This window comes from Cricetulus griseus, chromosome 4, assembly GCF_003668045.3.
Source record: "Cricetulus griseus strain 17A/GY chromosome 4, alternate assembly CriGri-PICRH-1.0, whole genome shotgun sequence".
NCBI classification, from domain to species: domain Eukaryota; kingdom Metazoa; phylum Chordata; class Mammalia; order Rodentia; family Cricetidae; genus Cricetulus; species Cricetulus griseus.
Window position 1 is genome coordinate 151,026,572 of NC_048597.1, and position 72,089 is coordinate 151,098,660.

At 41.3% G+C, this 72,089-nt stretch overlaps 1 protein-coding gene, 2 non-coding genes and 1 pseudogene across 3 annotated transcripts; 2 read left to right on the forward strand and 2 right to left on the reverse strand.

Annotated features, from left to right (window-relative positions):
* Nucleotides 1-28,109: 28,109 nt before the first annotated feature.
* On the reverse strand, nt 28,110-31,369 carry LOC103159733 (annotated as a pseudogene).
* Nucleotides 31,370-33,245: 1,876 nt separating this feature from the next.
* On the forward strand, nt 33,246-33,344 carry LOC113831893. The gene has a single exon (XR_003484758.1). It is a non-coding gene; the product is annotated as a small nucleolar RNA SNORD16 (small nucleolar RNA).
* A 533-nt stretch (nt 33,345-33,877) lies between these two features.
* Nucleotides 33,878-33,949, forward strand: LOC113831892. The gene has a single exon (XR_003484757.1). It is a non-coding gene; the product is annotated as a small nucleolar RNA SNORD18 (small nucleolar RNA).
* Nucleotides 33,950-64,163: 30,214 nt separating this feature from the next.
* LOC100758923 (olfactory receptor 1537) lies at nt 64,164-65,102 on the reverse strand. Its single transcript, XM_027412279.1, has one exon. It carries the CDS (start codon nt 65,097-65,099, stop codon nt 64,164-64,166), a length of 936 nt encoding a protein of 311 aa, XP_027268080.1. The 5' UTR covers nt 65,100-65,102.
* Nucleotides 65,103-72,089: the final 6,987 nt, after the last annotated feature.

Sequence of the window (72,089 nt, forward strand, 5' to 3'; positions counted from 1 at the left end):
GGAGCTGCCTGTACAGACAAGACAAAGATTCTCACTAGGACCAGAGCCTACACATCCAGTAGAAGCTATCTATCCAAACAATACCTGAGAGCAGGGGTCATATTTTACTACTTCTCATTTGCAAAGGAATTTTTAAGTGAAAGCATGATTATCTTTATATTGCTAACATGTTCTTTTTTTGTAACTCTGGCTGATCTGGACATCACTATGTAGACCATGTTGGCCTAGATAGAACTAAGATCCACGTGCCTTTGTCTCCTAAGTGATGGGATTAAAGGCATGCACATTATGCCTGTTTACTAATATATTCTACAGGATTTTGTATGTATTTCTTGGCTGTCCTAGAACTTACTCTGTAGATCAGGCTGGCTTTGAACTCAGAGATCCACCTATCTTTGCCTCCCAAGTATTTCAATTAAGGGTGTTTGCCAACACTGCCCAGCTACTAACATTTTTTTTTTGGGGGGGGGTTGTTTCGAGACAGCTTTGGAGCCTATTCTGGCACTTGGTCTAGAAACCAGGCCGGCATCGAACTCACAGAGCTCCGCCTGCCTCTGCCTCCCGAGTGCTGGTGCTGGGATTAAAGGCGTGTGCCACCAATGCCCGCTACTAACATATTTTTAAAGAGAGGTTTTTGGAGCTGTAATTGTAACTAGTGTAGTGAGTGCCAGTGAGATGCTCATGCCTATCACCCAAGCATTCAGGAGGCTAATACAGGACGACTACCACAAATTCAAGGACTTCACAGTGAGTTTCCAGCAAATCTGTTCTACAATGTGAAAGCCTGTCTCACAAAACAAAATAAACACAAAATGCACTTGGAAGGTAGAGGCAGGTTGATCTCTGTGTGTTTGAGATCAGCCTATTAGTGAGTTCCAGGACATCCAGGATACATAAAGACACCATCTCAAAAGCCAAACAAAACTAAACAAGCAACAGTAGCAACAACACCTGTACATAACAAACAAATAAAAAACATTAGTAAAGGGCTATTTTTTGCTGATATTTGTTTGTTTGTTTGTTTATAGAGGGGGGTTCGAGACAGTGTTTCTCTGTGTAGCTTTGGAGCTAATCCTGGAACCAGCTCTGTAGACCAGGGTCTTGAACTCACAGAGATCTGCCTGCCTCTGCCTCCCGAGTGCTGGGATTAAAGGTGTGAGCCACCACTGCCGGACCTGGTGGGTTTTTGTTGTTGTTGTTTTTTGAGAAAGGGTCTCCCATACAGCTCTGGCTGTCATTGAGCTCATATTCACCTGCCCCAGCCTCCTGAGAGCTGGGACTAAAGGAATGTGCCACCACACCCATCTTAGTAAAGGACTTTCGTTCCAAAACAAAATATACAAAAAAGATGTGACAGCCTTCAGCTTTTCAATGTAATTCAGAATAAAACATCTGGCAATGCTTTCTCACCTCTGTGCATAATCTTGTACTTCTCCCGAAGATATGTCAGGCCTTTTATCACCTGGAGGAGAAAGTCAAAAGAAGGGAAACTGAAATGGCACTAGCTTAGAAAACACAATGGCTCTCATTAAACATCACTAACAACAACAAATCTGCTTACCAAACAGCCATGGCACATGTTCTATAAAGCATTACTGCAAGTTTAAATTAAGGATGGCCAAATATAAGTAACTTTTCAAAACACCCTATAAGAGATTCTTTTCCAAATTAAGAATTTTCTCAGGGGCTGGAGAGATGGCTCAGAGGTTAAGAGCACTGACTGCTCTTCCACAGGTCCTGAATTCAATTCCCAGCAACCACATGTTGGCTCTCAACCATCTGTAATGAGATCTGGCGCCCTCTTCTGGCCTGCAGGTATTCATGCAGACAGAACACTGTATACATAATAGATCTTAAAAAAAAAAAAAGAATTTTCTCAGATACCTTATCCTGTTTTTCAGACACAGGCTTTAACAAAAGAGTTGGGGCTTGGGGTTTAGTCCACACTTCAATCCTATATAAAACTGGATGTGTTGGTAAATACCTGACATCCTAGCACTGGGGGAGCAGATAAGGCAGAAGTATCAGAAGTTCAAGGTCATCCTCCACAGAAAAATTTCCAGTGAGAAATATTTTTGAAATAAACTCCCTTCATTGATTTATCTTCCTCCCTTACCTATTTCCTGTCAATTCATTACTTTTTTTTCTTTTCCCAACTCATTATTTCAGAAGAAAAACTTTTTACTATATACTCACAGCAATGCTAACTTTTCCTAAAATTTGCTCAGGAATTCTTCCAGCTTTCTTCAGAATTTGATCCAAGGACCCACCATCCTTAAGGACAAGAATATAGACCAGTTAGTGATAATGTTTCTACCATATCAACTATCAAACTTCAGAAGAAAGTGACTCTCATATGTAACATGCCTCCTTAACAGATTAGAGATAAGCATCCTTCAGTTTGATCCAGCTATCAAAAAACTGAGGCCGGCTTCAAATTATGATCAAACAAAATCCTCTGAGCTTCTTTAAACAAATGACAGTGGTCATAAAAAAAAAGGTGTGCTTTGCACTGACTGACAGCATGAGATAGTGTCAGCTGTGCAGGCTCTATAGTCAACCTGCCAAAAGTTTAAACACTAACTCTGCCACTTACTATTTACTGGACTCTAAACAGGTTCTGCAACTTGTAAAATGCTGTGAATAATTATAAGGCTACTAGCCGGGCGTTGGTGGCGCACACCTTTAATCCCAGCACTCAGAGGCAGAGGCAGGCGGATCTCTGTGAGTTCAAGGCCAGCCTGTCTCCAGAGCAAGTGCCAGGATGGGCTCCAAAACTACACAGAGAAGCCCTGTCTTGGAAAAAAAAGCTGTCCTTTGTCCTACATATGTGCTGTGGCATACATACATATACACACTAATAAGCTAAAAATTACAAATTTAAATGGGGTTTTCAGAGAGCTGGCTCAGCAGTTCAGAGCACTTGTTCTTGCAGAGGACCCTGGTTCAGCTCTCAGAACCCACATAGCAGTGGGTTACTTCCAGTTCCAAGGGATCCAATGTCCTCTTCTGACCTTCAAGGGCACCAGGAATACATGTGGTGCACACAAGTATATGCAGGCAAGCACTTGTACACATAAAATACAAATAAATAAATGCCCTGCAAGCCAGAAGAGAGCACTGAATCTTGGAAATGGAGTTAGGAATGGCTTAAGCTACCATTTGAGCTCTGGGAACCAAACCTGGGTTTAGTGTGATGATACATTGTTTATGAAGATTGCCTGAAGTATCAGAATGCAAAGTCAGCCACACTATTGAGCCACAGAGATGAGCAGTGGTGGCACACACATTTAATCCCAGGACTCAAGACAGGCAGATGGATCCACTGAGTTACACGAAATTGATCCAGTCCTAAAGAGAAACAGCTCACACAAAGGTGATCTCAGCACTTGGGATCACACACCTTTAATCCCAGGATTTGAGAGGTATAAAAGGAAGAAGCAAAGTCAGTATTAGAGATTTATTCTCTAGCCACACTAAGGACAGGACAGTCCTTTCAGCCTGAGGCAGAAGTAAGAGCTAGTGACCGGCTGCTTTGCTTTTCTGATCTTCAGCTTGAGCCCCAATACCTGTCTCTGGATTTTTATTATTTGTGTTATAGTTTAGAGCACTTAAAAGAACAGCAAGGGCCTTAAATGTCTGAGCCCTATCTCCAGCTGCACGTGTCAGTAGCTTTAGCACTATCATTTCAGTCCACTGACGTCTGGTATTCTAACAAACCACTCAACAAAAATGAAAAGAAAAATGTCACAGGAGGCAATCATTCATTCTATAAATCCTACAAAGGATCATGGACTATGTGGTAAATATAAAGGTATAGAAATATAAAAAGAGCCAGCTACTATCCTCAAAATTTTTAATTAATAAAACCAGAACTGTTTAAGTCAAATGTTATAGACACACTGAAGAAAGGAGAAGCAATTCTGTCTCAATGCAGAAGACAATGTTATCACTGAACTCATACTCAGGAGTCAGGTTTTTCTACCAAGCAAAGGAAAGAAATGAACAGGATATTTCAGCAAGATTGAAAGCCAAAGCCAGGCGGTGGTGGTGTACAACTTTAATCCCAGCACTTGGGAGGTAGAGGCAGGCTGATCTCTGTGAGTTTGAGGCCAGCGTTGTCTACAGAGCTAGTTCCAGGACAGTCTCCAAAGCTACAGAGAAACCCTGACTCGAGAAAAAAAACAAACAAAACAAACAAACAAAACAAAAAGATGCTGTATAGTTCATTTCATTTTGAGTCCATGAGTCAAGGCGGAACCTGGAAAACTTCTCAGTAAGAGTGTTCGCTATTCAAGCATGAAGGCCTGAGTTCAAATCCTCAGCATGCTTATAAAAAGCCAGGCATGGCCATGTTCACCTGTATTCCTCCTGGAATGCTTGGAAAGGATGTAGTTTACAACCTGGTGATCCTTTTCTATCTGTAGAGCCAGGCCTTACCTGTATCCTCCAGAATTGATGTTTTGTTTATCCAGACCCTCTCCCGGTAAGCATTAAGCATTGCTTCTAAATCCATTAAACCCTTCCTTATGAGAGATGTCACCTGTACTTTACAACAACCTAAGTGACTTCTATATTATCTTAAGGCCTGTCTCAAAAAACAAAAACAAAGATGATGACATGTTTCTTACTCCATTTAGGCAAGGAATGGCACTACTTTCAAATGACCCTAACCATAGCATAGGATAGAGGGCAACCCAGCTAACTTAATACATATGATCTTCCCAAGGGGTTGGTAAGGAAAGTATTTCTATTTCACCTTGGGTTCATAAGAGATGCAAGGCTGATCAGAGTAGATTAGAAATGGCCAGCTGTTGAGCCAGGCAGTGGTGATACACACCTTTAATCCCAGCAGCTGGGAGGCAGAGGCAGGAGGATCTCTGTGAGTTTGAGGGCAACCTGATCTACATGGGTAGTTCCAGGACAGCTAGAGCTATTACAAAGAAACCCTGTCTCTGAAAAGAGGAAAGAAAAGGAAGGGAGGGAGGGAGGCAGGGAAGGAGGGAGAGGGGGAGGGCCAGCTGTGGCCAAGTTCCCATCTAGAAAACCAACACTTGATGTAGGCAGAAGTTAAGGAATTTGCTCCTGGTGTTTTAAGATGAGAACATCAGGAGGCAGGGGGGAGGGAGGAAGGAGGAAGGGAGGGAGAGACAGACAGATAAAGACAGACAGACAGACAGACAGACAGACAGACAGACAGACACACACACACACACACACACACAAAGCCAAAATTAAATAGCATTAAAAGGTTATGTCCAATTGTGATCCACTTTGAGAAATCTTCAGTTCTCTAGATCTACATTCTCCCTTACACTCAGGAGTATGTTTGCTACTAAAAAGAGTCCCAAGTCTCACCCCCAAGACCCAAGAACAAATCACCTCTCTGAAAGTCTAACCCAGGTCCCTCTACCAGGACCAGCAGTCGAAAAGTGACTGCTTAGTTAGACATTGAACTTCTTCAACTAAGGGTTGAAAACTACTTGTCAGGCTTCCAAGTTAACAGTAACCACTCTGACAGAGTCAAAACCTACCTAGAATAAGTGACAGCTAGGACACAGAAAAACTTAATTACTAAAATCACACTGGCAAGCTGGGCATGGTGACATATGCCTTTAACCCCAGCACTTGGATAGGCAGAAGTAGACAGCCAACCTGTTCTAATAGTTCCAGAGCAATGTAGAAACCCTGTCTCAAAAAAAAAAGATAATTAAAAAAGAAAAATCAAAATGGCAAAGAAAGGGAAACAAAAACAAACGAAAAAAATTTTAGCTGGACTTAGGGTACTTAACACATGTAAGACCCAGAATTCAACCTTCACATTTAAAATAACAAATGGCACTGCTTGCTTCTACCTTCTGAAAAGAAGTGTAAGGTGGGGAAAGGGGTCTCTGTGCTAACAATCCCATGCACAGAGGAGGAAGCAGCAGCAAATGCCTGCAGTTCTAAGCCCCTGTTCTGCTGCTGGGCTCTGCAATAGGTGGAGTAGGTCTAGCAGCATATAAAGGTAGAACTAGAAAAGAGAGTTATTTCACAGAATGAAATGGAAGTTTGCTCTGGGGAGAAGCTGAAAAGCAGCCCGAAAGGAAGAAAAGGATGTACCAAACAAAAAGCCACTTAAGTCCAAAGACACCTAGATTTTAGTTGTCTTTATTGCTGTCGTAGAGAACATCCTCACCATCCTAGACCAAAATATGCAAAGCAGCTTTGTATATTTTGGTCTCATTCTTGTTTGGGGAGAAACTAAAGAAGGATGCCGAATTACATACTGCTTCAAGATACAGCAAAAACAAACAGAAAAGTCATATGAAGGAAAGGAGTCCCATAACATAAGTAACTGTAAGAATGGAAACTCCTAAACTGCTCTGATACAGAGGAAAACATGGGAAAGGGATGGACCTCCAGTAACATCCATCGAGGGGCTGGAAAGATGGCTCAGAGGTTAAGAGCACTGATTGCTCTTCCAAAGGTCCAGAGTTCAATTCCCAGCAATCATGGTGGCTTATAACCGTCTATAATGAGATCTGGTGCCCTCTTCTGGCCTGCAGACACACAGGCCAGAATACTGCATACATAATAAATTTAAAAACAAACAAACAAACAAACAAAATCCATCTATGCCAATAGAAATGCAAGGACCAAACAGATTTCTTATGAAGCATGCACAGCAGGCTCTATGTGTAAAGACTGGAGAGAAGGGGCAGGGAAAGACCCTGTGATTCCTGCCCTTCCGAGGCAATTATCCATGTGCAATGCACGTGTAAGAGACAGGGAGACAGGCAGGGAGATAACAGGTAAGCAGGCAGGTAGGGAAAAGCATTTCGGTGTCAATCAAACATGGAAAAGGATACTAACAACTCTATCTCATAAGATGGCTCAAAATGCAGAAAGTGAGGTGGGCAGAGAGGGCTACGGCGGCATAAAGACAATACCCCAAAATCCATGAAGAATGGCAAGTGAAGATCAGAAATGGTAATTTCTTTTTCTTTCTTTTTTTGGGCGGGGAGGGGGTCCAGACAAGGTTTCCCTGTGTAGCCTTGGCTGTTCTCGAACTCACAGAGATCTCTACCTGCCTCTACCTCCCAAGTGCTGGGATTAAAGGTGTGCACTACTGCCACCACCACCTGGCCTAAGAGATACAGGAAGTGAAAAATGGTTCAGGCTTTGGGCATCTGCATGGCCTAAGTAGCCAAAGAACAATGCATCCAGAGAGTTAAGAGTGGAGGTGAGCTGGACCATGAAGGACCCAACACACCATGATAAGGAATTGGGGAAGGTGAGACTGTATGTTTCTAGAATTTTACTAGGCATATAAATAATGGGTACCCATCATAAAAAAAAATCCAACCAGTCCGGAATAAAGTAATGTGTCACCTTCCTTCAGAAGACTACTGTTAAAGTGTTGAGCATATATTCTTCCAGACCCTTGGGTTGGCTAGATTTTTGTCAGTTGGACATAAGCTAGAGTCATCTGAGAAGAGTTAACCTCAACTGTAAAACTGCCTCCCTAAGGTCCTTTAAGGCAGTGGTTTTTACTTAGTCTGTAGGCCATGACCCCTTTGGGGGCTGAACAACTCTTTCACAGGGTTTGCCTAAGACCATCTAAAAACACAGATATTTACGTTATGATTCATAACAGTAACATAATCACAGTTATGAAGTAGCAGCAAAAAGCAATTTTATGGTTGGGGCCACTACAACTTGAGAAACTATATCAATGGGTCACAGCTTTAGGAAAGTTGAAAACCACTGCTGTACAGCATTTTCTTAATTAGTGATCCACGTAGGGAGGGCCCATTTTATGCAGTACCATCCCTGAGCTGGGTTCCATAAGAAAGAAAGCTGAGCAAGCTATGAGAAGCAAGCCTGTAAGCAGCACTCCTCCATGGTTTTTGTATCAGGTCCTGCCTCCAGGTTCCTGCTCTGAGTTCCCTCAGTGATGAACTATTCATCACCTAGAAAGTAAGCAAAATAAACTTTCCCCCAAAGTTGCTTTTGGCCATGATGTTTCATCGCAGAAGTAGAAATTGTAACTAAGAAACTCCTAAGTATATTTCTACAGAGTTTGATTTTGATTTTCAAGATAGGGTCTCCTACAGCTCAGGCTGCCCTCAAATTTGCTATTTATGGAAAAAGACCTTGGACTCTTTTATTGTTGTTGACAGTAATAATAGTTTATTTTCTTCCCCCAAAAGAACAACTGCAACCAAATGAAGTGAATATAGCCTCATAATTTTGTATATATAACAAAAACCATCTTTGAACTGGATCACTGGCCCTTTCTAATGCTCAGTCTAAGCAGCTTGCATCTCTTAACAGATAGCACCCTCTTCCATCTACAGCTGGGCTCACCACACTCAACCACAACACAATCCTCTCTGTAGTTTTAGTCTTTTTCCAGAAAGTAGGCATTGTCTGCCTGCCATAGCCACACTGCTTCCTGTCATAATGCCACTCTCCCTGGACACATAGAGAATCCCTGCTGTTCCTGTACTGTATTACTGTGGGGCTTCCCACCTTCCCTGCAGAAAGTCTAGTGAGTTTTAAGAACATTCACTATGTTTTAGGGAGCCTATCAGCACAGAAAGGATCTTGGACTCTTTAATCCTCTGGCATCCATGTACCTACCAAGTGCTGGAATTACAGATGTGTACCATCACACCTGGCTATAGTATGTTTTGTTTTACACATATGGGATGATAATATACACTTTACTCTTCAATAGCAAATTGTCTATTTTTTTTGTTGTTTTGTTTTTTGGTTTTTCGAGACAGGGTTTTTCTGTATGGCTTTGGAGGTTTTTCTGGCACTTGCTCTGTAGACCAGGCTGGCCTCGAACTCAGAGATCCGCCTGTCTCTGCCTCCCCAGTGCTGGGATTTAAGGCTGGCACTACCACTGCCCAGCAAAATTATTTTTTATTTTGCTTTGTTTGAGATACAGTCTCACTCTATAACCTAGGTTGGCATGGAACTTACTTTTTTCTTTTCTTTTTTTTTTTTCTTTTTTTCTGAGACAGGGTTTCTCTGTGGTTTTGGAGGCTGTCCTGGAACTAGCTGTTGTAGACCAGGCTGGTCTCGAACTCAGAGATTCACCTAGATCCACCTACCTCTGCTCAAAGGTGTGCACCACCACCCCTGCCCAGCTGAAACTTACTTTGTAGCCCATGCTGGCCTCAAACTCAGGGCAATCCTTCTACATCAGTCTCTAGAGTGCTGGTACAAGAGCAAATTCTGAAATAAGACAGTGAGATGAGTTTTTAATTGGGGCCAAGGCTCTAACAGAAAGCACCATGGAGCTTGCAGAGCAGGAGACTTACAGACAAACAGAAAGCAAAGAGCACAGTACCCAAGGACAATGAAGATGATTGGGTCACACTGAAGTCAGTTAACACAATTGTGTGACCCTCTGGACAGAAAAGGAAGAGAAGAGTCACAGTGACACTAGATTTCTGGCAAATGAGGAAGAGACAGTTTTATGTAGGGGGTTGTTGTATAATGAACAACTTGCTGGACTTTGTCCTCTATGGGAGGCAGCCTGTAAATCTATGCAATTTTTGAGCAATAGGTGTGTCTGTTCTTCATGGTATGCCCTAATGATTTATACTGAGATGACTCATGGTGAGTCCCTAGATAGTCTACTGAAGAGATAATAAAGGAGAAGGGTTGGCTATAGCAGAAACGCCAAGCAGGCAACTAGTGAATTGGGCTTTGAAGTAAGAGTTATCAGCAAAACTTGCAGAGAATGCCTGGTAAGCAAAATTTTGTGCATATTGTACATCAGTGTACCAGAGAGGGACGTGCCCTGTGGATAACGGGAGAGGACACTAGCAGCTGCACTTTTTTGCAGTTCTCCCAGGCATTACTCTTTGTGTTTCTTCTTTTGGCTGATCTTGATTATTATCCTTTTGATGTAACAAAACCATTACTAGAATAGCAATCAGTACTTTCCAGCATTCTATAATTATTCTAGGAAATTCTGGACCCTGAGAAGGTAATAAGACCCCTGAATTTGTAGCACTACTTGGGAACTCCCGAGCTACCAGCCAATGTCTAAAATAAAAGCAGTTTTTTGTTGTTGTTTTTATTTGTTTGTTTTTCGAGACAGGGTTTCTCTGTAGCTTTGGAGGCTGTCCTAGAACTAGCTCTTGTAGACCAGGCTGGTCTCGAACTCACAGAGATCCACCTGCCTCTGCCTCCTGAGTGCTGGGATTAAAGGCGTGCGCCACTACTGCCTGGCTAATAAAAGCAGTCTTAAAAACAGACTATGCCCATGGGCTGCAGATGGCTTGGAGGTTAAGAGCACTAACTGTTCTTCCAGAGGTTCTGAGTTCAATTCCCAGCAACCACATTGTGACTCACAACCATCTATAATGAGATCTGCTTCCCTCTTCTGGCCTGCAGGCAGACATAAACACTGTATAAATAATAAATAAATCTTTTTTTTTAAAAAAAGACTATGCCCTTAGCCAATCAAGTATGGCCTAAATTTGTATAGTTATTGCCCAAAGTTGCCATGGGACAAGAGTATTCTGAATCTACTATTGGGGCCATCTAAGATCTGCAAGCTGACAATTCAGAGTGACACAATATGTGCCTAACAAAGTAGGCCAGGAATGTGTAACAAAGTCCTGAGGCAAAGGATGAAAGAGGAAGGCAAATAAGGTAAAGATCAGCTCTGCCAGCAGCTGGGCATCGGATCTGGAACAAGACAGTAAGCAGAAGGACAACCTTGCCCTGTGGCATGGGAACTGCTATGAGCATGCACAGAGAATAGGTAGGGGTGTGTTCTGAATGAATACATAGGTAAATGCATTGGAGGGGTGATTTTGCAGAAGCTGGACCTCATCTAACTTCTTAAATTCTAAATGTAGATGGTCAGAAGCAATTAAAAGACAGGCCAATAGTGAGGAGAGAATGCAATGATTGAGATTACAAAACAGAGATACTAGCTGTGGGTAAAATAGATAACTCCAAAATCATCACAACTTGCATTTTCAGGACCTTGGTCACTTTGGATCAAAATTTTACAGGGTCTGCTTGGCTTCCAAGAAGCACATTCTTAGAGCAGAGATGACAAGGCCTGCCCTCTGAGCTCCTCCTCTTCACTTCTCCCACTTCCTTTTCTTCCAAAGGAGAAGGGCTTCATTTACCCACTGGTTTGTCACATCCTGCCTTTCTGCTACTTCCTGGGAGATGCCTGGTTATTCTGAAAGGACCATTAACTCTTTCAGGCCCTACCATGAGAAAATATGAATAAGAGGTGAGAAAAACATTCTAAGCAACATAATTACTTAAGGCAATGTTTTGTTTTACAGGGTCTTGCTATGTAGCCCAGACTGTTCTGGAACTCTCAACCCCCTGCCTCAGCTTCCTGAGATCTGGGATTATAAAACTGTGTCCCAACAAATATGTTAAGAGGATGTTTTTTAATCAAAAAGTCTTGCTGGGTGATGGTGACACACTCCTTTAATACCAGCACTCGGGAGGCAGAGGCAGGCGGATCTCTGTGAGTTTGAGGCCAGCCTGGTCGACAGAGGTAGTTACAGAACAGCTAGGGCTGTTACACAGAGAAACCCTGTCTCAGGAGGAAAAAAAGTCTAGATCTGGGCATGGTAGCTCACACATCTGTGTTTTAAACACTCAGGGAGTTGAAGCAGGATTGGCATAATAAGCTCAAGGCAGTGAGACTCTGTCAATAATAATAAACAATAATTAAAAATTTTAAAACAATGACAAAGCACCAAAACAAACTTTTAAGATATCAAGAGAAAATAAAAGGAAATTAATTCACTCAGGACTGGGGCCTCTAATAATGAACAAAGATCTGCCTTTATTCACTTTTAACTAAATAGATCATAGAGCTTTCCCTATCTTAAGACAGAAGTGAAGGGCAGGCAGTGGGCCAGAACAAAAACCAAGAGCCCTGCTCTCAGAGAAACCAGGAGCCCTGGATCTCATTTCAGGTCTTCACCAGGCCCATACCAACTAAGTACTCAGTCTCTCTGGCCTCAATCTCTTCAAACCCATACAAGGGAAGGAAGCCGAACCATTATGAGTATTTCCACCTCTAACATTTTAAAAGCAGATGTCTACAATCAAGGGAGAAGGAATTCAAAGGTGTTAATGAGAAAAAAATGATTAATATAATTCTGGACCCAAAAATTGCCTGGCTCAGGGAGTTAAACCTTATCAGTGTCAATTTATTAAGGGGTAGGAGGCTTGGTGGGTGGGAACCACAGCTACCTACAGTGAAATTAAGCTGTTCCCAAATGAACACTGCTGAGGTGTGATCTATCCAAAGTGTTAAGCAACTTACCAGCAGCATGAAATCATAAAATTACCAAAACTGTGTTGTTGCAAAAACTTAACTTTCCCTCAACTGTGATTTGCAAAGAGGGTACAGAGCTGAGAATACTGTGTCTGTGGCCATCTGTCCTATCCTAGTCGCCAGAGAGGCGTGAGGGGGAGTGTGAAAAGCCACCAGGTGACATGTAAATTCAGCCACCAATGTCACATATCCATCATGAGCTCAGCATGTGCAGGTTGCTAGGGAGAAGCAGGAAGCCGGGCATTCTAAAAAGGCTTGCCAATCCATCCAAGCCTTTCAAGCCTTCCTCGAGCCTCCTGTTAAGCCAGGCACAGCACTGAGGACATGCCACAAAACAGTGTAGATGTCACCACCAAAACATTCTTGCCAAATGTTTCCCCCTCGAGGCTAGGAAGGAGCTGTCTGCTAAAGAGCAGCAAAGAGAACTACAGGCCCTCTCAATGGCCTGTATGATATGCACAAGTCTTGCAACAAAAAACTGCTTCCCCATCTATCAAGTTGAGAAAGTACATCCCATGCCACAGGATTCCACGAGGGAATAAACAGACATGAAAACAAAATCAATCGCATTGGGCCTAATAGCACAAACACTACATAAGCCAAAAATGAAGTAAAAGTTGGACCACACAGAGACTAGCAGAGTTGTGACCTCTGGCTACCAGAGTCTACAGCCCTATCTTTACTTCATCTCAAGTGTTTAGTCATCAGCACAACTTCTAAATCAGATCCCAGGTGCATCGATTCCTCTGCCTTTTAGCTAAGATCAAGAGCAGATCCCTGGTGCTTCAGTTGACTCCAAAAAGTCCCCAAAGCCCAAGTGTGAAAGGTGTAGCCTTCACCCTGTGTACTACTGGGAAGTGATAGGGGGCAGCCCCTAGGTACAAGCCCATATCATGGGAGGTACCCACAAAAGAACCTCTCATCATTTTCTCCTTTGCTTTTTGATAATGAAAGGAGCAATTTTATTCTGCCATGTGCTGCCATCACGATGTGCTGCCTCACCAAGGCCCAAATCAACAGCAGCAATCAATAGACTCAATATTGTAAGCCCCCCTCCTCTGTCCCTCCTTCTTTCTCCCCCTTCTCCCTTTCTCTTTTGTTGTGGGAGGAGGAGACAAGGTCTTATTATGTAGTCCAAGCTGACCTCAACCTCTCAATTCTTCGGCCTCCACCTTCTGACTATCCAGTCTTCTTTTTCTCTTTATGAATTTTGTTATAGTGAAGGAAGTTGACACACACAACAGGGAATGTGTTATTCACTGAAGGCAAAGAAGACAGGGCTGCCTTAGCTCAGCAGATAAAGGTGCTTGTTGCCAAGCGTGGCCATCTGAGTTCCATCCCTGGAAGCATACGGAGGAATGAAAGAAAAAATTCCTGTAGGTTGTCTTCTGACCTATATACACACTGTGGGTCACCACAAGCACCTGTACATAAATAAATGATTAATTAATATTTTAGGGAGTGATGACCCAGAACCAGTTAGATGGCTCAATGGATAAAACCACCTGTCATGCAAGCATAATGACCTGAGTTCCATCCTCAGAACCCACAAAAGGTTGGATGCAATAGCTCATATGTATAATCTTAGCACTCCTACTGTGAGATAAGAGGCAGAAACATGAGACTCTCCCAGAAGTTCAAAGGCCAGATAGTCTGGAGTATACAGAATAGACTCCCAAAAGCTGTCCTCTGACCTCCAATGCAGATTGTGACATATAAACCCACGTTCACATACACACAATTTGTTTTTAATTGAAGAAGAAGAAGAAGAAGAAGAAGAAGAAGAAGAAGAAGAAGAAGAAGAAGAAGAAGAAGAAGAGGAGGAAGAGGAGGAGGAGGAGGAGGAGGAGGAGGAGGAGAAAGAAGAAGAAGAAGAAGAAGAAGAAGAAGAAAAAGAAGGAAGAAGAAGAAGAAGAAGAAGAAGAAGAAGAAGAAGAAGAAGAAGAAGAAGAAGAAGAAGAAGAAGAAGAAGAAGAAGAAGAAGAAGAAGAAGAAGAAGAAGAAGAAGAAGAAGAAGAAGAAGAAGAAGAAGAAGAAGAAGAAGAAGAAGAAGAAGAAGAAGAAGAAGAAGAAGAAGAAGAAGAAGAAGAAGAAGAAGAAGAAGAAGAAGAAGAAGAAGAAGAAGAAGAAGAAGAAGAAGAAGAAGAAGAAGAAGAAGAAGAAGAAGAAGAAGAAGAAGAAGAAGAAGAAGAAGAAGAAGAAGAAGAAGAAGAAGAAGAAGAAGAAGAAGAAGAAGAAGAAGAAGAAGAAGAAGAAGAAGAAGAAGAAGAAGAAGAAGAAGAAGAAGAAGAAGAAGAAGAAGAAGAAGAAGAAGAAGAAGAAGAAGAAGAAGAAGAAGAAGAAGAAGGAAGAAGAAGAAGAAGAAGAAGAAGAAGAAGAAGAAGAAGAAGAAGAAGAAGAAGAAGAAGAAGAAGAAGAAGAAGAAGAAGAAGAAGAAGAGAACCATCCAGCCCAGACTTCCCCAAGCCAGAGCCAAGTGTATGGACTGAAGTGGGATGGGTATGAGTACATGATCAGCAAAAGAAAGGTCTGGGATGGATTTACCAAGGAAATGACGTATCGTTTATTCTGACATGGATTTGGGATTCAACACTCACTGAGGGTGTCAAAGGGACTCCCCAGTGCAGACAGTACAAGCAGGAGCCAGAGTCCACTGAGAAAGACGTTTAGATGAACCTTAAGCTGATCCCAACATGTGGCTTCAGTCACTGAGGTAACATCTCCCAGTTCAAAGGCCACTGACTGCCCTTCCTCACTGTGCCTCCCACCCAGGTAGACACATTCATGCAGAGCCCAGGAAATCCTCCTTAAACTGTGGAGAAAAAAGCTGAGCTTCCTGGTGGTGCTGGTCAGGCAGACGGCCAGCCAGCAAGGCCAGGAGGAATCTATATTAGGATGCACTTTGCAGCTGTTTCCTAGACACCTTTCACAGACTCGTGTTTCAATGAAAATAATTCTTTTGCTTCCTGCACATCACAAAAATTCCAAGTATGTCCGGTGTTGTCTCTATTCTGAGTCTGTATGGCTAAAGAACAGGTGAAGAGTTCCAGCACTGGAGGCTCTCTGGAAAGTGAGAATTCTCTCTCAGATCACCTGAAAGAGAGTAAGGTTCCTGGGCTGGGTCTGGCCTGCCATTACCATTAGTCCTGTTAATCACAGATTGCTGTTTACACCAGAATCTAGGAATCCTTTCTGTTGAGAACATTGTTTTAATGCCCATTTTACAGATGCAGAAACAGACTCAAGGATGTGAAAACACATGCCGAAACCACAAGGATAGTAAGAAGCAGAATCACAACTCACACTTAAGCTGGCTGGAATCTTTCTGCTGTGCAGTGCCAACAGAGGCTGTGCCACTCAGAGCACAGATTCAGAATAGAACTGCCATACAAATGCCAACTTCGTTTACCCCTTCTTTGTAGTCCCAGATTCTTCCTCTGCCAAAAGATAGGATCATAAAAGGACATCTCTAAGGTTCCCTCCCAGAATAAAACTTAATCTATCTACTTGGAACTTATAAGTATGTTGAACAGTGACCCATCTGGTCTATACCCTTAAAGGCAATGTCATTAACATCACCATGTGACGTTACACACCATGAGTGTAACATGGGCTAACTACAGTTTTTCCGATGTGTCCCATCAGTATCATGTGGCAGTTTTCGATGAAATATCCTGCTCTCTGCAGAGACAGCCCAGACACCATCCATGAAGCATCTTGTCAAGGGTAACTTTGGCTTTAGAGTCTCAGTTCTATATTGAAATACACCTACAGTGTGGAAACACTTCATACACTGTGCAAATACAGTGGTAAGTTGAAAAGTAAGATGTGGGATCCAGGATCCCTTCGGCACCTTCAAGGGAAGTCTGATAACCATACGAGAAACTTCAGAAGTTCCCATGAAGCCAAATGAGAATGTATTAGTTGAAGTATCCTCCTTGCCAGTAGAGATTAATCAATTTACTTGCACAAGATAGGAACAGAACCGACTTGAGTCCAGTGGAGCCCTAGCATTAAAAAGACCCTAGGAACTGCTGTAGGGAGACAAGTTAAATTTTTTGGCATCCAGCATCCCATCAGTTCATTGTTCGAGACTCTTCATTAGATGGAATTCTTCTGACATTAAAAACTGGACAAGGCATATGCCTTCTCTCAGAATCATTTCTTTCAGTTTTTAGGGACCAACACAGCACCATGCCAAATTCCAATTCAGTCCTTTTGTACTTGGGTGTGGGGAAGAAGGGAGTTGAGAGTAAGCTAGAAAGGAAGTGCCCTCTCAACAGGGGCATTCCTGGCCTCTGGCATTTGGGGTTCTATCTAAGCTCTGATGCTGTTTTTGTTTTTTTGTTTTGTTTTGTTTTGTTTTGTTTTTTTTCAGCCATTTGAAGATGGTCTAGAGACACTACTCTCAGACACATGGTTGTGACATATTTGAGCCTGGAGCATATTACTGACTTCCCATGATGCTTTGCAATAATCTCTCCATCCCTGTGATCAATGACGGTTGATGTAAGGACTCCTACTCTCCAATCCCTTGTGTCCCTTTTCTCTGAAGACCGCGAACATTTTCATCTAGCTCTGTGGTTTTGTCTTGTCTCCTTTATAGCTGCATTTTTAAGCTAACATAGCTGGCCTCTGCCTCCTGTGAAATATTTCTGCTGGGTGAGAAGTGTTCTGTGTCACCTTGTCCTATTTTGCAACTCTACCTGGCACGTGGGCTTCTCCTTTGGATTCTGGGAGACTTTTTTCTGCCTGCAAATGTCAATGACTACAGATAGTGGGTTGGGGGTAGTGAGACCCAAATACAACTTGAGGTGCTCTTCTGGAAGTCATGTTCTGATATCCTAAGCTGAAGTAAATGCCTTTTGTCCTCAGACAAGTCTTTAAGCCTTGGCAGTGGTGATTTAGCAGCCAGGTAGGACCTCCTGGTGTAAATAACCTTCTGAGCACTAACTTTGACTGCTAGCTTGCCTAGGGTTGGGTTACTATTGCAATTGGTCAGTGTTTCATCATAGCAAGTTGGAAGAAAGGGTTTTATTTGGCTCATGCTTCTACATCACTCATTATGAAAGACTATAACACAAATAAGGCAGGATCCTGGTTAGAGGTTGTTTACTGGATTGCTCTACTTGGCTTGGTCAGCCTGCTTCTTATGAAAGACCCCCGAAGAGGTACTTTCGTAGAGGGAGACCCCCACCCAGGAATCAGCGAGACCACGAACTTGGATGCAAAACCGCAAGAGGCTTTATTGGAGATACGGGTACCCGGGCGACTTAGCTTCTGTGTGGCTAAGCGTGCCGAGCCAAGGGAAAGGGGTCCTTATATAGGGAAAAAGGCGCAAGCTAGGAGCAGGGATTCTATTGGATAATTCTAATGAGGCATTATACAGAGCTATTCCCATTGGTCAATGTATATGAGGCGCTATACAGGGTTATTCAAATGAGGCAAAGTACAGAGTTATTCAAATGAGGTGAAACATAGAGTCTTTCAAATGAGGCGAAATACAGAATCATTTCTATTGGATGGTTCAAATGAGACACAGAGCCATTCCAGATCAGCATATTCTCAAGGTCTGGTGTCTGGTACAACAGACTCAATTCCCCCTCCCTCCGCGTCCAGATGGCTGACCTTGGGGGCGGAGACCTTGGGACGGAGTGTTTCTCATCGGGCGGGGCTCAGGGGCAGGGCTCCAGGCCGGCTCACTTGGTGCTCGCCCTCGTGCTGGCCCACCTGGTGCTCGTTGCTCGGCCAGCCTACCTGGTGCTCGTTCTCGGGCCTGCCCACCTGGTGCTCGTTGCTCGGCCCCAGCCCCGAGGCGCGGTGCCAGGCGGGGCGGGCCGGGGGCGCGGGTTGAAGGCTTGGGAGGCCCCGGCAGCTTCGGGGCAGGGGGCTCAGGGGCATTTCGAGCGGGTCTTTCACTTACAGAAGCCAGGACTACCAGCCCAGGGATGGTGCTACCCACAACAGGCTGAGTTCCCTCTCCCATTGATCACTAAGAAAATGTCTATAGGCCTGCCAGATCTATGGAGACCATCTTTTCAATTGAGGCTTCCTCCTCTGTAGCTTGTGCCAAGATGACATAAAAACTAGCACTTGTCGACTTGACACACATCACTATAAGCTGCAGTCTTATTTAATATGTGGTCTTGGACATACCCCATAACATAAAACATTTAAAATGCTTAAATGAGTTTACAAATTCAAACACTTCAAAATTTTGTATCTCTTAAGCCTTAGTCTCTCAACTATGGGCTTCTACAAATGAAATTAATACTTTGTGCCCCAGTTGTTTCCTCTTGAACGAAGTCTCAATCTGATCCAAACCAAACTCCAACAGTCTGAATTGCTCAATGTCCAATACCTGGGATCCATTCAAAGATCTTCTGGGCTCCACCAATGGGTTTGGGGCACTTATCTTACTCCACCCTCTGCAGCACACCCAGCTTGTCTTAAGCTTGAGTAGGCTCCACTCCACCATTACACAATCCACTGCTGCTATTCTTGGTGGTCATTCCATGGTACTGGTATCTCAAATGCTGGGGTTTCTGTTGAGCAACTGGGCAGCACTTTCACTAATAGCCTCTCCTGGGCTCTCTTCCTGGTGCCTAAGCCTCTACTCTCCATAAGCCCTTCTCTCATGGGCTTGAACCTGCTACTGAGATTGTATCTTTAATTGGCTTATCCTGGTCTCTTAATAATGCTAAGCTTCAGCTTCTCTGCCTGACCCCCTTCATACCTTCAGAGCCAAGTATCTCATGGGTGACTTATACTACCAAGTTGGCTGCCAGTGTGAAGAGAAACCACCTTGACTGCTTCTGAAACACCATTTCTGTGCTGACTCTGAGGAAAGCCTTCTACAAAATGTCAGCTGAATTGAGGTCTCTTCCTAATCACCACTAATTGGTTCCAGCTGATGGATGTCAATTGTCCTCATAAAAGTCAAGGTTTTGCTTCAGTAGTCTTGGTCTCTTGCTAATCATGGCTTGATTCCTTAGTCCCAGCTAACCAAAAGCACAGGCTTTTTAATTTAAAAGAGCAGATGGTCCTTATAAGTGACTCTCAAACTTACCTCTAGAAATTCATAAACAATGCCTCCATTGTCTGGGAAGATATGTTGAGAGCAATCCAGGCTCCCACAGAAGAGCTCACCGAGCTTTGAACATGCAATGCCTTTTCTAGGGCAAAGTTCCAAAGTTCTTACACAATCCTCTCCAAAATATGGTTACATCAGTCACAGTAATGCCCCATTATCCTGGTACCAACTCCTGTCTTAGTTAGAGCTACTTTGCTGTGATGCAGCACCATGATAAAACTTATGTAGAACAGGATTATTTGGCTTCCACTTCATAGTTCAAAGGAAGTCAGGCCAGGAACTCAAAACAGGGCAGAAACCTGGAGGCAGGAGTTGAAGAGGCCAGCTGAAGATGGGTGCTGCTTTATTGGCTTACAAGTCAGGACTTGAGGGTTGGCTGTCTACAATGGGGGATGGGTTCACCCATTGACCAACTTTGAAAATGTCCTACACATTTGCCTGCAACCTGATCTTCTGCAGATACCTTCTGACTCTAGATTAGGTCAAATAGACCTACAGCTGGCATAACTGCCATAATTGGAGCAGGTGCATCTGAGGAGGGTGGAAAGGGCTGCCTGGGTATAATGTGAGGTTTTAGTCTAGGCTCAGCTCATGTGCTGAAATAATCCCCATGGAAGAAATGCACAGTGGGCCCCTCATATCCATGATCTCACCAAGTGGTGTGTGGATGAATTGTCTCTTGGCATATTTAGCCATTGCCATCTTAACCATGGCAGCCATGACCAACTCTAAGATCCTCAGTATGGGGCCTTATGATGACCCATACAGGATGAAGGGCCAATATACCCTCACCTGAGTTCCCCAACCCACTCGCTCTACTGTGTATCCGACCAATTCTATGCACTTCTGTCAGAGCTTCATGTAGCCTTGGGAGGGCAAGAATACATAAGATTGAGTCACTCTTTGGTTATTCCCATGGCTGCATAGATGGAAAATAGTTATTGACTCTGAAGTGAGCCTTCCGGATGATGTGACTGTTTTTGTAAGAACATGAGCTGACTACATAGTCTGGCGACAGACTTGCTCCTAACTTTGCTTGGTCACTGTGGTTCAATATGATAGGAGTAAATGTTTACATTTTCTGAGGAAATTTTCAGCATAGGAATTAACACCATGATGATGGCTGGTCCTTCAAAAAGACCTAAAATTCCTCCCCTTTTCTAAAACTGCTATACAGCCAACGGTGGACTGGATAGATACTCTCAGAACACAGTGGTGCAGGTGCTGGACAGTGGTGCAGTTGCACAGTTTATCACTAGTGCAAATGGGAGATTAGTCTAGCCCCCTTCCTATTGATATTTAGCTGTCTTTCAGGCATGTCACTTGGTCCAATTGTGTGGCATCCTTCATTGACACGCCCAATTTCATGCACTATTCTTGGCCCCCTACATTGCCAGCCTTCAGGCTCAGGTTCTCGAAAGAACACAAAGCTGTCGGCAGCCAATGTTTGGCATGCACAGCCTAGCAGCCCTATAGTGTCTGTGTTTCAGAGTGTGAAACAATGAAGAGGAGAAAACGGAGGAAGTCTTCACCTTCCTAATGACTTAGATAGGTTTTTCCACAGAGGGATTTGGGAGGACTGTGTATCACACAACAGTCCTCCCTCTAGATTCCAGAGAGACCTAAGAAAAATCCCAGCTCTTTGTTCCTTGGATCAATAGCAAGCCAGCACTTGATTCCAGAGGCTTAAAGTCTGCTGAAGAACTGACTGGACTGGACTTCTTTGTAGGCCAATACTCTTCCTAACAAGATGACCTCTTCTGCCTTGTGGATCAACGAAAGTCTCAGAAGTCCACACAACTCTACAAAGTTTTGTGTGTGTGTGTGTGTGTGTGTGTGTGTGTGTGTGTGTGTGTGTGTGTGTGTGTTCCATGAGCTTGTGAACTAGAAAACTTATGCCTTTAGATTCTGAGCTATAGGTTTTTGGGAATGTGGCTCCTTTGAGGGGCCATGTTTAAAAGATGAACCTTGGAGAAGCAGTGTGTCCAAGGACATGTGACTTTTGAGTCCATGGAGAAGTTGACTCAAATTGCCATAACTTATGTTTTCTGGTTCTGGTTCAATTTTCTGGATATTAAACCCAAGGCCTCAATACTAAGCTATTGTCCTAGACCTAAGTTAAAATTTTTCCTCTTGAATGAGTCACTGACAGGTGGGGAACCTGCATAAGACCAAACTAGGCCCCTGAACATGGGTGTCAATTGGGGAGCTTGGGCAGTCTATGGGGCTGCTGGGAGTGGGACCAGTATTTTATGCCTATTACATGAATTGGCTTTTTGGAGCCCATTCCCTATGGAGGGGAAATCTTGCTCAGCCTAGATACAGGTGGGAAAAGGCCAAGTCCTGCCTCAAATGAGACTTTGATCCACCCTGGGAGGCCTCGCCCTCTCTGAGCAGTGGATGTGGGGTGGGATGGGGATATGGGGAGAGGAGTGGGAAACAGGAGGGAGATGGAACTGGGATTAGTACGTAAAATTGTTTTCATGTAACTAAAAAGGAAAGGAATCATTGAAGTGAAGTTGCTGTCTGAACCCCTAGCTTCCAGCGGTTCGGTCACACTGAGCAATGTCCAAAAACCATGTGTTCTGGGGTCCTGTGGATGATGGGCCTGTCCCTACTTCATACTAAGGAATGAATGCAGAGACATATATAGTAAGCAATCAAAGTATGGTCTCCAGTTCATAGACACAATGCTTACCACAGCCATGGCAGGCATTCTTACCAAAGTAGAGTGCCTTGAACTGCCTTGTAGTGATTGTGTTCTTCAGCTCAGCACAATATCAGGAAATTCCTCTACATTCTTATAACCAGAGTGATTCTAGACCTTAGGAATGGGGCATATCTCCTTGGTCAGTTGGCTTAGGTTGGCAGTGTGGACCTCGGTGGAGAGGTCATTATCATAGAGACTGATGATGGTAAGCTGGGAGCATTGGCTCAGGGCAGGAAGATAGACCCCGAGGTCAGAGTCCTCTATCTACAATCTTTTAATTTCAGGGCCTGTGGAGTGTCCAACACTCTTAAGAAATTTGAGAGGCATGGAATGCAAACCATTTAAGAGCAGATGTTTAAGCTGACAGTCACTCTACTAGGCAAAGATATCCAACTCTGAGAACTTGCAGAAAGATGGACAGGGACTCCAAGGGGGCATCCTTCAGGCACCTAAGCAACTGTTTCATGTGTTTTTCCAGGAATAGATGTAATCTTTGGCGAGATGTTGTACTAGCATGATTTTGTGAAGATTACTCGTCTTGCCGATACAAGGTACAAATTTGTCATTGTTGAGATTCCACACTGTATTCACTTGCAGCTCCTTGATCTCTGGATGTAAAATCTTAAGACCTCCCTGACCCAGTAGACTGCTAATGGCCCAGTCCCAATCCTCAGCCTCACACAGCACAGGTTCATGGAGGGAACACCTTCTCTTCTCTGTCCACTCTAGCAACTGCATTCTGGTGTTCATCCTGGGTGTGTGTATGGGGGGTGAAATTCAGTGACAACCTTCAAATGCTGCCTCAGTATGGATCTAGAAAGAACTTTGCTCTTTGTTTCTCTGGCAAAGTTTCTGCTGAGCTGTCTCCATGGTGCACATTCCCCAACCAACCATTCAAGGAAAAAACTCCTTCACAGCCATGTGTCTGTTCCATCCAGTATAGCCAGGTATGTCTTCCCAAATTGGGGTTGTTCATCAGCAACTCAACAGGAAGGACAGGGTAGAGTCAGTCAGCTGGCAGGACCTAAATCATTCTTCTCTCTTCTGGGAGTTTACTTCCTCAGAGAGTGGGTGGTGTGGGGCAGAATACCATTGGCAAGTAGAGATGGCCAAGCTTTCATTCCTTATCAGACTTTGCACTGCCAGCTGTAGGAGTGTGGATGGGGCCTAGTGTCTCTTACTTCCAGGCATTCATAAGAAAGAAAATAAGCCTGTTTGTATTTGGGAGCTGGATGGTGGTCCCCAAAAGAGTCAAAGAGCCAAAAGAGTAAAAACACTACACACATGGGATGGTCAAGTGACTTTCTTAGGGAGTGGAGACAGTAGGATCTTGCCAAGTTTCCTATGACACCTAGCTTGGAAGCAGTTCAATTTCTGAAGGGAAAATAACCCAGAGAATAGAAAGTCTGACTTAAGGAATCCCCTCCTACTTCTTGGAAAGTAGGAAACAACTACTGGGTAGTCTTTGCTTCCAATCCAATATGTTCATTGCTCTTAAGGCCTTCATTACATGGAATTCGGATCAACTTTGGAAATGAGGCAATGCATATGCCTTAAGATCTATTCTTTCCAAGCTGTGGATATGGAACTGGTGTGAAAAACACCACCCAAATTCATCCATCCTTACTTACCTGTGCCCTTTTGTACTTGGGGGAGAGAGATGGAGCATGAATAAAAACCATTAAAATAGGAAGGTGAAAGTGACCTCCTCCAGGCATGTTTTCTGATGCAGCATTTTGAGTTCCAGCTGAGCTTTGTTCATATGCTGAATCTTGAGTTCTCTGGAGAGATGATCGAAAGTCACATTGACATGTGGTTGTCATCTTGTCCACTGCTGGAGTGTCTAGGAGCATGTCCTTCACCTGCCTCTCCACCTTTTGTATTCTCTTGGTCCTTGTGATCAATGACAATTGACTCTGAGAATCCTCAGTCTACCCTCTGCTATCTCCAATCTCTTGTGAAGCCCTTGGCTGTGAGGCTTCTTCAGACATGTTATCTAAGCGTGATTTGGTGTCTCCTTTAATGGCCACAATTTTGAATTAACCAAGCTTCCTCTATGTAGTGCATTCCTCGGGTGACAGATTCTGGTCAACTGGAACTTCTCCTGGCTCTGAAACAGCTGCCAGTGTCTTGACAGTTTCCCTAGGTAGGGCAAATGAATTCTGGGACAATTGATGGCTTGTATCCATGAGAAACTGTGTTCTGATTTTTAGAACATTTTGGAGAGGACCTCATTTCCCTGTTGCTTCCTTTGTGCTTGAAGTTGGAGCTTCTTGGAAGCTTGGAGATTGGAGTGTACTTCCTTGAATCTATTTTTTGTCAAACATGCTTCTGGTAATCTCTGATATCTTTGCACTCATCTGCCATTTCTCAGACAAGTCTTTGGCTAGCTCTTGAGTACTGAGATGAGGAAGTACTCGTGAGGAAGATTAGGAGCTCAGGACCTGCTTACTAAAAGCAGATATAAGCAGTCTCAGGGTCTTGGTGAATGGAGGAGCCTGAATGTTTCTAGGGTCTTTTAATAGGTCTTATTGAACATATTCCAGGGCTGATTATATCAGTATGTGGAACCTCAACTTTTGAAGTCTTTCAGCATTTGAGTTTACAATTTTCTGCAGAAAAAGTTTAAAAGGTACTTCATGATCTCTTTGCGTGTATACAGAATGTGGTCACATAATCTTTAATGTTTGGGTTATTAGATCTTCATATGTTCTAGTAATGCCAGAACAGGGCTTTGGGCCACTGACAAGGTCTCAGCTGTTCAGGCATCTCTCTTGAAGTCCTTCAGTGTGTATGAAGCTGTGACTTAAACTCATTGAAGCTGAGGATTCTGTGTTTAAACTCATCTTGTAAGTTCAAGGCTTCAGAAGCCCCGATCTGTCTGAACAGCAGAAGCAACTCAAGAAAGCTCTTGGAGAACCTGTGCTATTTGAAGAATGCTGCAACCTCCAGCCCTTGAGAATTGACCAGATTCTCAGAACTCCTACCAAATCTGAACTTGGTTCAGCAAATTTTCTATTTTAAACTTAGACAGAAGTTGTTGAAGGCTCAAGATAGAGACTTGTGTTCCATGGCCCAAGGTCTCTGAAACTTGTCTCCATTGATCTGTGCAATGGAGAGGTGCAAGCCAGTGAAGGAACTGGAGTGATGACTCTCCGTTTGGGAGTTGGATGGTCAGAATCCAGGTGCTCTGACCATAGTGGCTTTTTCACCTGTACACCTCTACAGGCTGGGCTTAATGTGGCCGAGCTCCTGAAGTATGTGCTACAATAGTTCCAACTACCAAAAATATTGCCCAAAGGCCTTTTGAACCAAGGTTTTGGTTTTGGGTCCTTCTAAGAGCAACTAATTTACCCCCTACCTCCACCTAATCTTGGGTGGGTTTGGTCAGCTGCTCTCAGGACAAAGGTGGTCTAAGTATTTACAACCAGTGTGGAGTTCACAGCCTTAAGAATTAGTGAGGTAGGCGAAGAGGTAGTCTGACCACTGCCAATGTCATTTAGGCTTTACCAAATTGTCACTGGGAAAAAGACAAAAACATGAGAGAACATGTTAGAATCCTCTTGGCATCTCTTCTGGATTCTGATACTGGAACATGAATACCATTGTCAAGACTTAATAGCCACAGGCTTAGCATTGTAGCCTGGGAGGAGTCTTGCCAACTTTGAGGAACCTAATTAGGCCTGACATCCTGTCCCAAGAGTCTTGAATCCTAGAGCAGAATCTGTTATTTGAGTTCACTGTTAATTAATGCAAGACAAATCAAAACATGGTGAGTGTACTTGGTAAGCAATCCCCCATGCACTTGCCGAGCAGTGGGAAGTGCTACCTAGAGATGAAGCTGGCAAGGTGGTATGAATAGTTATCAATGAATGAACCTAGATGCCAACCTTATTTGAACCTCTAAACTCCACTGGAACCTGTTTAAGTCATCTTGGCTCCAAGAGGCTCTCTAATTGGCCGGGTCCTTCATGTATTACAAGTTAATTCTCGAGCACATATAGAGCTCTTCCTCAGGATCTCAAAATCAGCATTGTATCAGATGTCACATGGTTTCCTCTGTACATGCCAGCAATGGGAGCCAGATACTGCCTGATTTGGAACTATAAGGAAGGATCAAGTATCAGTGTTCAGAGAAATAAAGCAGTATTTGTTTCAGTGTCCTATTCAGCCATAAAAATAGAATCCAAGACTGGGTGTGTTGGAAAATGCCTTTTAATATACCAGAACTTGGGAGGCACAGAAGGCGAGATGTAGAGTTTGAGGCTAGTCTAGTCTTAACATAGCCTAGTTCTGCACACAATAGTGCCCCCAATCTAGTTAAAGCAATTTAAGTGTTGGGCCTGTTTTGAGGCAGCCGATAATGGGGGTCTCTTTGACTCCTGCAAATCATCCATAATTAGAAGACTTGGAGATAACTCTCAAGTGGACTGGTCCAGTCAGCTCTAGAGCTGCAACTAGCTGGGTGTGGTCACACCCTTGATCTGCTATGACCAGTAGTGTCTCCACCACCCCATCACACCACCATCCCTCCCCCTGCTGCGACTCTATTCTGGCTAAATTATGCCTTGCCATAGAGCTTAGGAGAAAGCTGGTTAATTTATAGAAACTCAAATACATCTTGCTTCATTGCCCCTCTTAGAGAAAACTAGATGCCTAGCTTTGAGGTTTCCCCTTGTACTAGACTGAAGACACTGATGTATTCACAAGTTGCTCTTCTCTGAACATGGTGTTCTGCTTTCCTTTTGCTCCCTTTATCTGGTCAGATGCTTGGTCACTTCCTGTTGTATTGAAATAATTTAGGAAGATCCATCTTCTGGGACTTGTTCCTGTCACCACCTGTCTGTCATCTTTGTTAATTATCAAATTATTGCTGGCTGAACCTTTAAATTGAAGTCAGTAGAAAATAGCCAGCCATAAAGATGACTTTTTTTATTAGTTCAAATTAGGAACAAGCTTGCTTTAGATATCAATCCCTTCTCCCTCTTCCCTCTCCCCCCCAACATCCCACCTGCCCCAGCCATCCCCCCTCCACTCCCCAGGCAGGGTAAGACCAGACTGACCTGAACTCACAGAGACCCACCTGTCTCTGCCTCCTGAGTGCTGGGATTATATGAGTGCACCACCACTGCATGGCATTTTTCCTTTTTTGAGACAGGGTCCCTTTTATGTAGTCCTGGCTGTCCCAGAACTTGCCATGTAGACCATCACACTGGCCTGACATCCTGCCTCTGCATCCCCCAATCACTTCCCATACCATTGTCCCTAGTAATGACTAAAACTATTTCAATTTGTATAGTGTTTGCCTTTTTCAGGAAAAAGATGGAATAGAATGACTAGTTTATTTCACTTAGCACAATGCTCTAGAGATTAAGCCATGCTAAGACTTTGCATTGTGTTTTGCTTTGGCTATAGTCCTGGCTGGCTTCAGTGGATGACTGTCATTCTTGCTAGAGAATATCATAGCCTGGGATTACAGTTGTGTATATGTCAAAACTTCTTATTCTCTAAAGATCTTTTAGATAGCAATCTACTTTTTCCCAGTCCTCTGAAGTTGACCTTGAATTGTTTCATATATTTGAGCAGGAAAAAAAAAAAATCTTTGTAGCTTGCTGTACACTAGCACTATTCTAAACCCTGAGTACTGGGATTAAAGATGTGCACCTCCACTCCCACCATCACTATTTTCTTCAGATACAGTTGGTCAGTGAACCCGAAGCTCACTGGTTTCAATAGACGGGCTGGCCACACAGCTTCAGCGATCTTTGGTCTCCCTATCCTCAGTGCTGGGGTTACAGGCATGTAATACTGTGCCCAGGTTTTTACACAGGTTTGGGGACTCAAACTCAGGTCTTGATATTTGTATGGTAGACACTTTAAAACAAGTGTATATTCCCATTCACGCTTTCACATAAGCCCCGGGACCCAAGGCAAGTGCTTGAGATTTAAAACTTTAGTTTGTAAAATTAACACTAGTTCTTGTCTGCCTTTACGAATCAGATTCTTCCTCTTCCTCCTCCTCCTCTTCCTCCATAGGGCTCCTTGTGCTCAGCTTCAGTGTGGTTTGATTGATGCTTCATTGTCCACATGCACTGACATCTGTGTAAAACAAGAACATGCACATTACTAGGAGGGAGCTGAGTCTCAAAACAGCACATTCTTTTTTTCTTCTTCAAAACAGCAAATTCCAAGGGCAGTGGTGGCGCACGCCTTTAATCCCAGCATTTGGGAGGCAGAGGCAGGCAGATCTCTGTGAGTTCGAGACCAGTCTGGTATACAAGAGCTAGTTCCAGGAGAGCCTCCAAAGCCACAGAGAAAACCCTCTCAAAAACACACACAAACAAAATCCTCAGCAAATTCTTTTAAAATCAAATTTCATTTGTGGGGCACATGCCTATAATCCCAGATAAGAAGGTGGCCAGCCTGGGTATATAAGACACTGCTTCAACACAAAACTCACCATGACCTCTAGCACAATAATCATTACCAGTTTCTTGGGGTTCACTTGAATGACTGGAAATAAAGGAGTAGTCTGAGTAACTGGGAAGGACGGGAATAGTAGTGTACAATACAAGAGTAGAGGCTGCTTAAATCTGACAGGTAAAAAAGACAAGCTATTGCCTGATAGATTAATGTAGATTAGCTATTTATTGAACTACAATATTGAGGGTCTGGAGATGTAGCTCCTGCTTGCTTACCATGTATAAGCTCCCAGGTTCAATCCACAGATAATTCCCTCATGCCCCAAATATTTGATTGGCATTTTCCAGGGTCCTTTGGACTTGATAATGTGGTATACAGCATTCGCTAACCCATGCAGCAAGGCAACAATGGGACTCCACACTATCTGGAAGCCAGCTGTTAACTAAACTTACATCATATAACTGTTCAGGTGCAGGCTGAGAAGACAGCGTCTCAGTCCCTCTTCGAGAACTTATCATTGACTGGAGGGCCAAATCTTCCACCTAGGGAAGAAGAGATGAGGACATTTTACTGAATAGTCTGCTGGGGTACCAAAGTGAGTGAATTCCACTGGATGCTGTAAAGGTTGGCATCATGAGAGGAAACTGCTTCCAATCTGAGGACTGCTCCAGAAAGGTAGAGGGCGTTTTTTAACCTTTACCTGTTCCCCACCCCACCCCAGACAGGGTTTCACCATCTAGTTCTGGTTGTCCCATAATTCTGTATGTAGGCCAGGCTGGCCTTGAACTCATAGAATCTGCCTGCCTCTGCTTCCTAAGTGCTGGGAGTAAAGGTGTGCACCACTACACTAGGCCTGAAGAGCCACTAGATGGAGTATGTGGCTTTGGCAGGCCTTGCCCTTCTCCCCATTCCCTCTGCCTTACTTAAAACCATTAGATTACATTCCTGAAGCTAGCCCCCATGGTCCATTCCTTATTTGGCCAATTCCTCCTCCTGAGGCTGACTACTAAGGTCCAGCTATCAAAGGTCCAACAATCAAAAGCTCCCCTTGGCTTATCTAATTAACATGCCCAATTAAAATTAAACACCCCATCCTACACGAGGTTTCCTCTTGTACCTTTATAAGATGCTATATTCCTATAGGCCATGTCTATCTTGTCTCTATCCAGAGGCAGTCCTTTGTCCTAAGGGACAAATTCTTTTGTCCCCTTTCCCTTGTTACCTTTCCATTGCCCCTCATCCTCAAATCTCCTGCCTTTGTCTCTTATTCCCTGCCACCTCTCCCTCTGGGGCAAATGAATCTCCTTTGTGCTGAGAACTTGGTCTTGCAGTGTATTGAGCCAACTTTGAGGTTCCCTACACAGCTTTACCTGCTTTTTTCACACAGGGTTCCTATGTGTAAACCTAGCTGTCCTGGAACTCACTCTGAAAAGCAGGCTGGCCCTGCATTTAGAGATGAACCTGCCTCTGCTTACCTGTTTTTTTTGTTTGTTTGTTTGTTTTTTAAATGAAGGGCTTTCTAAATGTTTAGCAAAGCTGCAGGCTTCCACACCCCACAACCAAGCAACTCAGTGAGGAAATGCAGGCACACCACTAAAAAGCCAGGTATAGGGGCCAGGGTGATGAATCAGTGGAGTTAAGAGCACTTCCAGAGAGTCTGGGTTCTATTCCCAGCCCAAATATGGTAGCTCACAACCACCTAGTTGTGAGGTAATCCAGTTCCAGGTTATCCAAGCACCTCCTACTGCCCTCTCCAGACACTAGGCATAAACGTATTGCACAGACATACATGCAATAGGTGACAAAATTACATACACCAATAGATATAAAATTTAAACAAGCAAAAGACATAGATAAACAGACAAAAAGATAGATAAATATATATAGTCAGGTGTAGCTTGTTGTGCAATTGCATTCCTGTAATCCCAGCACTGGAGGAGGCAAAATGATCGCAAGCATGAGACCAACCTGGGCTACAGAGAAGGTTCCAGGCCAGTCTCAGTCAGTCTCTCCCTCTCCCTTCTCCTCCCTCTCCCTCCCTCCACCCCACCCCCAAAAAAGTCAGGGGTAAGCTGGCTCCACAGACACAGATGGATGTCCTAGGCCTGAGTTTGTCTACACATGAATGAGAAAGTGAAGACAGAAGATCAGAAAATGCAGATGTTTCCTGGAGCATCAGGGTACTTGTGTTTGGGAAATAATCATCAACACACAATCATTAGGTGCAGTAAGTGTGAGCCGTTTATAACCGCCTTTAGGAAAATCGTTTATCATTTTCTATACCACTGTATACAAGTTCAGTTTATAAAGGGTTTCTGTAATCCTCATGTCACTTATATTTCAAGATCTTGCATAGGAGTGAGGTGCTGGGATTACCATCGTCATTTCACAGGGGCCAAAAATTATGCCCTGGTCTAGGTAAATGTAATTCTGGGTTCCTCCTACTAAGTCAGTATCTGCTCCTGAAAACTCTACGGAACAAGTTTCTTTCCCAGACCTCATTAGCACCCCAGAAGGATCTAAACACTAAAGTCCTTTCCAGTGTATACAAACACTAGTAACCAGCAGCTCTGGCGGGAGCTAGCGAGCCAGAGGTGGGCTTAGGGGGCTGAGCCGCTGAAGACCTAGAGGACTGAGCGGTGGGGAGGAAGCTTCACTGCGAGGAGCTCTACCGCATGGGCCCTGAGGCCCGCGAGGGGCTGCTGCTGGAGGGCGGCTAGCTCACCTTGAGGCGGTTCAGTTGGTCGTGCAGGGCCGCCTTTAGACGCAGCAGGGTCTCCTCCTCCTTGCGAAGCTCCTGTAGCCGGCTAAACATCCTTTCACTTCGTTAGGCCGCTGTCTTTTGCCCTGCGCCAAGTGATGACGTCACTTCCGACTATCGGAAGCAGGCATTGATCCGCCAGACTATCCTCTTCAATCCACTTAATATGGGTTTAGTGTCCCCCGGGAGTCTGAAACAGGATAGTGGAAAACCAAGGAACTTGGAGGTTCAATTCTGTTGCTGGTTCCTGAACATGAAACTGAGTAAACTCCTTTCCTAGGCCTCAGGAAGTCAATTACGACCTTAGCCCTTTTTTTAGCGGGTTTTCGAGAAAGGCTTTCTCTGTGTACCTTTGCAGACTAGGTTGGCCTCCAGATCAGCCTGGTGCTGCCTCGGGAGTGCTGGAGTTAAAAGGCATCCACTATCACCGCCAACCACGGCCGCACTTGTACCAAATGGCTTTACAAAAGCTGAGGACAGCCAGGCGTTGGTGGTGCACGCCTTTAATCCCAGCACTCATGAGTCAGAGGCAGGCGAATCTCTGAGTTCGAGGCCAGCCTAGAGCGAGTTCCAGAACAGCCTCCAAGGTCACAGAGAAACTCTGTCTCGAAAAAAACCAAAACAAACAAAAAAACCCGAAAGATGGAGACATTTGCAGGCATAAACCAACTTCTAACTTCAAACCTTTAAGGTCCCACTTTGCAGGGCATGAAAAAGCCTAAATTACAATCAAGATCTATTTTTCCTCTATTTTATTTCTTACATTCCAATCCCAGTTGACCCTCCCATACTCTGCACAGAGAGGGGTAAGGCCTCCCATAGGAAGTCTACTAAGTCTGTCCCATCATAATGGAGACTTGTTTTTTCAGGGCTTACTATGACTGCTAATGGTTTTGACCAAATTACCACGAAGGCAACAAGAAATCACGTCAATTGTCAGATGACCAGATTGACATGTTTAGATGAGGAAACATCACTGCTGGTTAATACAACTAGTTTAAGTACTTCACTCCCACGGATACCACACCTATAGAGGGCCAACATGCCCTCTGATGGTTACTGTGGCCTTTTCATGGGACCAGTTCTAAAAGCTAGTCAGAAATGACTTCAGTGGCCAGGCGTGGTGGTTCATTCCTTTAATCCCAGCACTAGGGAGCAGAGGCAGCCTGACCTACAGAGTGAGTACAAAGACAAGCTCTAAATCAATACAGAGAAACCCTGTCTCAGGAAGAAAAAAAAAATCACTGTATACAGGTTTGGTGAAAATCTCAATTTTGTACAAGACTATAATGTGCAACAGATGTACAGCCTACACTGAATGATACTAAAAACTAAAACTGTTGTTCTTTCTGCAACCCTGATGACCTAAGCTTGGATACCCAGAACCCCATTATTTCTAAGTGTCATGGCACCACTCATTCTACAAAGGGGGATGAGAGATCTTGGAAACATTCACAATTAAGATTCACACAAATTGTTTCTCTGTATCTTTGAAAAGGTTTATTCAAATAGGCTGTCTTTCTTTGCTTTATAGAATGAAACAGACTTTAACAATTCTAAGCAGCAGGCTTTTTTTTCCTCTGTGATAGGTTTCTTCTCAGCTGCTGGTTTCTTTCTTTCTTCACATTTACTATTCAACATGCTGTCAGATTTTAATTAAAAGGATTAGTGGGTCAGCTTTTAGTTTTGATTAGAGATGGATTATAGGAATCTCTGTGAAAGATCCATAGTTGAGAGTAGTTGTATTAACCTGTTCTCTGTAGGTAACATATCTCTAGTACAGCGTAGATTTAATTTGTGTTATTTAGAAAACAAAAAAATACAATATTTATATAACCACTACTGTATCACATTTGTCATTTGTGTGTAAGAGGAGAACTTGCAGGAATTACTTTCTTACAGGACATGCTTGATACAGTGCGGTTTTGCTTGCAATGATGTTGTAATTTGCGTCCTACTCTGTTTTCAGTGACAGTTGCCTGCTGTCAGTATGCTGATTCAGAAGGTTGACGAAAATTGTTACTGAGCAAGTCATAACCCTTTAGTAACTGAGATATGAAATGTGAAATAATAACAAAGAATTGTGAGTCCCGGGGATCAACCATCAGGTTTGGCTGAGAATGCCTCTATCTGCTTGAGACTTCTCCAGCATGGGTTTTTGTTTATTTTTAAGCTGAAGAGCTGATGGAAAGGTTATACCTTGATCAGAATACTAAGGCTGCTCCCTCTATAGGTCTATGCCTCTCAGAGAATGAGAGCGGGCAAAGGCAAAATGAGAAACCGAAGACGTATCCAGTGCAGGGGACCCTGCATCATCTATAATGAGGATAATGTTATCATCAAGGCCTTCAGGAACATCCCTGGTAAATCTTATAATGTTAAAGATTTTTGAGGCAGGGATTCTCTGTAGCTTTGGGGCCTGTCCTGGAACTAGCTCTGTAGACCAGCCTGGCCTCAAATTCAGAGCACCACCTGTGTGGGGCAAGTGCTGTGAAGTGCGTCACCACCACTTGACAATGTTAAAGGTTTTAACTGCCTGTTTGGTACACACTCGCTCAGCTTCGGTAATGATGTAATTCCACGTCATGGTCCGTGTTTCTGAAATAAACATGATTTTGTGGAAGTTCTGATTCCTAGATGAGTGAGTTCCACCATGAAGGCTTGAACTTCACAATTCATTAGACTTGAGTGCCTTGTGTAGCTCAATGAGCCATAAAGTTGTATTCCCCTGTTGATTGAATACAGACTGATTCTTCCTTGCCTTTGAAGGTATTACTCTGCTCAATGTAAGCAAACTGAACATTTTGAAACTTGCTCCTGGTAGACATGTGGGACGTTTCTGCATTTGGACTGAGAGTGCCTTCTGAAAGTTAGATGAGTTGTATGGCACTTGGCGTAAGGCTGCTTCCCTCAAGAGTAACTATAAGTGAGTGAGTTTCCTATATTTATTGTGCATAGATGCCTAGAGTGTATATTTATATTGACACTTGATTTAGATTTATATTCCTAAATTATGCATTGGATTTTTACATTTCCCATTTTGAGGGTGTAAAAACTCTTATGTACCTGGAGAGTTAACACATTTGAAATGCAATTCTAATGATTTACCTCCAGCAAGGTAGGGAGGGCGATCAGTTTGTCTCACCTTGTTAAAGCCCAAGCCAATACGAACCCCACAGAATGGGCATATCTAATTCACTGTAGATGTGCATCTGATACACAAAGCATACCATAGTGTGTATCTCTAAGGAGCCAGAAACCTCTCTGCAACTCTGCCTCCCACAGAGGTCCTCAGAGTTCAAGCACTAAGAGTAATCTTTTTTTGGGGGGGGATAGTTCAAGACAGGGCTTCTCTATGTAGCTCTGGAAGCTATCCTGGTACTCTCTCTGTAGACAAGGCTGTCCTTGAACTCACAGGGATCCACCTGCCTCTGCCTCCGGAGTGCTGGGATTAAAGGTGTGTGCCACCACCACCTGGCTCACTATAAGGAATCTTAAATGCATCAGGTTCTTCCCCCACTTCCAATGCAGATCTAAGGGCCTGGGGATTATTTGAGGTCGCATAGATGCCCTTTGTCTAGCATCCTACCACTTTCCTAGCTTCCACTTTCCTCAACAGTCTCTCACCTACTGGTCACTGAGCACCTGCCTCAAATAGGCACCCTGCACTACCAGGGAAAGAACGGGAACTTGCTGCCAAGTTCCCAGTAATGTCCAGCTCACATGCTACTGGTGTGAGGAGATGAGTCAATGAATAAGTAAGTGCATACATAATACTAGGTCGTCCACAGCCAGGTGACAGCAGAAAGGAACGCACTATGTGCAGGTGTTCGGACACACCCACAAGGATTACCACTGGAGAGCTACTTTAACAATAGGTGGGAGGGGAGAGGCTAGCTGTCCCTTCTCCAACAGCAACTTACAAGAGGCTCTTCTTATAAGCAGAGACCTCATAAGAGGACAGACCTCATAGGTCACATGTTCAGGAAATGGGACCAACCTAGGAAGATCAGGGGTGTGATGTGCCCATAGGGCCTGGTAGGGGTAGCACAGACATAGGAGGCTTTCAACATGAGCCTTCTCCTCAATACCCCTCACACATCTCAGATGCTTCCCATGGCCTTTCTGATATGACCTGAAGCAAAAGAGGAACACTGGTTTGGAAACTGTCACCTACACTACATACAGTCTTGTGCAAGTCCACTTGGTTTTTCTGACCAGGGCAGCTCACACCACAGAGTAGAGGCCTAATCCACATATGTACTACACATACACCATCTCCAGAGGTGGTTACCTTGACCTCCTAAGGTCAGTGCATCCCCTCCTGGGTGGCTGCATTTGCTGGCATTGCTGCTTCTCTCCCTCCACACTGCAGTTGCTGCTCTCCAAGGCTGAGCTGCCTCTAGCTGTCTTAGCATCTGATTGCTATTCACATGGCAAGCAGGCCTCTGCATTCAAGCTTACATAATCCTGCTCTCCCTTCTGAGCTCCAGCTTCAGCCTCCTAGACCTGCCCCAGGCTGCAGAGATCACTGGAGATAATGAGAGTAAGATACTTTTAAGGGCTTTACCCTGTTCGGACCCTTGGGGACCCAAGAGCCAGTTATACAGCATGAAGCACCTCCCAGTGACCTAAAGTATGCTGCAGGAGTACCAACCAGAGCATGCCCCTCACCCTACCCCCACCCAGTTAGTCCAGCTAATTCTTCTTTGACAGTCTGAAATGTCAAACAAGACCAGAATGAATTCTTTTCCTAATCTCCAGGGGTACCTTGATTTAGCTTTCCAAAGCTCTCGGCTTTGGAAAGCTCCACCCCCCACCCCCCTGCTCCGCCATACCCATCCTCTCCCTAGATTTCATCACTCTACCCTGTATACATGGCAACTAGAATTCCTCCAGGATAACCCCTGTAGACTGCTGTGGTTCCCGTCTGCCTTGCAACCCAGTCCAAAGCTCCCTTTCCTGGCTTTGCAAACTTCCCAATGTTTCTTATACCTCCCATACCCTCCCTCTAATCCAGACTGGCCTGCCCTAGTGTAAGTCCTGCCTTACCAACTTTTTGCTGTTTCCTGCATCTGAAATATCCTTTCTACTCACCCTCTGGTGTCTACATCTGGTATCTACTACCTCTTAGCGCCCTTCCCAAGGTGAGAGTTTTATCTGAGCTTCTTCCCACACTGTCCCAGCAGATGCCTCAAAGGTGATTCACATCAAAGGCCCATGATATTGTAATTTTTAAAAAATGGAGCCAGAGAGAAAGACACCATGCAACAGAGTTAAATGGAGGAGGTTTTTTATTAGGGAAAAGGATGATAAAAAGGGAAGAGGAAAGACTGGTCTCCAGGCACAGGAGCATCTGAAGAGAGGAAAGAGGATTTGGGGGGGTGGGTAGGCAGGGACCTTTTAAAAGGGAACACAGTGAATGTGCACAGGTGGTGCTCTTAGTGGCTGCAATTGAGGGCGTATCCTGTCAGAACCCCAAGGGCAGGCTGCGGCGTCCACCCTTGACCAGCAAGAAAGACGCCACACCGAGGAATCTTCTTCAAACACAGTTTAATCGGGAACCTCTTTGCTTTGTACAATGTATAATGGAGGCGGCGGCCCCGGGCCGAGGGAGACGGGGCCTGATATAGTCTACATCTACCAATCACCTAACCCTACGTGGCGCGCCAGGATAGGTTGTCTCCAAGCAGAATTAAGAGAATACATGACCTTTACCATATTTGGAGTTGTTTACCACAGAGAGCGCTCGCCGTCGGGCTGGCAGAGGGCAGAAACCGGCGCCATCTTTTGGGTGCGGTTTTCTGCAGCTCCCTACAGCAGGCCAGTACAGATGTCTGAAAACTAACAAATGGCTTATTCAAACCTCCAGTTCTCTCCCAACCTTTCAAGATCAGGAGTTGCTAAGCCAAGCAGCATTCTGTGTTAAGTACACACTGGGCTCCCAAGTTGCTAGGAAACCCACAGGATTACTGAGTGGTGCTCCCTTTCCTGCCCTACTAGTATATTCTCTTTAGCAACAAGGAATCTCTTCTTGGAAAAAACAGCAAAGAGTAGGGCAGTGGAAGAATGCTTATCTCACAGCATTTTTGAGGCCTGGGTTCCATCACCAGCACCAAAAAGGAAAACAAAATAACAACAAAAGAAGTTTTATATAAAACTAAGTGGATAGCAGGGCAGTGGTGGCTCACGCCTTTAGTCCCAGCACTCAAGAGGCAGATTCAGGCAGATCTCTGTGAGTTCGAGACCAGCGTGGTCTACAAGAGCTTGTTCCAGGATAGCCTCCAAAGCACAGAGAAACCCTGTCTCGAAAAACAAAAACAACAACAACAAAAAAACAAAAACAAAACACACACACACACACAAAAAAAAACCCCAAGTGAATAAAGTATTCTTTTCTGCCACCAAAATAGCCACTGTTTGGCTGGGCGATTATAGCACAAGCCTTTAATCTCAAATCTTGGGAAGCAGAGGCAGGCGGATCTCAGTGAGTTAGAGGCCAGCCTGGTCCACAGAGCAAGTTCCAGGACAGGCTCCAAAGCCAAACAGGGAAACCCTGTGTGGAAAAACAACAAACAAACAAACCTACTGTTCAAAGCTCCCTAAATTTTCAATTTTGACTTCTGGATATTTCCTACCTGCTAAAACAAGGGATCTGCATAAAATGCTCTGAGGGCTGTTATTTATACTACAAACATAGGATTACTGCACTAAGGAATCAGCAAAAGGGCAGCCTTTGTCCTTAAGGCTGTGATCCCCAGAGGGACACTATACATAGGTATGACCATGAAAACAGACAGAATTGTGCCTCAGTTCTCTGAATGAGCTGGACTGGTGCCACCCACCGACAGCTGCTGCTTAGCTGCCAAGGCTAGCAAGCAGTTGAAAGAGGCAGGGCAGCCCTCCAGGGGATTCCTCTACGGTGGGTCCCTCATGTTTCTTAGGTTAAGCTGCATTCCCTACTATGGAACTTAATGGGTAGGCATCGAGGAAGAGAAGGGCAGGAGACAGGTGTGGGGGTGGGAGCCCAAGAGAATCAGAGGAGGGACGAGGAGGGAAGAATAAGAGCCCTGCAGAGAAGCAAGCAGTGACAGGACCATCTGTGGCAAGGCTGGGACCTTAGGCAGTAAGAGCTGAAGTTTGTTTTAAAAGCAAATGAGCTATTCTTCTTTGCCATTATTTACTTTCTTTTTAAAGACAGGGTCTCATGAATCCAGGCTGGCTCCACACTAGCTATGTAGTTTAGGATGATCCTGAAGTTTTTATCCTCTTGCCACCAACTCCCAAGTGCTGGGATTAAGAATATGGGCCACCACACCAGGATAAACCTAGGACTTCATGCATGTAGGCGAAAACAGTACCATCTGAGCTACATCCCCAATTCCTAATGAGATTAGACCTGCCCCTTCCCAGCATACTTAGCAGAACACTAAGAGCCCTCTAAAAAAATTCGCAGGCAAATGGACAGAACTAGAAAAAACCATCCTGAATGAGGAAACCCAAAACCAGAAAGACAAAATTTAGCATGTACTCATTCATAAGTGGATACTAGACATAAAGCAAAAGATACCTGGCCTACAATCCACAACCCCAGAGAAGCTAGAACCCTCTTCCAGAAGCAGAGGTAAGCAGATGCAGAAATCCACAACTAACCAATGGGCCAAGCTCCTAGAGTACAACTGAAGTGAGGGAGGAAAGATAATATGAACAAAGGAGTCAAGACCATGATGGTGAAACCCACAGAATCAGCTGACCCAAGCTAGTGAGAGATCACTGACTCAGGTCTGACAAATGGGGAACCTGCATAAAACAGAACTAGACTCCCTTAATATAGGTTACAATGGTGCTTCTGGGACAATATATGAGGTCACTGGCAGTGGGTCCAAGACCTAACACTAATTCACAAACTAACTTAGTGGAGCCCATTCTATATGGAGAGATACCTTGCCCAGCCTAGACATAGGGATGTGGGGGTGGAGAGGTGCCTTAGTCCTCAATGAGATGATGGGACAGACTTAGTAGACTTCCTAGGGGAGGCCTTACCTTCTCTGAAGAGCAGATGGAGGGGGGTAATGGGAGGAGAGAAAGAGGAAACTGGGATTGGAATGTAAAATTTAATTTAAAAAGGGGGGGGGGAGACCTCCATAAGATGGAGAAATAGAAGAAGCTAACTCAAATGACTCTATTCACAGCCTTCATGGAGCTATCTCTTGCTACCCATGACCTCAGAGAACTAAGCAACAAAGGGGAAAAAAAAAAAAAACAACCTCCAAGAATTCCAAAGCCTTCAATTAGTCATTACTTACAAATATAATCCTTTTCTCACTTAAACTTCTTTCCCCCAGAGTGCTGATAAAAGGTTCCAGCTTCCCCACCATGTTCCACTTCCCAAGAAGAATGGATGTAGCTGGGGCAGCTGAGGCCAGCTGGGGCAGGCTGAGAGTCTGGGCAAGACCCAAGCTGAAGGTCCAGGCCTGTTGAACATTCCCTTTGCTACTCACAGTAGCATTGTGAGGGTACTAGGAACTCTGAGCAGATAAAGCCATGGCTCTGTTGTAACAGTAAGGCAACGTGAGAGCAAAGGTTGGGTTTGAACTCCAGACTCCTGATGGTATACTACCGCCAAACTGGAGAGCCAGGGCCCTGACTACAGTGCTCGCACAAACCACAAGAGTCATGCCTTGAGGCTTGGCAAAGATATTCGAAAGCTATAGTTGGCTGTGGCAATAAGCCTTTCTGGGAATGGATATGACTTGGGGATGACTGAAATCCTGGAAATCCATGTGTGAGAGAAACCCTACCTACTCTAGTCTCCCAACGCTGCTGCTTCCTCAGCTCTAGCCCATTTGCTTCTTCCAGAATATAACTGAAAGAGGCCTTCAAGGTGTCTCCACTTCTGGTGGAATTTTTCTTTGTAGACTATGAAGTGTCCTCCATTTATTTTTTATTAATTTTGGTTCCAAGCCTATTTTGTTAAATATTAGAATGGCTATACCAGCTCGGTTATTGGAGCCAATTGCTTGGAATATCTATTTCCAAAACTTTAATCTGATGTAATATCTGTCTTTGATGTTAGGATGAGTTTGTGGTATGCACCAGAAGGATGGATCTTGTTGTGTATCTATTCTGTTGACATGTGACTTTTTATTAGTGAATTGATTGAGTTCACTGATATTGTGAGATATTAATGACAAATGATTGTTAACTCCTGTTGTTTTCTTGTTTGTGTTTGTTTAGTGTGTGTGTGTGTGTGTGTGTGTGTGTGTGTGCGTGCTCTTATCTTCTTTTGAGCTTGCTGGTATGAGATTACATATTTCCTGTTCTCATGAGTTCAGTTAGCCTCCTAGGATGGAGTTTTCCTTCTAGTCCCTTCTGTGAGGCTGATATGTGGATAGATATTATTTAAATTTGAGTTTGTCATTGAGTATCTTGTTTCCTCCATCTGTGGTTACAGAAAATTTTACTGAATATAGCAGTATGAGTTGGCATCTATGGTCTCATAGATTCTGCAAGATATCTTTTCAGGTCCGTCTGGCTTTTAGAGTCACCATTTACAAGTCAGATATAATTCTAATAGTTATGCCTTTATATGTTACTTGGTCTTCTTCCCAGGAAATTCTTAATATTCTTTCTTAGTTCAGTATTTTTAATATTTTGATCATTATGTGGCAAGGGAACTTTCTTTGTTGACCCAATCTATTTGCTGTTCTGTAAGTAGCTTGTACCTGTATAGCCATGTACCTTTTAAGGTTAGAAAATTTTTCTATGATTGTGGTAAAAATATTTACTAAACCTTCAAGCCTAGGATACTTCTCTTAATTCTATTCATATTATTCTGAGGTTTGATCTTTTCATAATGTCTGAAATTTACTGTATTTGTGTGTGTGTGTGTGTGTGTGTGTGTGTGTGTGTGTGTGTTTAGATTCAACATTTTAATTGAATTCTGATATCAATTTCTTATATTGTATCTTCTAAGCCTGATATTCTATCTTCTGTCTCTTGTATTCTGTTGGATGCTTGAGTCTATACAGTTCATGTTTGCTTACCTAGATTTTTCATCACCAGGATTCCCTGAGTTTGTATTTTCTTGATTGCTTACATTTCCATTTTCAGTTCTTGAACAGTTTTATTCATTTCCTTCACCTGTTTCTCTGTCTTATTTTTAAGGGATTTATTCATTTTATGTTTTCTTGGATTTTATTAAATGATTAGTTAATTTCCTCCAATAGCTAGTTAGTGTTTTCCTGGATTTCTTCACTTCCTTCTTATGAAGGAACATTGCCATCTTTATTAAGGTGGCATAAGGTTGTGCTTTTTGTGCTTCTTCTGTGTTGGAATACACAGGCATTGCTATAGTAAGATAGCAGGGGTCTGGTGATACCATATAGCCCTATATGCTGTTGATTGTGCTTTTAGGATGACCTCTACTCATCCGGATTTGTGGTAACTATAGCTTTATTGCTGATTTCTGAATTTATTTTGTTAATGGGTGCTTTTCTCCCTTGCTTTCTTATTACTCTCTTGTCTTCTGACCTGAGGGGCCTGTGGTTCTGGTGACCAACAAGTACTCTGTTCTAGTAGAGGACGTCTTTTTGGGTTTTTTCAGTCTGTATGACCTCTGTGGTTTGGGGTGCAAGGGTGGACTCTGTGGTTTTCATAGAACAGTGGGGTTCATAGATTCTGGGAACCATACTATCCTCTAAGGTTCCAGGTAGCCACAAGGTCTCTGGTAGATCAGGGATCTTCTGTCAGAGTTGTGGAGTTGGGTATGGTGACAAGGAGGGGTAGGGATGTCGGGACGGGGGGGGGGGGGGAACCTAGACAGGCTCTGACAAGTGTTGACAGGCTGTGGGCTTGTGTTGCTTCGAGTACATGCTACTTGCATGGAACCTAGACAGGCTCTGACAAGTGTTGACAGGCTGTGGGCTTGTGTTGCTTCGAGTACATGCTACTTGCATGGCCTCTGGTATAGCAATGGGGCTTCTCCAGAGTTGTAGGCTGGGATATGGATAATGTCACCATTTTTTTGATGAGTAATATTTACTGTCACCTATTAGATTCAGAATAACAATGGGAATACTCCAATATCAGTGTCAATTCTCATGCTTAATCAAAGGTTTAACAGAGGACAAGAACACCATTAACCTGCTGAATGTGAAAGTCTACATTCCATCTTGGCTAAGATATCAAATTACAAAATAAACTAACAACAACAGAACACAACATTGAGATTTCAACTTAACCCAGGAAAAATAGATTCAAGAATACAAAAGACACCAACTCTGGAGAAGATGTGGGGAAAAGGTAAACCACATTCAGTATTGATGGAATTGCAAACTGGTATAGCCACATTGAAAATAGGTGTAGTGAATTACATATAAATAAATAAACAGCAAATAAATTAATAAATAGTCACCTGATCCTGCAATACCACTCATTGAACACAGAACTTGTTATTCTAAAATTCAGATTACTGTTCAGCCATGTTCACTGAAGCTCTATTACTAATAGCTAGCAATAGAAAATAACACAAGTGATCTTCAACTGATGAATTAATAAAGAAAACTAAGTACACATATATAGTCAAGATCTATTTAGCTAAAAAGAAAAACAGGATACTAAATTTTCATGTAAATAGACAGAAATGGAAATTATTGAATGAGGGAACTCTAGTCATAAAGAGAAACATGACATGGTCTCTACTGCTCAGATACCAAGATACACATGTTTTGTTTTGTGTAAATAATCTAGAGTTGCTGTAGAAACAATAAAAATTATGTTAAAGAAAGATGATGGGATAGGCATCTACCATATAGAGGAGAATAACAGTGTGCACATTCTATGAAAGGTAAATCAAAAAATCTTTGGGGTGTTTCATTTGGGGAGAGGAGATGTAAAGCAATGTAGAAAGGGAAATAGTAAAGATTAATAAATACCAATGAGGATGTTTCAAAAAGCCGTGGAACATCATGTTTTCATGTTTATCTTAAATTATACACACATGCACACACACACACACACACACACACACACACACACACACACACACACACACAGGACTCCCAAAACATTATAATATATTGATGTTGCCTTTCCTTGCTCCACAGAAATTTAAACTACTTCTCTATTGAGAGGACACTCAGAATTCTGACACAAGTCTTTGACTTGGATGAATAGAGCAGAATTGCACCTAGAAACTTACTCCATGAGGACTATATTTCATAGTATAGAAAAGAGCTATAAAACTCCCAAGTTGCCAAGAGACTGAAATAGTTAATACTTCTAACCAGCTGTGACACCTGTGAATCACAATAATAGCCAGCAAGGAAAGCTATCTATAAAGGTATAATAGTGGCAGTGACAGTAGGGCAGTAATCAATATCTATGAAATTATACTTAAGGTCCATTCAATAGGAGGAACTTCATGACTCATTCCCTAAAAACTGTCAACTCTGAGCTACTGATGGGGTCTTGGAAGGTAGAGGAGAATCTAATAGTAATAGACTTCTAAACTAGTATAATCTCTAGCTACATACTTAGTACTGTTCATCTCACCCACAGAGAAGTTTAATTCTTCTTACAGCAGATGGAGACCATTGCAGAAACCCATAGCTGCTCTGAATACAGGGAACAGCTGATGTTGGGGTGAAGTGTCACAGTTACTCCATCTACAATACAACCACTCTACCTCAGAACAGGGAATATTTTGAAGAATTATGAAGAATGTTCTAAGAATCAGATGATAAAAAAGGCTGTGGTGATATTGTGTTTTCAGTGTATGACAGGTAAATGGCACCATGATTCTCAACAAAATGCTACCAGTTTGCACTTTGCACACCAATGTAGAAGAAGAAAATCTCAGGAGATGAAGAGCAATATTTCATGATGGCTGAGAATGGAATCAGTCTTCCTAAGGATAAAGTTCCCAATTTACATTTAAAATTTATATGTCATAAACAATATATATATATATATATATATATATATATATATATGAAATAAGGCCATTAATATGACAGAGAACAGGGGGAACATAGGAGTGATTAGAGGAAGATAGGAAGAATGATGTAATTATAGCACTTACATATGAAATTCCCAAAATGAATAAATAAAATATTGCTTTTAAAAGTGTCAGGTTCATTGGAATTGAGAATAAAGTTTCATATTTTTAAAGAACAGGAAAAGGATGTATTTACCATGATATTCTATCCATTATGGGCATAAAAATTCATGTCATCCTTATTATTTGTTTACATTGTTTATTCTGTGAAAGAAGTGATATAATATGTGCATAGAAAATTGAAAGTGAAATTTATACTTGTAAAAATTATCACAGTATCCTAGCAAATGAATAAGAACACTTACAAGTAGAAAAAAATAACATAAATTCAAACGAGGTATTTATAGATAACAAGAACACATTTGAAAAATCATCCACCATGATCAAGTAGGCTTCATTCCTGGGATGTAGGGATGGTTCAACGTATGAAAATCTATCAATGCAAACTGCAAAAGCAAAACCACATGATCATCTCACTAGATGCTGAAAAAGCCTTTGACAAAATTCAACACACCTTTATAATAAAGGTCCTGGAAAGATCAGGGATAACAGGAACATACCTGAACATGATAGAAAAAACAATATACAGTAAACCAACAGCCAATATCAAACTAAATGGAAAGAAACTCAACAGGATTTCTCTAAAATCAGGAACAAAACAAGGCTGTCCACTCTCTCCATATCTCTTCCATATTGAACTTGAAGGTCTAGTTAGTGCGATGAGACAACAAAAGGAGATCAAGTGGATACAAATTGGAAAGGAAGAAATCAAACTTTCACTGTTTGCAGATGATATAATAGTTTACATAAGTGACATGAAAAACTCTGCCAGGGAACTCCTAAAACTGATAAACACCTTCAGCAAAGTGGCAGGATACAAGATTAACTAAAAAAAAAATCAGTAGCCCTACTATATACAGATGAAAATTGGCAGAGAACGAAATCAGAGAAACATCACCGTTTACAATAGCCACTAACAACATAAAGTATCTTGGGGTAATTCTAACCAAACAAGTGAAAGATATGTATTGCAAGAACTTTGAGTATTTCTTTTTCTTTTTCCTTTTTCTTTCTTTCTTTCTTTCTTTCTTTCTTTCTTTCTTTCTTTCTTTCTTTCTTTGTTTGATTTTTCCAGATAGGGTTTCTCTGTGTAGCTTTGGAGCCTATCCTGGCACTCACTCTGGAGACAAGCCTGGCCTCGAACTCAAAGAGATCCACCTGCCTCTGCCTCCTGAGTACTGGGATTAAAGGCATATTCCACCAACACCCAGCTGAACTTTGAGTCTTTAAAGAAAGAAATTAAGTAAGATATGAGAAAATTGAAAGATCTCTCAAGCTCTTAGATAGGTAGGATCAACATAGTAAAAATGGCAATCTTGCAAAATGCGATCTACAGATTCAATGCAATCCCCATCAAAATACCAGCACAATTCTTCACAGACTTTGAAAGAACAATACTCAACTTTATGTGGAGAAATAAAAGACCCAGGATAGCCAAAACAACCCTGTACAATACAGGAAATTCTGGGGGCATCCTGGACTTTATGCTCTATTATGGATCCCCTGTCCTGAAAACAGCTTGGTACTGGCACAAAAATAAACAGGTAGACCAATGGAATCGAATTGAAAACCCTGAAATAGACCCATATACCTATGAACAACTGATTTTTGACAAAGAAGCCAAAATTACACAATGGAAAAAAGAAAGGATCTTCAACAAATGATGCTGGCATAACTGGAAGTGGACATTAGAAAACTGCAGATAGATTCATCTACATCATGTACAAAACTTAAGTCCTAAGGGATTAAAGACGTCAACATAAATCTAGCCACACTGAACCTCTTAGAAGAGAAAGTGGGAAGTACCCTTGATGTACAAGAACCACTTTGTGAACATACACCAGTAGCACCAACATTGAGATCCACATTTAATAAATGGGACCTCCTGAAACTGAGAAGTTTCTGTAAGGTCTTAGTTAACAAGGACACAGTCAACAAGAGAAAACGGCAGCCCATACAATTGGAAACGATATTCACCAACCCCACATCACACAAAGGGCTGATCTCCAAAATTTAAAAAAAAAAAACCAAGAAGCTAGTTTCCAAAACACCAAATTATCCTAATAAAAGTGGGGTACAGAAAGAAATAGAGAATTCTCAATAGAAGAATCTAAAATGGCTGAAAGACACTTAAGAAAGTTCTCAACATCACTAGCCATCAAGGAAATGCAAATCAAAACAAATCTGACATACCATCTTACTAAAGTCAGAATAAATAAAACAAAAACACCAATCACAATTTATGCTGGAGATGATGAGGAGAAAAGGGACACCCCCCCACTGCTTGTGGGAGTGCCACTTTGGAAATCATTATAGTGATTCCTCAGGAAAATGGGAATCAGTCTACCACAAGATCCAGCAATTCCACTCTTAGGCATATACTCAAAAGAAGCATATTCATACAAGAACATCTACTCAACTATGTTCATAGCAGCATTATTTGTAATAGTCAGAACCTGGAAGCAACCTGGATGACCCTTAACAGAAGAGTGGATAGAGAAAATGTGGTACATTTACGCAATCAAGTACTACTCAGCAGAAAGCAAACAAACAAACAAAAACCCACAATGGAATCTTGAAATTCCCAGGGAAATGGATGGAACTAGAAGAAAGCAATCCAAATGAGGTAACCCAGTCACAAAAAGACAAACATGGATTATACTCATTCATATGTGTATTTTAGAAATAGAGCAGAGGATTACCAGTCTACAATCTACACCGCCAGGGAACCTTGGAAACAAGGAGGACCCTAATGGGAACATACCTGGTACCCTGGAGCAAATTAGGAGCATGGGGGGAAGGGAGAGAAAGCTAGGAGAATGAGAAGGGGGGAAGGGGAGGGGAGAGGAGGACTTGAGGTTGCTTGAAGATTGAGTCAGGGGAAGAATAGAGGAAAGATAAGATATACATAATAGAGGAAGCCATTATAAGGTTAAAGAGAAATTAGGCACTAGGGAAATGTCCAGAAATCTACAAGGATGACACCAACTAATGATCTAAGCAACAGTGTAGAGGCTACCTTAAATGCCTTCCCATGATAATGAGATTGATGACTATTTTGTATGCTATCCTAGAGCCTTCATCCAGCAGCTTATGGAAGTAGAAGCAGACACCCACAGCAAAACACTGAACTGAACTGTAATCCACTTGCAAAGAGGGAGAAGTGATAAGCAAAGGGCTCAAGAGCAGGCTGATGAAACCCACAGAAGCAGCTGACCTGAACAAAGGGGATCTCAAGGACCACAGACTGATAGCTGGGAAAGCAGCATAGACTGATCTAGAACATGGATGTCAGTGGGGAAGCCTTGGAAATCTATAGGTCTTCTGGTAGCAGATCAGTACTTATACCTAGCATAGATTCTAAATGGGGAAAACATTGTCATCTTACTAACAAGGTCCTCATATTCCAGCAGATAGCTCTGATCTTATGGTAACAAAGATGACATGGTTAAGATGAACATGTCATAAAATACAGGAAAAATGTTATGAATGTAGAAACGAGACTTGTAGTGAGGAGGGAGTGTAATATATAAATATGGTACATAAGATATGTGAGGTTGATAATAATCAGAATAGGTGCATGATTTTGTTTGAGTGCATGTGTGATTCATTTAACCAGTGATTTATCTTTTCATGTTGTATCAGTAAAGTATGATTTTTAGTCAGATTTCATATTCTAGAAGTAGTCCAATATCATTAATCAATAAATAACTTTCTTAGCTATGCTGGTATTCCAAGTTGCATTTTTGTAGTTTATTTGTTCTGCCAAATTAGTGTTTTATTCCTGTGCTTCTTTCATATGGTTTTCTGCTCTTTATCTCTTATTATTTCTTTAACACAAGGACTCACTCTGTAGCTCTAGGCTGACCTAGAACTCACAATCCTGTTGCCTATTCATACTGATTGCTAGCACATTAGACTGTGCCACAACACCTGAAACTACTTAATTTTAAGTGAAGCTTTAGCCAGTACTTCATAATTTATTCATTTTAGCATTTTAATTTCCAAAATGACCCAATAACTCCATTCAAATAATTATCACAATACTTTCTATGTTAATTACCATAATAACCCATTGAAAATATTTCATATGGTGTTCACAATTCCATAGAAGTCATCACTTTACAAGTTTTGTGCTTCTCATGATGTTTTCTTATCTTGAAATGTGTCATATAATTATATAATTATATCATAATTATTGAATGCACTCCATAGTTTTGCATTGCAGAGATTGTCTTAGCAGCTACCTTTGATGAAGTTATTTTTATTTTATTTTTAATTTCTTCATTGAGAATTTCCTGCAATGTGTTTGAAGAATAGACAACCCCTCTCTGAAATCACCAAAGATCTAGCCCCTTTTGTGTCCCTGTTTTCATCCCTAATGCCCAGTTCTTACTGCTCATGTATTTTTGGATATGTGGCCTTCCACAGGAGTGTGGCTGACTTACCATGGGCATTGTTTCTTAAGGAACATTATTCTCCTTCTCTCCACAGCCTTCAATTAAGAGTGGCTGCTCAGTTAGAGGAGAAACTTCATACTCACCTCCCCTTTCCATACAGAGATTTGGTCTGGAGTGACCTTGCATAGGACTTATGTATAATATGACAATCACTGTTTCTTCATATGTGCAGCTGAACTATTGTGTCTGGAGGACATTTTTCCCTTATATTCATCCATCCCCTTTGATTAATGGGTTCCCTCTATTTGAGGTGTTGTTGAGTGAGTTGTCATCCACTCCTGACCCGTCCCACAGGTCCAGTCATTCAGGGTTCCGAAGGGGGGCTGCCTGAAAGAGTCATGGGTGAGAGAAAGAAAGGAGACCAAGCAGCACAAGAAAGGACAAGAGTCCATCTGTGCAATGTCAAGGTCTCAATTTATTGGGGCTTAGAGTGGGCTTAAATAGCCCTGCAACAATAGAATTGGGGGGAATAACAGAAGGAACATCAGGTATTTGCTGGGACTGGAACATTCTTCTTATCAGCTGGAACATCTAGTGGTGTTCCTTGGAACAGGGAACAGAAAAGCCCCAGACCCTTTTGGAACAGAAGCAGTTAGCAGTTCCACTTGGCCAAACCGTGTCTAATTACAGGTTACAGGAGGCTCACAGAGCTGGCTTTAAGCCATAAACTTAAAGGCCATTAAAAGGCTTACAAAGGTGGGCTTTAAGCCACATAGTTTTGGGCCCAAGGCCCCTTACATCTCCCCCTTATTTTTTCCTTTACAAAGGAGGGAGGTGAGGACTAGGCCACAGGTAGCATTCTTAGGGGTCTTTGTTCATGACCGTCTCTGTCTTAGGTTAGTTCGACCTTGCCACCTCACTGACTTTACCCATCTTCAGGTGATAAAAACCCGCCATCTGGGGTCCCATGTCTTAGGTTAGTCAAGGAGGGAAGGAAGTTGCCCGACATCGAGGCGGCCATTTGTACCCGGGGCTACCAGTGTTGCATGCCTAGGGATGGCAAGTATGGCTCTAAAGCCTGTGACTAGACCTTTAACAGTTTAGAAAAATTAAGCCTCTCTTGATGGCCCAAGGGGTTGCCTGGTTCTCTCTGCTCATTATGCTGCTCGTCACCTGGGTTCTGGATCCGGTGATACTGTACGGAGACAAAATCTTTAGGGAGAAGTGAATCTATCTGACTTTTTATAAAGTGAGTCATTCTTTGGAAGGCCCACAGGCCAAAAGAAATCAGCAGCAATAGTCCTATAAGAGGTCCCAGGAGAGATGGTAGCAAAGTAGAAAGCCAGGGGAAGGTTGAAAACCAATTTTTATACCAGGACTCTTGTTGCTCTCTTTGTTTCTTTCTATCCCCTAGATTTTTCTTTATTTTTTCTATACTATCTTGTACTAACCCAGTTTTATCTTTGTAAAAACAGCACTCTTCTTTAAGAGCTGCACAGAGTCCGCCCTCTTTGAGGAAAATTAAATCCAGTCCTCTCCTGTTTTGCAGTACCACTTCTGACAGGGAGACCAGAGAGTCCTTTAGATTTTGGAGTCCTGTTTGTAGTTTTTTTATATCTTTATCTATTGCTTGGGACAATTGAGTCAAATGTGCATATTGCTGTTTGGAAGTTATTTGGGAAGCTATTCCTATCCCGGCTCCAGCTGCCCTTAAGCCCAGCATGACAGCTAAGGTGATGGCTGAAATGGGCTCTCTCTTGTGATGGGGCCTCTCCTCCCAGCTAGGGAGCAGCTCCTCCAGGGCATATACCGTTAGGCGGGGCAACAGCTGTACCAAAACGCAATAATCTTTACTCTCTAGAAACTGAAAGGTGGAAAAAAGGTGGTGAGTCCCTGAGAGCAAGCAAAATAAGTTCCATCAGGTACAGCTACATATGTAGATGACTGGCTAATAATGATAGTTTGGTTGCACATTGGCTGTAAGGGTTCTGGGAAATGGAGTTCCGGTCAACTAATACAGAGGCCTTTGCCTGAGACCTGACTTAAGGTCAAGCCCTCATGATTCACAGAATGCCATCTTAGTGAGGAAGTCTCATTAGTGAAGAGAAGATTTTTGAAAGTTAGCATGCCCTCATAGAAGGGCGGCCGAGGGGAAAAGCAAATCCAGCATTCCTGATATAGAGAATTATTAAGGGACTGTAAGGCTAAAGCAGAAGCATTTACCATGGATTTAAGGCCTGAGAATTCCAGTCCTTTAGGACTGCGGGGGTTTTTATAGTCATCAGGCAGCTCAGAATCTAATGCCTCTAGGCAATGGTAGTGGACCAAAACCAGTTTTTCGAGGATGGCGTCAATCTGAGACTTAATGAATCTGGTTAGTTTTTGAAAAGGTAGAGGTGACAATTTAAGTAGTTAATCTAATAGAACAGGCAAGGTAGGAATTAGTAAGTGCCTGCAATTGCCTGATAAAGGGGAGGGGTGGAAGAATAACAGACCCAACAGTCCTCTATAAGGGAGTGGTTGGCTTGATGACGGGCCTGAACAGTAGGGTTAATTAAGGAGAGAATAAGGTCAGCGGAGGAGGGAGGTCCTGGGGGGAAAAATGGTCAGGGGTTCCCTAGTCTGGAGAGGCCCCTAAGGCTAAAGCACATAAGTCAACTATCAGGGGGGAATAGGAGGGGGTGGTCGTAATAGTTGTAGAAGCATTGGCAGCATCACTGGCTTGGTTGAGGATCATCCAGGTGTAGTTATAGATCTGATAAGGGCTTCCAGCGGCAATGGCAATTGAAGGTGGGAACACACAAGTAGCCAAAAAGACAGCATCTTTTATCTAGAATTAAGCAGAATTAGAAGGCTTCTCAGGGGCTTCCCCTGGGTGGATTATTTAGTTTTAAAAGGCATTTAGGCAACCATCTAGCATTATTGGCCTGAGTATCAAAAATCCATGCATGTTCTTTTCCCCAAATGAGGACTGGATCTGGTCCATGGCATTTTTAAGTTAGGGGATCTTTCCATAAGGCTTGAGTATAATTTTGAGCCGTTGATGGATGCCAGAGGCTATCCTCGGCTGATTAAGGCATGCCCCACCACTGCCTGGCTTGTGGGCTAGCCTCATGTCTCACCACTGCTACAGAAGCACGGAGGCAGGCGTTTCACTCCCCCAAGTCAGCAGCATGCTGCGTCCCCAAAGGCCTAGCCGTCCCCGCTGCTACGGGCTCGGCAGGCAGGTCCACACACGCTGGGCGGGACTAGGCCACACGGGCTGTCCCGGTAGCACTGGTCTCGGGAATTAAGCACAAAATTGCTGGAAAGCTTTGTTAGTATATCCAGACCCATTATCTGTTTTTATAGTTTTTGGCATTCCCATGTAAGCAAAACATCTTAAACAGTGACTTATAACATGCCTGGTGGCTTCTCCTGTTTGTGGAGTGGCACATTTTTAAATTGCCAAACTCTGTAATGTGAGTCACTTCCATTCGCCATAAATGGTTGGGGAGCAGGCCTGGAGGATTCATCCTTAAATTAGCCATAGCCATATTGTGGACCTATTCCACATTGTTTGATGATTTGACCAGCAGTCTCTCTGGTTAAGCCAAATTTCTTACTTAGACTTTTGCTATTATGAAGAAAGTTACTGAAAGACCCCCGAAGAGGTACTTTCGTAGAAGGAGACCCGCACCCAGGAATCAGCGAGGCCACGAACTGGATGTAAAAACAAGAGGCTTTATTGGAGACGCGGGTACCCGGGGCGACTTAGCTTCTGTGTGGCTAAGCGCGCCGAGCCAAGGGAAAGGGGTCCTTATATAGGGAAAAAGGTGCAAGCTAGGAGCAGGGATTCTATTGGATAATTCTAATGAGGCATTGTACAGAGCTATTCCCATTGGTCAATGTATATGAGGCGCTATACAGGGTTATTCAAATGAGGCAAAGTACAGAGTTATTCAAATGAGGTGAAACACAGAGTCTTTCAAATGAGGCGAAATACAGAATCATTTCTATTGGATGGTTCAAATAAGACACAGAGCCATTCCAGATCAGCATATTCTCAAGGTCTGGTGTCTGGTACAACAGACTCAATTCCCCCTCCCTCTGTGTCCAGATGGCTGACCTTGGGGGCGGAGACCTTGGGACGGAGTGTTTCTCATGGGGCGGGGCTCAGGGGCAGGGCTCCAGGCCGGCTCACTTGGTGTTCGTTCTCGTGCCGGCCCACCTGGTGCTCGTTGCTCGGCCCCAGCCCCGGGGCGCGGCGCCAGGCGGGGCGGGCCGGGGGCGCGAGCCCTGCCGGGTTGAAGGCTTGGGAGGCCCCGGCAGCTTCGGGGCAGGGGGCTCAGGGGCATTCCGAGCGGGTCTTTCATTACAAGCCTGTCGAGCTTTTTCTATTTGAGGCAAATCAACTGATTTTGTTAATCAGTTAATTCATTCCATTTGGCTAGTAATCAGGGAAAGACCTATTTAATAGGTTCCCATTGTGACCCATAAACATGATAATTCTCTTAGGTGAATAACATTTTGAATTTGCTCAAATTAATCTAATATTGGATCCTATGTATGGAATTGTCTCTATTACCATAAGATCCTTGAAGACATAGTGACTGTCAGTATATAAATTAAATGAATTATTTACCAGTATTTAAAAGACCATTATAACAGCTTGCAGTTTAATTATTTGAGCTGAAGCCAGAGCTGTCTGCTCTATTTCTTTCTATTAATAACCTATATAAGTGACTCTCCCAATAGAACCATTGGTAAAAATTAACATAGCATATTTTTATAGGACTGCTTTTTTATAATTTTGGAAATACAAAAGATACATTAGTGCAAATTGTAACAGTTCATGAGATAGAAACTGATTATTAATTCTTCCTGAAAACTGAGCAAAGACAATCACCCATAAATCATTGTTCTGAAACCATCAATTAAACTGTTGCTTAGAGTAGGAGACATGTATCATACTTGGTTCTCTTCTAAAATACTTTCTAAAATATTGAACGAATGTGCATTCGGGTGTCAGCAATATTGGGGAAGCTGCACACCCCAGCAAGGGTTACAGGCTCCTTATATAGGAAAACACCGCAGATCAGCATACAGGCAAGGGGCATAAAGTGATTGATTACAAAGTATGATCTCATGTTAGAGTGGTCGCCCAGGTGTGACTTGCTTTTCTACAAAGGAAAAACCATAGAACATACCCTGGAAAGTTCTTGATTGTCTGTTGGCCAGCCAGGTGTGACACAAAGAGTATTGTCTTGGCGATTGCCCCCGTCTAAACCATAGGATGTGCCCAGGGTTGGGGCCAACCCCCTTGTAATGGGCCAAGGCCTGTGGGAAACTTTTTCTCTCTGTGAACTAAAATCTTTTAAAACTTTTTCTCTCAGCAAACTAAAATATTTCATTCCCCCATCTTTTTTTGTGAGGTTTTAATCCTAAAACCCATGGTCCTGCTTATTGCCTGAGAGCCTGATATTGCTGATTAAGAACTAGGGCTTGGGTTATGGATAAGCATTCTTTAATAAATCAGAGTTGGTGATTAAGAATGTATAGCCCAAAAGTAAGCAGCAGTAAAAGAATAAGTAGGGGTCCTAAGAGGGTGGAGATTCCTTTAAACCAGCCTTGTTGGGACTCCCGTTCCTTTCACCGATGGTTGAGTCTTTCTCTGAGCTTGGCCATGGAATCCCTAATAACTCCAGAATGGTTAACATAGAAACATCACTCCTCTTTTAGGGCACCATAGAGTAATCATGGAATTGTTGTCTCTCCAGCGTCCCCATCAGGGAGTGAGAGATATTGGCATTCCCCCATGTAAGGAAGTTTCTTTTGACTTAGCATTTCAACCAGGGAAAATGGGCGATGCATTCTTTTCCATGCTACTTCCTGCTGACTTTGGGACGAAGTTAGGGACCCAAGAAGGCTGAAATGCTAGTCAAAAGCAAAAAAAAAAAAAAAAAAAAAAAAAAAAAAAAAGGAATTTAGGCCTATATGGCATTTCTGTACCATGTAGGCTAATGCTTTAAAATAAGGGTTTTAAATATTTAGGCTGGTTGACAGGTAGGCACAACCATAGCAATGGTTCCTTCTGCCATAAACCAGAAATTGGACTATGCTTTGTGGGGAGTACATAAGCTTCCCATGGTTTTGCATAGTCAATATATTTGATGATGCTGAATCACCTCCTCTAATTATAGAACTTGTCTACCTTTCTAGTTAGCTGTTTGGGTATATCTGGATCATTATCTCCTTATAGAATTTTACTTAAAGGATTTAAATCATCATTAGATGTCCCAAAAAGGGTACTTAACCAATGAATGTTTTATAACAATTTCTAAAAATCTCATTTAAAAGATTTTTAAACTATCTTTTCCAATTGTTATCTATTAAGCCCTAATTTCTTTAGAATATAACATATGTCTTTAACAGTTCTCTAGATTTATTTAGAGTTTCTGAGTAGCCTTTTCTAATCTAATCTTTGAGGCTGACAAGCTGATAAGACCTCACTTGCATGTTAGCTGACCTGCCAAGCTGTGAATCTAACAGGTTGGCTCTTTTTTGAGGCTTCTCATAAATCCTTCTCAAAATCATGCATTAACCCTTATTTTCTAGATGTCCTTTTTTAACCATAAAAATTTAGTAAGACCTATATCCTCTCATCTGCCAAAATAGATTTTATAGTATCATAGATTACTCATATCTCTAAGCTAATGCTATCAACTTTTGCTAACTTTTTAATTGATTATCTCTTAGGGCTCAAATCATAATTTTTCCTGTTAAGACATTGACTCATTAACTGGATGCTCTTTTTGACTCTATTAAAGTGATTTTGATATTTTTTAAACAATATCCGAGGCAATGTAAATATCTCTAATCATATCCAAGGCAATTTAGGCATTTCCATTCATTCGCATTCATAAATTCACAATCACATCACGCATCCAGGTGTGGCCACACCGTTCATTCATAACTTGCATACGTCTCACATTTCTCCTTTTGCCTAGGTTATGATCAGCTTGTAGAAAAGAAAAATCCCTAATTGAAATTTTTAACATAGTAGCTTATAGTCAATCATTGAAATATGAGCATCCAAAATTTGAACAATTCTAAGCTTAAATATGTTGCCTTTTCTTTTCTATAAGTCTCAAAAACAGTTTCTGTCTGGCTGTATCAATAGCATTTATATACATTAATTAGCCATCAACCATGGCAGCATCTCCCAAGGCTGTAAGTTGCAGCCCCCAAGCTTGACTGCCTCTAAGAAATGCTGCCAGCAATGAGCAGACCAGCGAGTCCCCCGCAGCTTGCAAGTATGCAGAGCCCCCGGAGGGTGAGAGCATGGGCTGAGGGAATGGGGAAAGGTCGGTCATTGGCTTCTGTACATGACAATGGTCGAGACTTCTGAAGGAAGTCTTTAACAGTCAGCAAGAGGTGAGACCTCTCACCAACGAGTTCAGGGCTCTGAATGACGTCCCTGAGAAGAGCCCAATAATTAAGAATAACTTCAGGAACATTTTTTGGAGGGGGGGTTAACTCATACATCTTACCTAAATCTCTCCCAACCCTTCCCCAGGTCTGGGGAGCTATGTCTGGTCCCATTAAAATCAAACATAGACAAGCTTTATTAATAAAACAGAAAAAATGAACTAAATCTTTCTTTTTAACTCTTATTTCTTTTTATCTTCTCCTTTTTAATTCTTACTCCTTTTTATCTTTCTTTTTAACGCTTACTCCTTTCTCCCTGAATGCTATTTTGAACTCTGTTATGAATTTTAACTCCTTACTAATGAAAGTACCCATGGCATTTGGACGGCAATGATTGGTACCTTACCTCCACCTGGAGAGAGCTCGAGTTTAGCTGTCTACAGGATCTTCTTTGTCCCGGGCTGTCTTTTCGCCGGCAGCTGACCATATTTCGGGTCCCTGTTCAGGCACCACTTGACCCGTCCCCCAGGTCTAGTCATTCAGGGTTCCGAAGGGGGGCGGCCTGAAAGAGTCATGGGCGAGAGAAAGAAAGGAGACCAAGTGGCGCAAGAAAGGACAAGAGTCCATCTATGCAATGTCAAGGTCTCGATTTATTGGGGCTTAGAGTGGGTTTAAATAGCCCTGCAACAATAGAATTGGGGGGAATAACAGAAGGAACATCAGGTATTTGCTGGGACTGGAACATTCTTCTTATCAGCTGGAACATCTAGTGGTCTTCCTTGGAACAGCAACAGAAAAGCCCCAGACCCTTTTGGAACAGAAGCAGTTAGCAGTTCCACTTGGCCAAACCGTGTCTAATTACAGGTTACAGGAGGCTCACAGAGCTGGCTTTAAGCCGCAAACTTAAAGGTCATTAAAACACTTACACAGGTGGGCTTTAAGCCGCATAGTTTTGGGCCCACGGCCCCTTACACACTCCTGAAAAAAAATCACAAACTTTTCTCAATGCTATTAGTTAAACTCCTCAGGTCAATGGAAAGACCTTGTTCCTGAGGTACACTGTACTTGATCACAGAGCATGGAGGTATCAAGATGGTAATGCCCTTGAAGTTTTATTCCTAAATTCTATCTTTCAGAGTGCAAGAAGTTACTATAGGCACCACTGAGGAGAGATGTACTCAACAGTCTTAACCATCCGTGATCCCTGTGAGCTCTGATAACATCTGCAATGGCAAGACATTCTCAATGGTACAATGGGGACATGAATGACATGGAAGTATTGAATCATTTTCTACTCCCCAAGATCAAATCTGTACTTGACAACTATTGTCAGACCAAGTAAATATTGCTTTTTAAATTTTTTAAAGTATTAGGAAACCATGTTAAACAATATACTGCCCCCAAATAATACACTGATTATTTTATAAATTGCACACATATTTTGCTGTCTTATCTTTTATTTTTTAAGAAAAATATTACATATGGTCAAAGACTTTTTGGGGTGTTGTTCTGATAGATACTCAGCAAAGAACAGTAGTCTCTGCACTAAAAATTCTGATTATGTTTTTATTACTTTAATGTTTCAAACTCGAGTTACACTATTTCACAATAAGTTATGATGTATTTTGTACTTGTTGTTATACTGTTTGAAGCTACTTGTCTAGTATTTCTGCATCACCACATTTGCTAGCCTTTATATGTCAAACAAGTGATTTCTATTTCCCAATTGTGTATCCTATATTAAAATATTTTCTATTGAATTTATAATTAAAAATGAAACAGGAATGATATAAAATATGAAGAAGTTAGCAGCAAATATCTAGATGTCAATCTAATAAAAACAATAAATATGTATGTACTGGATATTTTAAATATTCCTGAGAATACTTGTAGAAAATTTTATTAGGAAAAGAACTCACCATAAAAATGTTTTTTAATACTCAATATGGTAAAGAAATCAGGTCTCAGAGATATATGGAGAGGTTAACTATTCAATTAGGGGATTCCACATATGAAATAAGAGCTTTTACGACATCAGTGGAATACTTAAAGCAAAATGTGTATTTTGGGGCCATTTCAAAATTTACAGGAAAAATCAGCATTACCTGATGCTAAACATATGCATCTTAATGTGTTATAAATAATGGAATCTGACAACTCTCAATGTAATTAATGCTAGTACAAAGCTTATTTCTTTCATTTCTCTATATTTAAGATGCACATACGTTATTGGCAAGTACTTAATTTCTTTCTTAGATGTTATACTTATTGTCTGCATGGTGTTTGTCTGTATTTTTTTTTTTTGTGTGTGTGTGTGTATGTGTGTGTGTGTGTGTGTGTGTGTGTGTGTGTTTTCATAGGTGTATGCCATGACATACATGTGAAATCAGAGAGTAAATTTCGAGAGCCTGTTCTCTCCTCCAACCATGTACATTCTGAGGATAGAAGTTAGGTCATCAGGATTGTGTGACAAGTGCAGTTACACTCTTAGTTATCTTGTCTTTCCAGTAAGTGCCTAAATTGCCAAGAGAGTAGAGTATGTACTAGTTGCTTTTCAATGAGATGTAAAACATATATGAGTATGCATTGAGTTATTTATTTTGCAATGCTGTTACCCATCAAATGTACCTAAGATGATTACAGCATTAATAAAAAATTTGCCAATAAAAATGTAAGCATGTTGATGAAGAAAAGCAAAATTCATTACATTTTCTGTTTATAGTCTTAGACTTATCCTCAAGACAAAAAGGTTCTCCACCTAATACTTCCAAAACAGTTTCTAGCTCATCTCAAGTCATATACACAGTCCTAAATAATTTGTTCCTATTCTATTTCTAGAATTATTGACCATTAATATTATATCCACTATCCACATTCCATACTTGGCTATAGACTTAATATGGTTCTTAAAAAATTTATTTTACTTGCAAAACAATTTATAGTTCCTAATGATCCTCAGAATAAATTGAAAATGCAAAGCATGTAATACTTAAACATAGTTGTTTCAAATTAGTTACCTAACCAAAGCTAGTTTAATGGACCTATGTAGTCTGTAATATAGAAGAGAAGGTCTAATCTTATCATTGAGCTTAATAACCTAAATTACAGTCATCATAATAGGAATCACAGATTAGGAGGGTTCAATAGATTCTCACACTATGAAACATTTTCCTTTTGAAAAAATTGAGCCAGATATCACACATTTCCCAGGGTGAGATGCAATACTTGTGGCCGGCCTTTAAATTTACTACAATGACAAAGCAAACCAGGGAAATGTATCCACAGACCAAGAAAATTCTTTAAAATTTTAATATTTAACTAGGAGTAAATAAACTATGGGATGGAAAATATTTTTTCATGTCTAGGATAAGTGATTTAATGCAAAATCTATTAAAACAACAAAGCATAAATCCTTCCTAGCTCAGGGAATTCAACACATCCCTGGATGATGCCTAAAGAAAGGACATCTGAGACACCATTTATAAATAAGCAGTGACTTCATTGTGATAATATCCAAATAAGATATGCAATACCCATTCAGGTTCAAAGGCTGCAATCAGAACATCAGGAACGTTTCAGCGCATGTGGAACCACAGTTTTTTCCTTTATGCTGATGTCCTTTAAGCCTGTTGGTTATTGTCAGAAATGACAGTCCTCTTCTACTCTCCCCATTATGTTGTACTGATAATGCCATTCTCTCTGTGTTCAAGAAGTTGGAAGCTCTGTTATATATGGATGCATGGCATCTATTTTGTGAAGCCAATGGTAAATGCTCCCTTTTAAAGGGGGACACTGACAGAATAGAAATCATCTGGAAAGTACTTTTTCTTTAGTAATGTGGTGCTTTCTTGGGAAGTTAATACATGCTAAGGGAAGAAAAAATTAATGAGAGCTTCTTTTAGTGTATGATGTCTGTGTTATTTAACTATACTAATATTAATTTAAATAAAAAACTGGAAACTTATACGGGGCATAAATTGTGTTCATCCAGGGATGCAGACTATTCCAACTTGTCCACCGAATTTTCTGTTAAAGGTTTAATGATTGTTAAATCTTCTTTAATTAGAAGCTAATCTATAACACTATCCAATTCATCATAACTGGTGGGACCCTCCAACTGAATACAAGAAAATTAATTTCTAAGCATCATATTATTATTCTGTGAGCCACAGCAGAATCCAGAGCATGGCCAAAGTTTGTAATTTCAGGGCCTGAAAGTGGTTGACGCATTCTATAATCTTTAAACCTTACTCCATGGATAACTGAATAAATGAATCTACTAAGTAGTATATTACTGATTTTTACAATCATAAATATAGACTCATGACTCAACCTCCTTCTCTACAACAGTCCCAGCACTCAGTTGTACTTCCAAATATCAAAATCTCTAACACTGATGAGTTCAGCATTCTGCAGTCATCAGTACTGAAGGACCAGAACCTAGTCCTCATGCATGGAGCTATTTTACAAGTTAATATAATGATAGGTTTGCATCCCCTAGAGCTTCTTCAGCTCTAGAGTTAGCAATAGCCTCAACTTTTACATTCACCTGAGTGGTTCTGCCTGATATATTCTGAAGGTGTACCCTGGACTTATATATGTCAGCTCCAAATAGCATAACACACTCTCCAAGGATTTCCAGCTCTCAGGAAAAAAAAAAAAACTCCTAGAAGGCAAGCAAATACCAATTCCTATCTGGCTAATCATTTTTCTGTTATCCAAATAATCAACACTTGTGGTAAATATTTATTTAGAGATTACTATCTGAATTAAAATCATTATTTTGACAAATAATATCTTAGTAGAATTTAAGATTCTACATTTCTTTAAGCTAAGAGACAGTGGAGTTGGTTCCAGACCACAATCTAGTGAGTTGGTCTTAGAAAGTCAGAAGACAGTCTGAAACTTATATCATACTGGAAAAAAAAAAAACAGCTAGAGATTTAAAATAATGAACCAGTTTTCTTTTATATCATATATCATATCTGTAATTTGTATATTTGAGGACTCATGACTCATTTACTCCCATGGATGGGATTATAGGCATGCATCAATATATGAAGACAACTTATTAATTTGCATATATGTATGTATGTATGTATGTATGTATGTATGTATATATGTATGTATGTATCAAAGAAGTTGCATGTGCATATGTATGTATAAGCCCATGAAGGGCAAAGAAAAATTTCTGGGGATATTCCTTAGGTTGTCTACTTTTTTGATGCAAGGTCTCTTATTAGCCTGAAATTAGCCAAGTAGCCTAGTCTGGGTGAATAGTTTGCTATAGCAACCGATCTATCTATACCTCCCAATGTGGTGCCAGCAATTGCTAGTCGCCATCCCTACATTTTTTCCCATTTTCCCACCATTTTTATTTAAATTAGAAATGAGATTGACTTACATGTCAATCCCAGTTCCCACTCCCTCACCTCATCCCCTAACCCCCACTAATGCCCTGCATATCCCATACAATTTCTGCTCCCCAGGGAGGATGAGGCCTTCCATGGGGGGGGGAATCTTCAGAGTCTGTCATGTCTTTTGCGATAGAGCCTAGGCTCTCCCCGGTGTGTCTAGGCTAACAGAGTATGGCTCTATGTGGAATGGGCTCTCAAACTCCATTCCTATGCTAGGAATAAGTACTGATCTACAAGAGGCCCCATAGATTTCCCAGACTTTCTCACTGACATCCACATTCATGGGGTTTGGATCAGTTCCATGCTGGTTTTTGAGTGTTCAGTCTGGGGACCAAGAGCTCCCAATTGTTCAGGTCACCTGCTTCTGTGGGTTTCACCATTCTTGTCTTGACACCTTAGCTCATCACTCCTCCTTTTCTACAACTAAATTCCAGTTCCGTTCAAAGTTTAGCTGTGGGTATCTGCTTCTACTTCCATCAGCTGCTGGAGGAAGCCTCTAGGATGGCATATAAGTTAAGTCATCAATCTCATTATCATCAACTTAGATGGTTACTTGGTGTCACCTTGTAGATCTCTGGACATTTCCCTAGTGCCTAATTTATCTTTAAACCTATACTGGCTCCCTCTCTCATGGCATCTCTTAACTTTTCCCCTCTATTCTTCCCCAAAATCACCCTTCCTGCTCCCTCATGTCCTCCTCACCCCACCTCTTCTCCCCTTCTCATTCTCCTAGCTCTCGCTCCCCTCCCCCCATGCTCCCAATTTGCTCAGGACATCTTGTCCCTTTCCCCTTTTCCAGGGGATAATGTATGTCTCTGTAAAAGTCCTCCCTGTTTCCTAACTTCTCTAGTGGTGTGGATTGTGGCCTCTTTCATTTTCATGAATCTGTTTTTAAGGGCATTCTTTTCTGTTTCATCTGAGTTGGGATGGTCAGGTTTGGTGGTATGGTGTTCCTAGACCCTGGTGGGGTCCTATAAGTCTTTCTATTTTTGGATATGCTCTTATACTGTTGTTTTCCCATCTCTTCTTCCAGGGGGTAAAGGTGGGGTCTCTCCTCTCACTTGTTTCTTGCTTGCTCCCTCTACTGGAGAGTGGAGGGGAAAGGCAGTGATTGTGGTTGATGAATGCTGCTTTGGACTGCCTCCAGGTCCCTCTGCAGGATTTGGTGGCAGGAATGATCTGAAGGCCTCTACAGGTCAGGGGACTGAGAGGGAGAGGAGGACTGGCTTTCTTATTATGGAAAATATTATGTATCTCCCAAGGTGCCAGGTAAGTAAAAGAGTTAATAGTTCTACCCTGCTGTGACACCTAAGAACCACAGTATTAACCAGCAAAACAAGCTATCCTTAAAGGGACAATAGTATCAGTTACATCATAACAATAATAGTATCTATAAAATTATATTTAATGTTCTCTTAATAGGAGACACTTCATACCTGGTTCTATAAATACAGTCAACTCTGACAAATGATGAGCCCATGGAACATACAGGAGAGACTAATAGTGACACTCCCTTAAACTAGTATAATCTCTAATCATATACTTAGTACTGGTCATCTTGCTTACTGATAAGTGTAAGTCTCCTTAAAGCAAATGGACACCATTACAGAAATCCATAACTGGTCCAAACAGGGTGAACAACTGATGATGGGGTAAAGAACCACTGCTAATCCATCTACAATACAATCACTCCACATAACTTGGGGAACATGTGGAAGAAAAAAGAAAGATGTTCTGAGAGTCAGGGGGTAAGAAGGCTGTGGTGAGATTGTGTTTTCTGTGTATGACAGGAAAATAGCCCCTTGGTTCTGAACAATGCAGGGTGCTTAACAAGATACAAAAATGATAGCACTTGGCACACCAATGTGGAAGAGTAAAATCTCAGGGGACTCAACCCACCCATAGATTAAGAGCTATAGTCAATTAATGATGGTTAAATTAGACTCAGTCTTCCTATGAATAAACCCATATATATATATATATATATATATATTAATATATGTGTGTGTGTGTGTGTGTATTTCAAATATACATTAATGAAAGGAAAGGAGGCAATTGATCTGACAGAGAGCAGGGGGAACATGGGAATAATTAGAGGGAGAAAAGGGAAATATATAATTATAGCACTTACATATTAATTTCCCAAAAATGAATTATGATTAAATACCAATTTTTGCATTTGTTAGAATTAAGAATGAAGTTTAACAGTTTTAAAGTACCATTGATGAAAAAATGAGAATATATATATATATATAATATGATGAGCTATCCATTATGTGCATAAGAATTCATATCATCCTTATTATTGATTTACATTGTTTATTCTATGAAATAAAAGTGAGAATATGTGCATAAAAAATTGAATTTTAAATATAGAATTCTAAAATTTATCAAAGTATCATAGCAAATGAGTATTCTTAAAAGTAAAATAAAATAAATAACATAAATTCAAGCTATGTATTTGTCGATAATTTCTCTATTAATGCTCATGTTGCTCCTGATTATATGAATGTTTTTCTTTGACATATTTTCTTCCGGGCAGTACTGACATCTTTATTCCTTAAACTATAGATCAAGGGGTTCAGCATGGGAACAACAGTAGTATAAAACACAGATGACACTTTTCCTTGGTCCATCGATTTCATCGATGATGGCTGTAAGTACATGAATATAGCAGAGCCAAAGAAGATAGCAACAGCAGAGATGTGGGAACTGCAAGTACTGAAGGCTTTGGTCCTTCCTTCAATGGAGTGAATGTGGAGGATCCTGGCAATGATGGATATATAGGAAGTAATGATGGTAAAGACTGGGACACAGATGTTCAATGTACCAAACAATAGAATCAACAATTCATCAATATGGGTATTAGAGTGTGCAAGCTTCAAGAGGGGAAGAAGATCACAGAAATAGTGGTTGATCACATCTAATTGACAGAACTGAATCCTTATCATGAAGCCTGTGTGAACTGATGCATTGAGCACACTAAAAATATACACCCCTGCAATCATGGAACTATAAATCTGATAGGACATGGTGACACTGTAAAGCAAGGGTTTACAGATGGCAACATAGCGGTCATAAGCCATTGCAGCTAATGTGTAACACTCAGCAATGCCAAAACTGATAAAGAAATAGAGCTGAGTCATGCATGCAGGATAGGAGATGAGATTCTTCTCTGTCACAAAGCTCACCAGCAATTTTGGGGTAACAACTGTGGACTGACAGAAGTCAATAAAAGACAGACTGCTGAGGAAATAGTACATGGGGTTGTGCAGGTGGGAACTGAGCACAATCAGTGTGATCATGCCCAGATTCCCCACCACAGTGATCATATAGATTCCAATGAAGAGAAGGAAGAGGGGCATCTGGAGTTCTGGTTTCTCTGAGAGCCCTGCCAAGATGAACTCAGTCACAGTACAGTTGCTTCCTGATGACATGTTCTTAATTTATGTTCTGAAGGAGTAAAGGATTAGTTTAGCCAGGTGGTAGTAGATAAAGTATTTATTCCCATCACCAGGGATGCAAAAGCAGTCAGATATCTGTGAATTCAGACCCCTACACAGACAAGTTTGTTTAACAGAGCTAGTTCTATGAGAGGCAATGCTACACACAAAAAGTCACACCCACACCCATACCCATACACCCTGCCACCCTCCCAGCCCCCTCCACACGAGGCAGTGCCCAGCTTCCTGGGTGACAATGTTCATTTCCATGTACACAAATTCTACATACAAATTACTTACACTGTAGAATATTTTTCTCTCTATATGATTTACCTTAATGGATCATTAAAATATATAAATATATAGATAACATTTTAATTATTAAAATAATAATTGTACTTTATTGTTATAAAACATGTCCTTAAATATTAAGAGTGAATTTCGTATAAATTCTATTACTCCTGAGAAAGCAAATTTCCCAAAAAACAGTGAATAATTATCCAAAATTAATTTCTCCAGAGAAATTATGGAGACGTATTTTCTATTTGTTGTTATACTGTTTGAAACTGCTTTTTTGATATTTGTGCATCATCACAAGCTTTATATTTGCTAGTCTCTTTATGTCAAACATTAACTCTGTATTTCTATTTTAGTATTACATATTCCTATATTAAACATATTTTAATTGAATTTTATTTAAAATTTAAATAGATATGATATAAAATATGAACAAGTTAGCACCAATTATTTAGAAGTCAATCCAACAAAAGTATCAACAATCCATAAAAACTCCATGTTTTAAGTTGCCCTGAGAGAAATTGAAGAAAATTTTAAAAAGAAAGAACTCACCATAGAAATATTTTTAATACTCAATATGGCAAAGAAATCAAATCTCACAAACATTTGGAGAGGTTAATAATCCAATTAGTGGATTTCGCATATAAAGTAAGAAAACTTAAGGCACAAATGCAGTACTTAAAGCAAACTTGGTCATTTCATAATTTGCAGGAAATATCAGTATAACCTGGTGTTAAAAGTATGCATTTTAAAACATTACAAATAATGGAATCTAACAACTCTGGATATACAATGCTCAGTACAAAGCTTTCTTCTTCCATCTCTCTATGTTTAAAATTCACATACATTATTGGTAAGTACTTAGCTTACTATGTAGATGTTATACTTATGGTTATTATTGTGTTTGTCTAAAGGATATGTGTGTTCACAGGTATAGGTCATTGCACACATGTGAAGGACAGAGACAAATTTGGAGACCTGTTTTAACCTTCCAAGATGGAAATTCTGAGGATAGATTTCAGGTCATCAGAACTGTGTAGCAGGTGCATTAACACTCTCAGTCATCTTATCTGCCCAATGAGTGTCTTAATTTCTAAGACAGTCATTTACATAGATTTTTTAAATCATATATAAAACACATATGAATATGAAGTATATATTGATTTATTTTCCAATGCTGTTGTCCATTAAAATTACCTAAGATAATTATAGCACTAATAAAAATTTACCGATTGAAATATGTAAACATGTGGATTAAGAATAGCAAAATTTATTGCATTTTCTGTTTATAGCCTTAGACTTATCCCTAAGAGAAAACAGAATCTCTGCATAACAACTCCAATTTAACTTCTGGCTCATCTCAAGGTCATCTGCACAGCTGTAAATAATTTGTTCCTATATTATAACTAGATTTTGACTGTTAATACTATTATCAACTTTCTGCATTCTATGTTCAGTTGCATTAAATAAGCCAGTGCCATTGCCTCCTCTCTCATTGTATTTGGAATTATGTTATATTGTAGATGGACTGATAGCTTAGACAAACATTAAAATGTTCACAAAACTATTTGTTCATCTCTTAAAATTTATTGAATGCAGAGCTCTTAGTCCTGTGACAAACATTATGAATGTAAATCTCTTCAGCTATCATGTACATCTGAACTGTCTAAAAACATGAATAATAATGTAAAAGTATAAAAAATAAAAGTAGTTGTGTATTCAGAGGCATTAAATTAAGTACAATCTGTCTGATGCCATGCTTTGAAGAGAGTTTCGCTCATCTTTCTCTCCAATCTATCTTTTTACTTTGTCCTGTGCAGCACGAATAAATAAAGACCCAGAGACTGATATTGGGTTCAAACTTCAAGCTGAATATCAGAAAAAGCAAAGCAGCTTGCCACTAGCTTCTTACCTCTACCTCAGACTGAAAGGACCGAACCTGTCCCTACTAGCTCTCACCTAGTCAAAGACTGTACCCTCTCCTCAGTATGGCTGGAGAATGAATGCCCACTACAGGACACTGGAGACTCTGCTTGTATTTTTTATACTCATCTAGTGCTGATATTAAAGATGTGTGCCTATCTTCTACAAATTGTGACTGACTGCTTTCTGATTCCTCAGGCAGGCTTTACTAAATCTTAAATAATATATCACCACAGTCCTATGTTTCTCCATCTCCCTCTAAATATTGATGAAATACAAAGGAAATGTCAATGACTGTATGCCACTGAAGCAGTAAAAAGTAAAGTGATTATCACTCTGCTTTAAATATGTCATATTAGCATATATTAATTACACTTAGGCTTGAACTATTTGGTAAAATTTGCAGATAAAATAAAAATTGAGGAAAATTCAATAAATTTTGTAATTGAATGCATTAATACTGCAGATTAATGGGATTACGCTAAATAAAGAAATTTACCAATATTCACAAATGGTTGCACAACAAGCAAAAATTTGAGTTAATGCACAACCATACAATATTTAATGGCATCACTCTATTCATTTAATAAACATGATGCTAATTATTTTATATTTATGTCTTTCATAGAATGCTTTTACTATATATTATTCAATATTCACTATGGTTCTCTAAAAATTTCCTTTGCTTGAAAAAGAGCTTATGTAACTCATTGATCATCAGGATAAACTGAAAATGCAAAACAACTATGCTATAATTAAGCATAGTTGTTTCAAATTAGTCATGTAACCAAAGCTAGTTTAGTAGGGCTATATATTCTGTAATGTAGAAGAGACGGTATAATCATATCATTGGACTTAATCACTTTAATTACAGTCACCATAGTAGGAATCAGAAATTAAGAGGGTTCAATGAATTCTATCCCTATGAAACTTTCTCCTTTGGAAGTTAAACATGAGCTGAATATCACCCATTTCCCAGGGAATTATGTACCTATTGTGGCCAGCAATCCTTCAAAGATACTACAAAGACAAAAAGAATCAGGGAAATATATACACAAATCAAAAAAATTCTTTAAAAAATTAGATTTAGCTAGGAATATATAAACTATGGGGTGGAAAACATTTCTTCATGCTCAAGGTAAATGTTTTGATGCAATCCATATGAAAACATCAAGGCATAAATTCTTACTAGGTCAGGGAACTCTACCCATCCCTGGATGATGGACAGCTGAGACATCATTTATGAATAAGGACTGGATAGAGTGTGATAATAATTCAAGTAAGATACACAATGTACATTCCAGCAAATACAACATGTGCTGAGGTGCTCAGTTTTGTCCTTTGATTTCCTGTGGACAATCCTGTTGGTTTCCATCAGAAACGACAGCCCTTTTCTACACAGCCCATTATGCTGTACTGATAATGCCATTAAAGTTGGAAGCTCTGTTACACATGGATGCATGGCCTCTGTGTGGTGAAGCCAATGGTAAATGCCCATTTTAAAGAGGGACACTGACAGAACAAAATACATCCAGAATATACTTTTTCTTAAGTAATGTGAGGGTTTCTTGGAATTTCAATATATGCTAAGAGAAGCAAAAAAGGAGCTTCATTTAGTGTACGAAATTTAAGTTATTTAACTACATTAATATTAATTGAAATAAAGAAATTGGAAAGTTATTTTTGGGCATAAAATATTCAGACAGGGATGCAAACAATTTTAAGTTGTTACTCAATTTTTTGTTAATGGGTTACTTCATTTTAAATCTCCTTTAAATTTGAAGAGTACGTCGAACATTATCCAGTTCATCCAAACTGATTGGAACTTTCTATTGAAAACTAGAAAACTGATTTCTAAGTAGCAAAACTTTATATTGTGAGCCACAGCAGAAGGCAGAGAAGAGTCTAAGTCTGTAATTTCAGGACCTGAAAGTTGTTGATGCATTCTATAATCTTTAAACCTTACTCCATGGGTAACTGAATAAATGAATCTACCAAGTATTATATTACTGATTTTTACAATGATAACTAGTCTCATGACTCACCGTCCTCTTTCCAACAGTCTTAGCACCAAGTTTTACTTCTCACTCTCAAAATCACTAACACTAATATGCTCAGAATTCTGCAGTCATCAGTGCTAAGAGACCAGGCCAGGGCCTAGTCCTCAGTCTCAGAGCTATTTTTGAAATTAATATAATGATAGGTTAACATTACCAAGTGCTTCTTCAGCTCTAGAGTTAGTAGCAATCTCACCCTTTACAGTCACCTGAATGGTTCTTCCTGCTTTACTCTAAATGTGTACCCTGGACTTATATATGCCAGCCCCAAATAGCATGATGACATACTCTCCAAGGATTTATAGCTCCCAGGGAGAAAGCTCCTGAAATTGAAGCAAATGCCATTTTAAACTTCGTTAATCTTTTTTCTGTCATCTGAATACTCAACATTTGTGGTAAATATTTATTTAGCTATGCTATCTGAATTAAGACCAATATTTTACCAATGATATCTAAGTAGAATTTAAGATTTTAGATTTCTTATATGCTATAAGATAGTTATTGGTTCCAGAACACAGTATAGTGAACTGGTCTTAGTAATTCAGAAGACTATCTGACATTTACAACTTACTGAAACAGGATAGAGAATTTGAAATAAAAACCTAATTTCCTTTTTACAAACAGTTTAAATTATATCCTATACAACTCTTTAATTTGTATATTTGAAGACTGAGGCCTCATATATCAAAGTATGTGGGATTATAGGCATGCATCAATGCAAGAAGAACATTTAATATTTGTCTGTGTATGTGTATGCATGTAATGAAGTTATGTGTACATACGTATGAATAAGCATGAGAAGGGCAAAGGACAAACACTGGAGTTGTTCCCATAGGCTTCCACTTTCTCTGATGGGAAGTCTCTGATGGTCTGCAATCAGCAGTCGGCTAGGCTGGATGACTAGATTGCCCAAGCAATCTTCATGTCTCTACCTCCAATGCTGTGTTTGCAATTGCCAGTCAACGTCTCTACTTTTGAAAATAGATTGAATATATATATATATATATATATATGTATATATATATATATATATATATGTGTGTGTGTGTGTGTGTGTGTGTGTGTGTGTAGAAAGTATCCATCCTTGTCTCATTCCTGATTTTAGTGGAATTGGTTTGAGTTACTCCCCATTTAATTTGATGTTCACTATAGGATTGCTGTAAATTACCTTTATTATATTTAGGTTTGTCCCTTGTATTTCTGGCCTCTCTAAGACTTTTCTTAGGAAGGGGAACTGGATATTGTCAGAGGCTTTTTCAATATTTAATGAAATAATCACATGGTTTTCATTTTCTTTTAGTTGGATTATATGGTGGATTACATTGGCATATTTACATGTGTTTAAACATCCTTATATCACTGGGATGAAACCCACTTGATCATGGTGAATGATCTTTCATAGATGTTCAGATTTTGTTTGTGAATAATTTATTGAGTACTTTTACATAAAATTCATGAGGAAAATTTGTCTGGTCTGTAATTATCTTTCTTTGTTGAATCCATGTGGGTTGTGTATCTGGATGACTATGGTATCATAAAATGAATTTACTAGCGTTCCTTTTATTTTGTAAAATTGTTTGATGAGTATTAATAATAGCTCTTCTTTGAAAGTCTGATATAATTCTGCAATAAAACCTTTTGGCCCATGGCTTTTGGGGGGATAGGGATAGAGAGGTTTGGGGTGGGGAGAATTTTCATGACTATTTCTACTTTCTTAAGGTTTATAGATCTATGTAAGTTGTTTATCTGATCTTGATTTAACTTTGGTAAATTCTATCTACCAAGAGAATTTCCCATTTTTTTTAATTTTAAACAATCTTTTCTCATTTTCCGTACCAATCACAGTTCCTAGTCCCTCCCCTCCTCCTGTTTTTCCCACCTTACTCCACTCCACCACTTTTCCACTCTTACTTCAGAGAGGGTAAGGTTCCCTTGGGAGTCAACAAAGTCTAGCAAGCACTTTGAGGCAGGACCAAGGACCAACCTCCTATATATAAACTTACCAAGGTATTGCTACAAAGAAAATGAGCTCCAAAATACCAGTTCAACCACTAGGGATCAATTCTGCTCCCAATGCCAGTGGCCACACAGACTGCCCAAACCACACAATTGACACCCACATTAAGCAGGCCTAGTTTGGTCCTATGCAGGTTTCCCTGCTGTCAGAAGGGAGTCAGTGATTAGTCAGTAGGTGGTCAGGTCATCTGTTTCTGTGGGTATACTTACAATGATTTTGACCCATTTTCCTATATTCTCTCTCTCTCTCTCTCTCTCTCTCTCTCTCTCTCTCTCTCTCTCTCTCTCTCTCTCTCCCTCTATCCCTCTCTGTCTCTGACTGCATTCTGGGAATTCTTCCCAGTACTTAGCTGTGGATCTCTCCATCTGCTCATCAGTTGCTGGATGAGGGTTCTGTGATGATAATTTGGATAATCACCCATCTGATTACAGGAAGAGGCCAGTTCAGGCACCATCTCCACTAAGGCTTAGTATCTTAGCTGGGATCATCCTTGTGGATTCTGAGAATTTCCCTAGGGCCATGTTTCTCAATAGGCCCATAACAACTCCCTCAATCAAGATATTGCTTTCCTTGCTCTCTCTTTCTGTCCTACCACATAGACCATCCTATTTCTTCATGTTTTCCTCTCCCTGCCCTCCTTCTATCCTTCTCCCTTTCCTCCACCCCATTTCCCCCCAGCCACACTCCCAA

What these genes read in the sequence shown, in the direction of transcription:
- LOC100758923 (XM_027412279.1), bottom strand. Translation starts at nt 65,099, where the DNA reads ATGTCATCAGGAAGCAACTGTACTGTGACTGAGTTCATCTTGGCAGGG.